Genomic DNA, 72,089 nt, shown 5'->3' with positions numbered 1-72,089 from the left:
CTAAGGATTGACGATTGAGTATTGAAGATTGAGGATTGATGACTGAGGATTGACGACTGAGAATTGAGGATTGAGGATTGATGATTGAAGATTGAGTATTGAGAATTGAATATTGCGGATTGAGGATTGAGGATTGAGGATTGAGGATTGAAGATTGAGTGTTGAGGATTGAAGATTGAGGATTGAGTATTGAGGATTGAGGATTCAGGGTTGAAGATTGAGGATTGAGGATTGAGGATTGAGGATTGAGGATTGAGGATTGAGGATTGGGTGTTTAGTATTGAAGAATGAGGATTGAGGATTGAGGATTGAGGATTGACGATTGAGGATTGAAGGTTGAGTATTGAGGATTGAAGATTGAGGATTCAAGATTGAGTATTGATGATTGAATACTGAGGATTGAGGATTGAGGATAGAGGATTGAGGATTGGGTATTGAGGATTGAGTAATGAGGATTGAGGATTGAGGTTTGAGTATTCGGGATTGCAGATTGAGTATTGGCGATTGAATATTGAGGGTTGAGGATTGAGGTTTGAGGATTGAGGATGAAGACTGAGGGTTGAGGATTGAGGTTTGAGGAACGAGGATCGAGGATTGAGGATTGAGGACTAAGGATTGACGATTGAGTATTGAAGATTGTGGATTGATGACTGAGGATTGACGACTGAGAATTGAGGATTGAGGATTGATGATTGAAGATTGAGTATTGAGGATTGAATATTGAGGATTGAGGATTGAGGATTGGGTATTGAGGATTGAAGAATGAGGATTGAGGAATTAGGATTGAGGATTGAGGATTGAGGATTGAAGATTGAGGATTGGGTATTGAGGATTGAAGAATGAGGATTGAGGATTGAGGATTGAGGATTGAGGATTGAAGATTGAGTATTGAGGATTGAAGATGGAGGATTGAGTATTGAGGATTGAGGATTCAGGGTTGAAGATTGAGGATTGAGGAATGAGGATTGAGGATTGAGGATTGAGGATTGAAAATTGAATATTTATGATTGAATATTGAGGACTGAGGATTGAGGGTTGTGGATTGAGGACGAGGACTGAGGGTTGAATATTGATGTTTGAGGTCTGAGGATTAAGGATTGAGGATTGAGAATTGAGGATTGAGGATTAAGGATTGAAGATTAACGATTGGGTATTTAGGAGTGAGGATTGAGGATTGAGGTTTGAGGATTGGGGATTGAAGATTGAGTATTGATGATTGAATATTGAGGATTGAGGATTGAGGTTTGAGGATTGAGGATGAAGACTGAGGGTTGAGGATTGATGTTTGAGGAACGAGGATTGAGGATTGAGGATTGAGGACTAAGGATTGACGATTGAGTATTGAAGATTGAGGATTGATGACTGAGGATTGACGACTGAGAATTGAGGATTGAGGATTGATGATTGAAGATTGAGTATTGAGGATTGAATATTGCGGATTGAGGATTGAGGATTGAGGATTGAGGATTGAAGATTGAGTGTTCAGGATTGAAGATTGAGGATTGAGGATTGAGGATTGAGGATTGAGGATTGAGGATTGAGGATTGGGTGTTTAGTATTGAAGAATGAGGATTGAGGATTGAGGATTGAGGATTGACGATTGAGGATTGAAGGTTGAGTATTGAGGATTGAAGATTGAGGATTCAAGATTGAGTATTTATGATTGAATACTGAGGATTGAGGATTGAGGATTGAGGATTGAGGATTGGGTATTGAGGATTGAGTAATGAGGATTGAGGATTGAGGTTTGAGTATTCGGGATTGCAGATTGAGTATTGGCGATTGAATATTGAGGGTTGAGGATTGAGGTTTGCGGATTGAGGATGAAGACTGAGGGTTGAGGATTGAGGTTTGAGGAACGAGGATCGAGGATTGAGGATTGAGGACTAAGGATTGACGATTGAGTATTGAAGATTGTGGATTGATGACTGAGGATTGACGACTGAGAATTGAGGATTGAGGATTGATGATTGAAGATTGAGTATTGAGGATTGAATATTGAGGATTGAGGATTGAGGATTGAGGATTGAGGATTGAGGATTGAGGATTGAAGATTGAGTACTGAGTATTGAAGGTTGAGGATTGTGGATTGAGGATTAAGGATTGTGGATTGAGTATTGTAGATTGAGTATTGATGCCTGACGATTGAGGATTGAGGATTGTGGATTGAATATTGTAGATTGAGTATTGATGCCTGAGGATTGAGGATTGAGGATTGAGGATTGAGGATTGAGGATTGCAGGTTGAGTATTGAGGATTGAAGATTGAGGATTCAAGATTGAGTATTGATGATTGAATATTGAGGATTGAGGATTGAGGATTGAGGATAGAGGAATGGGTATTGAGGATTGAGTAATGAGGATTGAGGGTTGAGGTTTGAGTATTGGGGATTGCAGATTGAGTATTGGCGATTGAAGATTGAGGATTGAGGATTGAGGATTGAGGAATGAGGATCGAAGATTGAGTATTCAGGATTGAAGATTGAGGATAGAGGTTTGAGTACTGAGGATGGAGGATGAGGGCTGAGGGTTGAAGATTGAGGATTGAGAAATGGGGATTGAGGATTGAGGATTGAAATTGAGGATTGGGTATTGAGGATTGAAGAATGAGGATTGAGGAATTAGGATTGAGGATTGAGGATTGAGGATTGAAGATATTGGATTGGGTATTGAGGATTGAAGAATGAGGATTGAGGATTGAGGATTGGGGATTGAGGATTGAAGATTAGTGTTGAGTATTGAAGATTGAGGATTGAGGATTGAGGATTGAGGATTGAGGATTGAAGATTGGGTATTGAGGATTGAAGATTGAGGATTGAGTATTGATGATTGAATATTGAGGATTGAGGATTGAGGTTTGAGGATTGAGGATGAAGACTGATGGTTGAGGATTGAGGTTTGAGGAACGAGGATTGAGGGTTGAGGATTGAGGACTAAGGATTGACGATTGAGTATTGAAGATTGAGGATTGATGACTGAGGATTGACGACTGAGAATTGAGGATTGAGGATTGATGATTGAAGATTGAGTATTGAGGATTGAACATTGCGGATTGAGGATTGAGGATTGAGGATTGAGGATTGAGGATTGAGGATTGAAGATTGAGTATTGAGTATTGAAGGTTGAGGATTGTGGATTGAGGATTAAGGATTGAGGATTGAATATTGTAGATTGAGTATTGATGCCTGAGGATTGAGGATTGAGGATGGAAGACTGAGTATTGAGGATTGAAGATTGAGGATTGAAATTGAGGATTGGGTATTGAGGATTGAAGGATGAGGATTGAGGAATTAGGATTGAGGATTGAGGATTGAGGATTGAAGATTGAGGATTGGGTATTGAGGATTGAAGAATGAGGATTGAGGATTGAGGATTGAGGATTGAGGATTGAAGATTGAGTGTTGAGGATTGAAAATTGAGGATCGAGGATTGACGATTGAGGATTGAAGATTGAAGATTGAGTATTGAGGATTGAAGATGGAGGATTGAGTATTGAGGATTGAGGATTCAGGGTTGAAGATTGAGGATTGAGGAATGAGGATTGAGGATTGAGGATTGAGGATTGAAGATTGAATATTTATGATTGAATATTGAGGACTGAGGATTGAGGGTTGTGGATTGAGGACGAGGACTGAGGGTTGAATATTGATGTTTGAGGTCTGAGGATTAAGGATTGAGGATTGAGAATTGAGGATTGAGGATTAAGGATTGAAGATTAAGGATTGGGTATTCAGGAGTGAGGATTGAGGATTGAGGTTTGAGGATTGGGGATTGAAGATTGAGTATTGATGATTGAATATTGAGGATTGAGGATTGAGGTTTGAGGATTGAGGATGAAGACTGAGGGTTGAGGATTGAGGTTTGAGGAACGAGGATTGAGGATTGAGGATTGAGGACTAAGGATTGACGATTGAGTATTGAAGATTGAGGATTGATGACTGAGGATTGACGACTGAGAATTGAGGATTGAGGATTGATGATTGAAGATTGAGTATTGAGGATTGAGTATTGCGGATTGAGGATTGAGGATTGAGGATTGAGGATTGAAGATTGAGTGTTGAGGATTGAAGATTGAGGATTGAGTATTGAGGATTGAGGATTCAGGGTTGAAGATTGAGGATTGAGGATTGAGGATTGAGGATTGAGGATTGAGGATTGAGGATTGGGTGTTTAGTATTGAAGAATGAGGATTGAGGATTGAGGATTGAGGATTGACGATTGAGGATTGAAGGTTGAGTATTGAGGATTGAAGATTGAGGATTCAAGATTGAGTATTGATGATTGAATACTGAGGATTGAGGATTGAGGATTGAGGATTGAGGATTGGGTATTGAGGATTGAGTAATGAGGATTGAGGATTGAGGTTTGAGTATTGGGGATTGCAGATTGAGTATTGGCGATTGAATATTGAGGGTTGAGGATTGAGGTTTGAGGATTGAGGATGAAGACTGAGGGTTGAGGATTGAGGATTGATGATTGAAGGTTGGGTATTGAGGATTGAATATTGAGGATTGAGGATTGAGGATTGAGGATTGAGGATTGAGGATTGAGGATTGAAGATTGAGTATTGAGTATTGAAGGTTGAGTATTGTGGATTGAGGATTAAGGATTGTGGATTGAGTATTGTAGATTGAGTATTGATGCCTGAGGATTGAGGATTGAGGATTGTGGATTGAATATTGTAGATTGAGTATTGATGCCTGAGGATTGAGGATTGAGGATTGAGGATTGAGGATTGAGGATTGCAGGTTGAGTATTGAGGATTGAAGATTGAGGATTCAAGATTGAGTATTGATGATTGAATATTGAGGATTGAGGATTGAGGATTGAGGATAGAGGATTGGGTATTGAGGATTGAGTAATGAGGATTGAGGGTTGAGGTTTGAGTATTGGGGATTGCAGATTGAGTATTGGCGATTGAAGATTGAGGATTGAGGATTGAGGATTGAGGAATGAGGATCGAAGATTGAGTATTCAGGATTGAAGATTGAGGATAGAGGATTGAGTACTGAGGATGGAGGATGAGGGCTGAGGGTTGAAGATTGAGGATTGAGAAATGGGGATTGAGGATTGAGGATTGAAATTGAGGATTGGGTATTGAGGATTGAAGAATGAGGATTGAGGAATTAGGATTGAGGATTGAGGATTGAGGATTGAAGATATTGGATTGGGTATTGAGGATTGAAGAATGAGGATTGAGGATTGAGGATTGGGGATTGAGGATTGAAGATTAGTGTTGAGTATTGAAGATTGAGGATTGAGGATTGAGGATTGAGGATTGAGGATTGAAGATTGGGTATTGAGGATTGAAGATTGAGGATTGAGTATTGATGATTGAATATTGAGGATTGAGGATTGAGGTTTGAGGATTGAGGATGAAGCCTGATGGTTGAGGATTGAGGTTTGAGGAACGAGGATTGAGGATTGAGGATTGAGGACTAAGGATTGACGATTGAGTATTGAAGATTGAGGATTGATGACTGTGGATTGACGACTGAGAATTGAGGATTGAGGATTGATGATTGAAGATTGAGTATTGAGGATTGAACATTGCGGATTGAGGATTGAGGATTGAGGATTGAGGATTGAGGATTGAGGATTGAAGATTGAGTATTGAGTATTGAAGGTTGAGGATTGTGGATTGAGGATTAAGGATTGAGGATTGAATATTGTAGATTGAGTATTGATGCCTGAGGATTGAGGATTGAGGATGGAAGACTGAGTATTGAGGATTGAAGATTGAGGGTTGAAGATTGAGTATTGATGATTGAATATTGAGGATTGAGGATTGAGGATTGAGGATTGAGGATTGAGGATTGAGGATTGAAGATTGAGTATTGCTGATTGAATATTGAGGATTGGGGATTGAGGTTTGAGGATTGAGGACGAGGACTGACGGTAGAGGATTTATGTTTGAGGATTGAGGATTGAGGACTGAGGATTGAGGATGCGTGCTAAGCGTCGGGGATTGAGATTCGACGACTGAGGACTGAGGATTGAGGATTGAGAATTGAGGATTGATGTTTGAGGATTGAAGATTGGGGATTGGGTATTGAGGATTGAGGAATGAGGATTGAGGATTGAGGATTGAGGATTGAGGATTGAGAAATGAGGATTGAGGATTGAGGATTGAAATTGAGGATTGGGTATTGAGGATTGAAGAATGACGATTGAGGAATTAGGATTGAGGATTGAGGATTGAGGATTGAAGATTGAGGATTGGGTATTGAGGATTGAAGAATGAGGATTGAGGATTGAGGATTGAGGATTGAGGATTGAAGATTGAGTGTTGAGGATTGAAAATTGAGGATCGAGGATTGACGATTGAGGATTGAGGATTGAAGATTGAGTATTGAGGATTGAAGATGGAGGATTGAGTATTGAGGATTGAGGATTCAGGGTTGAAGATTGAGGATTGAGGAATGAGGATTGAGGATTGAGGATTGAGGATTGAGGATTGAAGATTGAATATTTATGATTGAATATTGAGGACTGAGGATTGAGGGTTGTGGATTGAGGACGAGGACAGAGGGTTGAATATTGATGTTTGAGGTCTGAGGATTAAGGATTGAGGATTGAGAATTGAGGATTGAGGATTAAGGATTGAAGATTAAGGATTGGGTATTTAGGAGTGAGGATTGAGGATTGAGGTTTGAGGATTGGGGATTGAAGATTGAGTATTGATGATTGAATATTGAGGATTGAGGATTGAGGTTTGAGGATTGAGGATGAAGACTGAGGGTTGAGGATTGAGGTTTGAGGAACGAGGATTGAGGATTGAGGATTGAGGGCTAAGGATTGACGATTGAGTATTGAAGATTGAGGATTGATGACTGAGGATTGACGACTGAGAATTGAGGATTGAGGATTGATGATTGAAGATTGAGTATTGAGGATTGAATATTGCGGATTGAGGATTGAGGATTGAGGATTGAGGATTGAAGATTGAGTATTGAGGATTGAAGATTGAGGATTGAGTATTGAGGATTGAGGATTCGGGTTTGAAGATTGAGGATTGAGGATTGAGGATTGAGGATTGAGGATTGAGGATTGGGTGTTTAGTATTGAAGAATGAGGATTGAGGATTGAGGTTTGAGGATTGAGGATTGAAGATTGAGGGTTGAGGATTGAGGTTTGAGGAACGAGGATCGAGGATTGAGGATTGAGGACTAAGGATTGACGATTGAGAATTGAGGATTGAGGATTGAGGATTGAGGATTGAAGATTGAGGATTGAAGATTGAGTATTGAGTATTGAAGGTTGAGGATTGTGGATTGAGGATTAAGGATTGTGGATTGAATATTGTAGATTGAGTATTGATGCCTGAGGATTGAGGATTGAGTATTGTGGATTGAGTATTGATGATTGAATATTGAGGATTGAGGATTGAGGATTGAGGATTGAGGATTGAGGATGAAGACTGAGGGTTGAGGATTGAGGTTTGAGGAACGAGGATCGAGGATTGAGGATTGAGGACTAAGGATTGACGATTGAGAATTGAAGATTGTGGATTGATGACTGAGGATTGACGACTGAGAATTGAGGATTGAGGATTGATGATTGAAGATTGAGTATTGAGGATTGAATATTGAGGATTGAGGATTGAGGATTGAGGATTGAGGATTGAAGATTGAGGATTGAAGATTGAGTATTGAGTATTGAAGGTTGAGGATTGTGGATTGAGGATTAAGGATTGTGGATTGAATATTGTAGATTGAGTATTGATGCCTGAGGATTGAGGATTGAGTATTGTGGATTGAGTATTGATGATTGAATATTGAGGATTGAGGATTGAGGATTGAGGATTGAGGATTGAGGATTGAGGATTGAATATTGAGTATTGCTGATTGAATATTGAGGATTGGGGATTGAGGTTTGAGGATTGTGGACGAGGACTGACGGTAGAGGATTTAGGTTTGAGGATTGAGGATTGAGGACTGAGGATTGAGGATGCGTGCTAAGCGTCGGGGATTGAGATTCGACGACTGAGGACTGAGGATTGAGGATTGAGAATTGAGGATTGATATTTGAGGATTGAAGATTGAGGATTGGGTATTGAGGATTGAGGAATGAGGATTGAGGATTGAGGATTGAGGATTGAGAAATGAGGATTGAGGATTGAGGATTGAAATTGAGGATTGGGTATTGAGGATTGAAGAATGAGGATTGAGGAATTAGGATTGAGGATTGAGGATTGAGGATTGAAGATTGAGGATTGGGTATTGAGGATTGAAGAATGAGGATTGATGATTGAGGATTGAGGATTGAGGATTGAAGATTGAGTGTTGAGGATTGAAAATTGAGGATTGAGGATTGACGATTGAGGATTGAGGATTGAAGATTGAGTATTGAGGATTGAAGATGGAGGATTGAGTATTGAGGATTGAGGATTCAGGGTTGAAGATTGAGGATTGAGGATTGAGGATTGAGGAATGAGGATTGAGGATTGAAGATTGAATATTTATGATTGAATATTGAGGACTGAGGATTGAGGGTTGTGGATTGAGGACGAGGACTGAGGGTTGAATATTGATGTTTGAGGTCTGAGGATTAAGGATTGAGGATTGAGAATTGAGGATTGAGGATTAAGGATTGAAGATTAAGGATTGGGTATTTAGGATTGAAGAGTGAGGATTGAGGATTGAGGTTTGAGGATTGGGGATTGAAGATTGAGTATTGATGATTGAATATTGAGGATTGAGGATTGAGGTTTGAGGATTGAGGATGAAGACTGAGGGTTGAGGATTGAGGTTTGAGGAACGAGGATTGAGGATTGAGGATTGAGGACTAAGGATTGACGATTGAGTATTGAAGATTGAGGATTGATGACTGAGGATTGACGACTGAGAATTGAGGATTGAGGATTGATGATTGAAGATTGAGTATTGAGGATTGAATATTGCGGATTGACGATTGAGGATTGAGGATTGAGGATTGATAATTGAGTATTGAGGATTGAAGATTGAGGATTGAGTATTGAGGATTGAGGATTCAGGGTTGAAGATTGAGGATTGAGGATTGAGGAGTGAGGATTGAGGATTGAGGATTGGGTGTTTAGTATTGAAGAATGAGGATTGAGGATTGAGGTTTGAGGATTGAGGATTGAAGATTGAGTATTTATGATTGAATATTGAGGGTTGAGGATTGAGGTTTGAGGATTGAGGATGAAGACCGAGGGTTGAGGATTGAGGTTTGAGGAACGAGGATCGAGGATTGAGGATTGAGGACTAAGGATTGACGATTGAGTATTGAAGATTGTGGATTGATGACTGAGGATTGACGACTGAGAATTGAGGATTGAGGATTGATGATTGAGGATTGAGTATTGAGGATTGAATATTGAGGATTGAGGATTGAGGATTGAGGAATGAGGATCGAAGATTGAGTATTGATGATTGAATATTGAGGGTTGAGGATTGAGGTTTGAGGATTGAGGATGAAGACCGAGGGTTGAGGATTGAGGTTTGAGGAACGAGGATCGAGGATTGAGGATTGAGGATTGAGGATTGAGGATTGAGGATTGAGGATTGAGGATTGAGGATTGAAGATTGAGTATTGAGTATTGAAGGTTGAGGATTGTGGATTGAGGATTAAGGATTGTGGGTTGAATATTGTAGATTGAGTATTGATGCCTGAGGATTGAGGATTGAGGATTGTGGATTGAATATTGTGGATTGAGTATTGATGCCTGAGGATTGAGGATTGAGGATTGAGGATTGAGGATTGAGGATTGAAGGTTGAGTATTGAGGATTGAAGATTGAGGATTCAAGATTGAGTATTGATGATTGAATATTGAGGATTGAGGATTGAGGATTGAGGATTGAGGATTGGGTATTGAGGATTGAGTAATGAGGATTGAGGATTGAGGTTTGAGTATTGGGGATTGCAGATTGAGTATTGGCGATTGAAGATTGAGGATTGAGGATTGAGGATTGAGGAATGAGGATCGAAGATTGAGTATTGAGGATTGAAGGTTGAGGATAGAGGATTGAGTACTGAGGATGGAGGCTGAGGGCTGAGGGTTGAAGATTGAGGATTGAGAAATGAGGATTGAGGATTGAGGATTGAAATTGAGGATTGGGTATTGAGGATTGAAGAATGAGGATTGAGGAATTAGGATTGAGGATTAAGGATTGAGGATTGAAGATTGAGGATTGGGTATTGAGGATTGAAGAATGAGGATTGAGGATTGAGGATTGGGGATTGAGGATTGAAGATTAGTGTTGAGGATTGAAGATTGAGGATTGAGGATTGAGGATTGAGGATTGAGGATTGAAGATTGGGTATTGAGGATTGAAGATTGAGGATTGAGTATTGATGATTGAATATTGAGGATTGAGGATTGAGGTTTGAACATTGAGGACGAGGACTGACGGTAGAGGATTTAGGTTTGAGGATTGAGGATTGAGGAACAAGGATTGAGGATGAGTGCTAAGGGTCGGGGATTGAGGTTCGACGACTGAGGATTGAGGATTGAAGATTGAGTGTTGAGGATTGAAAATTGAGGATTGAGGATTGAAGATTGAGGATTGAGTATTGAGGATTCAGGGTTGAAGACTGAGGATTGAGGATTGAGGATTGAGGATTGAGGATTGAGGATTGAGGATTGAGGATTGAAGATTGAATATTTATGATTGAATATTGAGGACTGAGGATTGAGGGTTGTGGATTGAGGACGAGGACTGAGGGTTGAATATTGATGTTTGAGGTCTGAGGATTAAGGATTGAGGATTGAGAATTGAGGATTGAGGATTGAGGATTGAAGATTAAGGATTGGGTATTTAGGATTGAAGAATGTGGATTGAGGATTGAGGTTTGAGGATTGGGGATTGAAGATTGAGTATTGATGATTGAATATTGAGGATTGAGGATTGAGGTTTGAGGATTGAGGATGAAGACTGAGGGTTGAGGATTGAGGTTTGAGGAACGATGATTGAGGATTGAGGATTGAGGACTAAGGATTGACGATTGAGTATTGAAGATTGAGGATTGATGACTGAGGATTGACGACTGAGAATTGAGGATTGAGGATTGATGATTGAAGATTGAGTATTGAGGATTGAATATTGCGGATTGAGGATTGAGGATTGAGGATTGAGGATTGAGGATTGAGGATTGAGGATTGAGGATTGAGGATTGAGGATTGAGGATTGAGGATTGAAGATTGAGTATTGATGATTGAATATTGAGGATTGAGGATTCAGGATTGAGGATTGAATATTGCGTATTGAGGATTGAAGATTGAAGGTTGAGTATTGAGGATTGAGGATTCAGGGTTGAAGATTGAGGATTGAGGATTGAGGATTGAGGATTGAGGATTGAGGATTGGGTGATTAGTATTGAAGAATGAGGATTGAGGATTGAGGTTTGAGGATTGAGGATTGAAGATTGAGTATTGATGATTGAATATTGAGGGTTGAGGATTGAGGTTTGAGGATTGAGGATGAAGACTGAGGGTTGAGGATTGAGGTTTGAGGAACGAGGATCGAGGATTGAGGATTGAGGACTAAGGATTGACGATTGAGTATTGAAGATTGAGGATTGATGACTGAGGATTGACGACTGAGAATTGAGGATTGAGGATTGATGATTGAAGATTGAGTATTGGGGATTGAATATTGAGGATTGAGGATTGAGGATTGAGGATTGAGAATTGAGGATTGAGGATTGAAGATTGAGTATTGAGTATTGAAGGTTGAGGATTGTGGATTGAGGATTAAGGGTTGTGGATTGAATATTGTAGATTGAGTATTGATGCCTGAGGATTGAGGATTGAGGATTGTGGATTGAATATTGTAGATTGAGTATTGATGCCTGAGGATTGAGGAATGAGGATTGAGGATTGAGGATTGAGGATTGAAGGTTGAGTATTGAGGATTGAAGATTGAGTATTCAAGATTGAGTATTGATGATTGAATATTGAGGATTGAGGATTGAGGATTGAGGATTGAGGATTGGGTATTGAGGATTGAGTAATGAGGATTGAGGATTGAGGTTGAGTATTGGGGATTGCAGATTGAGTATTGGCGATTGAAGATTGAGGATTGAGGATTGAGGATTGAAGATTGAGGATTGGGTATTGAGGATTGAAGAATGAGGATTGAGGATTGAGGATTGGGGATTGAGGATTGAAGATTAGTGTTGAGGATTGAAGATTGAGGATTGAGGTTTGAGGATTGAGGATTGAGGATTGAAGATTGGGTATTGAGGATTGAAGATTGAGGATTGAGTATTGAGGATTGAGGATTCAGGGTTGAAAACTGAGGATTGAGGATCGAGGATTGAGGATTGAGGATTGAGGATTGAAGATTGAATATTGATGATTGAATATTGAGGACTGAGGATTGAGGGTTGTGGATTGAGGACGAGGGCTGAGGGTTGAATATTGATGTTTGAGGTCTGAGTATTAAGGATTGAGGATTGAGAATTGAGGATTGAGGATTGAGGATTGAAGATTGAGGATTGGGTATTTAGGATTGAAGAATGAGGATTGAGGATTGAGGTTTGAGGATTGAGGATTGATGATTGAGTATTGTCGATTGAATATTGAGGATTGAGGATTGAGGTTTGAGGATTGAGGACGAGGACTGACGGTTGAGGATTGAGGTTAGAGGATTGAGGATTGGGGATTGAGGACTGAGGATTGAGGATTGAGGATTGAGGATTGAGCATTGAGGATAGAAGATTGATGACTGGGGATTGAGGATTGAATATTGAGGATTAACGATTGAAGATTGGGGATTGAGGATCTAGGATCGGAGATTGATTATTAAGGATTGAAGATTGAGGATTGACGATTGAGGATTGAGAATTGAGAATTGAGGATGAGTACTGAGGGTTGAGGATTGAGGTTTGAGGAATGAGGATTGATGGTTGAGGATTGAGGATTGAGGATTGAGGATTGAGGATTGAGGATTGAGTATTGAAGATTGAGTATTGATACCTGAGGATTGAGGATTGAGGATTGAGGATTGAGGATTGAGGATTGAAGATTGAGTATTGGGGATTGAAGATTGAGGATTGAGGATTGAGGATTGAGGATGGAGAATGAGGACTGACGGTTGAGGATTGAGGTTTGAGGATTGAAGATTGAGGACTGAGGACTGAGGATTGAGGATTGAGGATTGAGCATTGAGGATTGAAGATTGAGTACTGGGGATTCGGGATTGCAGATTGAGGACTAAGGATTGAAGATTGAGTATTGAGGATTGAAGATAGAGGATTGAGAATTGAGGATTGAGGATTAAGGATTGAAGATTAAGGATTGGGTATTTAGGATTGAAGAGTGAGGATTGAGGATTGAGGTTTGAGGATTGGGGATTGAAGATTGAGTATTGATGATTGAATATTGAGGATTGAGGATTGAGGTTTGAGGATTGAGGATGTTAGACTGAGGGTTGAGGATTGAGGTTTGAGGAACGAGGGTTGAGGATTGAGAATTGAGGACTAAGGATTGACGATTGAGTATTGAAGATTGAGGATTGATGACTGAGGATTGACGACTGAGAATTGAGGATTGAGGATTGATGATTGAAGATTGAGTTGAGGATTGAATATTGCGGATTGAGGATTGAGGATTGAGGATTGAGGATTGAAGATTGAGTATTGAGGATTGAAGACTGAGGATTGAGTATTGAGGATTGAGGATTCAGGGTTGAAGATTGAGGATTGAGGATTGAGGATTGAGGATTGAGGATTGAGAATTGGGTGTTTAGTATTGAAGAATGAGGATTGAGGATTGAGGTTTGAGGATTGAGGATTGAAGATTGAGTATTGATGATTGAATATTGAGGGTTGATGATTGAGGTTTGAGGATTGAGGATGAAGACTGAGGGTTGAGGATTGAGGTTTGAGGAACGAGGATCGAGGATTGAGGATTGAGGACTAAGGATTGACGATTGAGAATTGAAGATTGTGGATTGATGACTGAGGATTGACGACTGAGAATTGAGGATTGAGGATTGATGATTGAAGATTGTGTATTGAGGATTGAATATTGAGGATTGAGGATTGAGGATTGAGGATTGAGGATTGAGGATTGAGGATTGAGGATTGAAGATTGAGTATTGAGTATTGAAGGTTGAGGATTGTGGATTGAGGATTAAGGATTGTGGATTGAGTATTGTAGATTGAGTATTGATGCCTGAGGATTGAGGATTGAGGATTGTGCATTGAATATTGTAGATTGAGTATTGATGCCTGAGGATTGAGGATTGAGGATTGAGGACTGAGGATTGAGGATTGAAGGTTGAGTATTGAGGATTGAAGATTGAGGATTCAAGATTGAGTATTGATGATTGAATATTGAGGATTGAGGATTGAGGATTGAGGATTGAGGATTGGGTATTGAGGATTGAGTAATGAGGATTGAGGATTGAGGTTTGAGTATTGGGGATTGCAGATTGAGTATTGGCGATTGAAGATTGAGGATTGAGGATTGAGGATTGAGGAATGAAGATCGAAGATTGAGTATTGAGGATTGAAGATTGAGGATAGAGGATTGAGTACTGAGGATGGAGGATGAGTGCTGAGGGTTGAAGATTGAGGATTGAGAAATGAGGATTGAGGATTGAGGATTGAAATTGAGGATTGGGTATTGAGGATTGAAGAATGAGGATTGAGGAATTAGGATTGAGGACTGAGGATTGAGGATTGAAGATTGAGGATTGGGAATTGAGGATTGAAGAATGAGGATTGAGGATTGAGGTTTGAGGATTGGGGATTGAAGATTGAGTATTGATGATTGAATATTGAGGATTGAGGATTGAGGTTTGAGGATTGAGGATGAAGACTGTGGGTTGAGGATTGAGGTTTGAGGAACGAGGATTGAGGATTGAGAATTGAGGACTAAGGATTGACGATTGAGTATTGAAGATTGAGGATTGATGACTGAGGATTGACGACTGAGGTTTGAGGATTGAGGATTGATGATTGAAGATTGAGTTGAGGATTGAATATTGCGGATTGAGGATTGAGGATTGAGGATTGAGGATTGAAGATTGAGTATTGAGGATTGAAGACTGAGGATTGAGTATTGAGGATTGAGGATTCAGGGTTGAAGATTGAGGATTGAGGATTGAGGATTGAGGATTGAGGATTGAGAATTGGGTGTTTAGTATTGAAGAATGAGGATTGAGGATTGAGGTTTGAGGATTGAGGATTGAAGATTGAGTATTGATGATTGAATATTGAGGGTTGATGATTGAGGTTTGAGGATTGAGGATGAAGACTGAGGGTTGAGGATTGAAGTTTGAGGAACGAGGATCGAGGATTGAGGATTGGGGACTAAGGATTGACGATTGAGAATTGAAGATTGTGGATTGATGACTGAGGATTGACGACTGAGAATTGAGGATTGAGGATTGATGATTGAAGATTGAGTATTGAGGATTGAATATTGAGGATTGAGGATTGAGGATTGAGGATTGAGGATTGAGGATTGAGGATTGAAGATTGAGTATTGAGTATTGAAGGTTGAGGATTGTGGATTGAGGATTAAGGATTGTGGATTGAATATTGTAGATTGAGTATTGATGCCTGAGGATTGAGGATTGAGGATTGTGGATTGAATATTGTAGATTGAGTATTGATGGCTGAGGATTGAGGATTGAGGATTGAGGATTGAGGATTGAGGATTGAAGGTTGAGTATTGAGGATTGAAGATTGAGGATTCAAGATTGAGTATTGATGATTGAATATTGAGGATTGAGGATTGAGGATTGAGGATAGAGGATTGGGTATTGAGGATTGAGTAATGAGGATTGAGGATTGAGGTTTGAGGATTGAGGATTGATGATTGAGTATTGTCGATTGAATATTGAGGATTGAGGATTGAGGTTTGAGGATTGAGGACGAGGTCTGACGGTTGAGGATTGAGGTTAGAGGATTGAGGATTGGGGATTGAGGACTGAGGATTGAGGATTGAGGATTGAGGATTGAGCATTGAGGATAGAAGATTGATGACTGGGGATTGAGGATTGAATATTGAGGATTAACGATTGAAGATTGGGGATTGAGGATATGGGATCGGAGATTGATTATTGAGGATTGAAGATTGAGGATTGACGATTGAGGATTGAGAATTGAGAATTGAGGATGAGGACTGAGGGTTGAGGATTGAGGTTTGAGGAATGAGGATTGATGGTTGAGGATTGAGGATTGAGGATTGAGGATTGAGGATTGAGGATTGAGTATTGAAGATTGAGTATTGATACCTGAGGATTGAGGATTGAGGATTGAGGATTGAGGATTGAGGATTGAAGATTGAGTATTGGGGATTGAAGATTGAGGATTGAGGATTGAGGATTGAGGATGGAGAATGAGGACTGACGGTTGAGGATTGAGGTTTGAGGATTGAAGATTGAGGACTGAGGACTGAGGATTGAGGATTGAGGATTGAGCATTGAGGATTGAAGATTGAGTACTGGGGATTCGGGATTGCAGATTGAGGATTAAGGATTGAAGATTGAGTATTGAGGATTGAAGATAGAGGATTGAGTATTGAGGATTGAGGATTCAGGGTTGAAAATTGAGGATTGAGGATTGAGGATTGAGGATTGAGGATTGAGGATTGAAGATTGAATATTGATGATTGAATATTGAGGACTGAGGATTGAGGGTTGTGGACTGAGGACGAGGACTGAGGGTTGAATATTGATGTTTGAGGTCTGAGGATTAAGGATTGAGGATTGAGAATTGAGGATTGAGGGTTGAGGATTGGAAATTGAGGATTGGGTATTTAGGATTGAAGAATGAGGATTGAGGATTGAGGTTTGAGGATTGAGGATTGAAGATTGAGTATTGATGATTGAATATTGAGGATTGATGATTGAGGTTTGAGGATTGAGGACGAGGACTGACGGTTGAGGATTGAGGTTTGAGGATTAAGGATTGGGGATTGAGGACTGAGGATTGAGGATTGAGGATTGAGCATTGAGGATTGAAGATTGATGACTGGGGATTGAGGATTGAAGATTGAGGATTAACGATTGAAGGTTGGGGATTGAGGACCTAGGATCGGAGATTGATTATTGAGGATTGAAGATTGAGGATTGAGGATTGAGGATTGAGAATTGAGAATTGAGGATGAGGACTGAGGGTTGCGGATTGAGGTTTGAGGAATGAGGATTGATGGTTGAGGACTGAGGATTGAGGATTGAGGATTGAAGATTGAGGATAGAGGATTGAGTACTGAGGATGGAGGATGAGGGCTGAGGGTTGAGGATTGAGGATTGAGAAATGAGGATTGAGGATTGAGGATTGAAATTGAGGATTGGGTATTGAGGATTGAAGAATGAGGATTGAGGAATTAGGATTGAGGATTGAGGATTGAGGATTGAAGATTGAGGATTGGGTGTTGAGGATTGAAGAATGAGGATTGAGGATTGAGGATTGAGGATTGAGGATTGAAGATTGAGTGTTGAGGATTGAAAATTGAGGATTGAGGATTGACGATCGAGGATTGAGGATTGAAGATTGAGTATTGAGGATTGAAGATGGAGGATTGAGTATTGAGGATTGAGGATTCAGGGTTGAAGATTGAGGATTGAGGATTGGGGATTGAGGATTGAGGATTGAGGATTGAAGATTGAATATTTATGATTGAATATTGAGGACTGAGGATTGAGGGTTGTGGATTGAGGACGAGGACTGAGGGTTGAATATTGATGTTTGAGGTCTGAGGATTAAGGATTGAGGATTGAGAATTGAGAATTGAGGATTAAGGATTGAAGATTAAGGATTGGGTATTTAGGATTGAAGAATGAGGATTGAGGATTGAGGTTTGAGGATTGGGGATTGAAGATTGAGTATTGATGATTGAATATTGAGGATTGAGGATTGAGGTTTGAGGATTGAGTATGAAGACTGAGGGTTGAGGATTGAGGTTTGAGGAACGAGGATTGAGGATTGAGGATTGAGGACTAAGGATTGACGATTGAGTATTGAAGATTGAGGATTGATGACTGAGGATTGACGACTGAGAATTGAGGATTGAGGATTGATGATTGAAGATTGAGTATTGAGGATTGAATATTGCGGATTGAGGATTGAGGATTGAGGATTGAGGATTGAGGATTGAGGATTGAAGATTGAGTATTGAGTATGGAAGGTTGAGGATTGTGGATTGAGGATTAAGGATTGAGGATTGAATATTGTAGATTGAGTATTGATGCCTGAGGATTGAGGATTGAGGATTGAGGATTGAGGATTGAGGATGGAAGATTGAGTATTGAGGATTGAAGATTGAGGGTTGAAGATTGAGTATTGATGATTGAATATTGAGGATTGAGGATTGAGGATTGAGGATTGAGGATTGAGGATTGAGGATTGAAGATTGAGTATTGCTTATTGAATATTGAGGATTGGGGATTGAGGTTTGAGGATTGAGGACGAGGACTGACGGTAGAGGATTTAGGTTTGAGGATTGAGGATTGAGGACTGAGGATTGAGGGTGCGTGCTAAGCGTCGGGGATTGAGATTCGACGACTGAGGACTGAGGATTGAGGATTGAGAATTGAGGATTGATGTTTGAGGATTGAAGATTGAGGACTGAGGATTGAGGATTGAGGAATGAGGATTGAAGATTGAGTATTGAGGATTGAAGATTGAGGATAGAGGATTGAGTACTGAGGATGGAGGATGAGGGCTGAGGGTTGAGGTTTGAGGATTGAGAAATGAGGATTGAGGATTGAGGATTGAAATTGAGGATTGGGTATTGAGGATTGAAGAATGGGGATTGAGGAATTAGGATTGAGGATTGAGGATTGAGGACTGAAGATTGAGGATTGGGTATTGAGGATTGAAGAATGAGGATTGAGGATTGAGGATTGAGGAATGAGGATTGAAGATTGAGTGTTGAGGATTGAAAATTGAGGATTGAGGATTGACGATTGAGGATTGAGGAGTGAAGATTGAGTATTGAGGATTGAAGATTGAGGATTGAGTATTGAGGATTCAGGGTTGAAGACTGAGGATTGAGGATTGAGGATTGAGGATTGAGGATTGAGGATTGAGGATTGAGGATTGAAGATTGAATATTTATGATTGAATATTGAGGACTGAGGATTGAGGGTTGTGGATTGAGGATTGAGGATTGAAGATTGAGTATTGATGATTGAATATTGAGGATTGAGGATTGAGGATTGAGGATTGAAGATTGAGTATTGAGGATTGAAGATTGAGGATTGAGTATTGAGGATTGAGGATTCAGGGTTGAAGATTGAGGATTGAGGATTGAGGATTGAGGATTGAGGATTGAGGATTGGGTGTTTAGTATTGAAGAATGAGGATTGAGGATTGAGGTTTCAGGATTGAGGATTGAAGATTGAGTATTGATGATTGAATATTGAGGGTTGAGGATTGAGGTTTGAGGATTGAGGATGAAGACTGAGGGTTGAGGATTGAGGTTTGAGGAACGAGGATCGAGGATTGAGGATTGAGGACTAAGGATTGACGATTGAGTATTGAAGATTGAGGATTGATGACTGAGGATTGACGACTGAGAATTGAGGATTGAGGATTGATGATTGAAGATTGAGTATTGGGGATTGAATATTGAGGATTGAGGATTGAGGATTGAGGATTGAGGATTGAGGATTGAGGATTGAAGATTGAGTATTGAGGATTGAAGATTGAGTATTCAAGATTGAGTATTGATGATTGAATATTGAGGATTGAGGATTGAGGATTGAGGATTGAGGATTGAGGATTGGGTATTGAGGATTGAGTAATGAGGATTGAGGATTGAGGTTTGAGTATTGGGGATTGCAGATTGAGTATTGGCGATTGAAGATTGAGGATTGAGGATTGAGGATTGAGGAATGAGGATCGAAGATTGAGTATTGAGGATTGAAGATTGAGGATAGAGGAATGAGTACTGAGGATGGAGGATGAGGGCTGAGGGCTGAAGATTGAGGATTGAGAAATGAGGATTGAGGATTGAGGATTGAGGATTGAGGATTGAAGATTGGGTATTGAGGATTGAAGATTGAGGATTGAGTATTGAGGATTGAGGATTCAGGGTTGAAAATTGAGGATTGAGGATCGAGGATTGAGGATTGAGGATTGAGGATTGAAGATTGAATATTGATGATTGAATATTGAGGACTGAGGATTGAGGGTTGTGGATTGAGGACGAGGGCTGAGGGTTGAATATTGATGTTTGAGGTCTGAGTATTAAGGATTGAGGATTGAGAATTGAGGATTGAGGATTGAGGATTGAAGATTGAGGATTGGGTATTTAGTATTGAAGAATGAGGATTGAGGATTGAGGTTTGAGGATTGAGGATTGATGATTGAGTATTGTCGATTGAATATTGAGGATTGAGGATTGAGGTTTGAGGATTGAGGACGAGGACTGACGGTTGAGGATTGAGGTTAGAGGATTGAGGATTGGGGATTGAGGACTGAGGATTGAGGATTGAGGATTGAGGATTGAGCATTGAGGATTGAAGATTGATGACTGGGGATTGAGGATTGAATATTGAGGATTAACGATTGAAGATTGGGGATTGAGGATCTAGGATCGGAGATTGATTATTGAGGATTGAAGATTGAGGATTGACGATTGAGGATTGAGAATTGAGAATTGAGGATGAGGACTGAGGGTTGAGGATTGAGGTTTGAGGAATGAGGATTGATGGTTGAGGATTGAGGATTGAGGATTGAGGATTGAGGATTGAGGATTGAGTATTGAAGATTGAGTATTGATACCTGAGGATTGAGGATTGAGGATTGAGGATTGAGGATTGAGGATTGAAGATTGAGTGTTGGGGATTGAAGATTGAGGATTGAGGATTGAGGATTGAGGATGGAGAATGAGGACTGACGGTTGAGGATTGAGGTTTGAGGATTGAAGATTGAGGACTGAGGACTGAGGTTGAGGATTGAGGATTGAGCATTGAGGATTGAAGATTGAGTACTGGGGATTCGGGATTGCAGATTGAGGATTAAGGATTGAAGATTGAGTATTGAGGATTGAAGATAGAGGATTGAGTATTGAGGATTGAGGATTCAGGGTCGAAAATTGAGGATTGAGGATTGAGGATTGAGGATTGAGGATTGAGGATTGAAGATTGAATATTGATGATTGAATATTGAGGACTGAGGATTGAGGGTTGTGGACTGAGGACGAGGACTGAGGGTTGAATATTGATGTTTGAGGTCTGAGGATTGAGGATTGAGGATTGAGGATTGAGGATTGAGGATTGAGGATTGAAGATTGAGTATTGAGTATTGAAGGTTGAGGATTGTGGATTGAGGATTAAGAACTGAGGATTGAATATTGTAGATTGAGTATTGATGCCTGAGGATTGAGGATTGAGGATTGAGGATTGAGGATTGAGGATTGAGGATTGAGGATTGAAGATTGAGTATTGAGGATTGAAGATTGAGGGTTGAAGATTGAGTATTGATGATTGAATATTGAGGAATGAGGATTGAGGATTGAGGATTGAGGATTGAGGATTAAGGATTGAAGATTGAGTATGGATGATTGAATATTGAGGATTGAGGATTGAGGTTTGAGGAACGAGGATTGAGGATTGAGGATTGAGGACTAGGGATTGTCGATTGAGTATTGAAGATTGAGGATTGATGACTGAGGATTGACGACTGAGAATTGGGGATTGAGGATTGATGATTGAAGATTGAGTATTGAGGATTGAATATTGAGGATTGAGGATCGAGGATGGAAGATTGAGAATTTAGGATTGAAGATTGGGGATTGAGGATTGAGTATTGAGGATGGAGGATGGGGGCTGAGGGTTGAATATTAAGGAATGAGGATTGAGTATTGAGGATTGAAGATTGTGGGTTGAAGATTGAGTATTGATGATTGAAGATTGAGTATTGAGGATTGAATATTGAGGATTGAGGATTGAGGATTGAAGATTGAGTATTGAGGATTGAATATTGAGGATTGAGGATTGAGGATTGAGGATTGAGGATTGAGGATTGAGGATTGAAGATTGAGTATTGAGGATTGAAGATTGAGGGTTAAAGATTGAGAATTGATGATTGAATATTGAGGATTGAGGATTGAGGTTTGAGGATTGAGGACGAGGACTGACGGTAGAGGATTTAGGTTTGAGGATTGAGGATTGAGGGATGAGGATTGAGGATGAGTGCTAAGGCTCGGGGATTGATGTTCGACGACTGAGGACTGAGGATTGAGGATTGAGAATTGAGGATAGATGTTTGAGGATTGAAGATTGAGGATTGAGGATTGAGGATTGAGGAATGAGGATTGAAGATTGAGTATTGAGGATTGAAGATTGAGGATAGAGGATTGAGTACTGAGGATGGAGGATGAGGGCTGAGGGTTGAGGATTGAGGATTGAGGATTGAAATTGAGGATTGGGTATTGAGGATTGAAGAATGAGGATTGAGGAATTAGGATTGAGGATTGAGGATTGAGGATTGAAGATTGAGGATTGGGTATTCAGGATTGAAGAATGAGGATTGAGGATTGAGGATTGAGGATTGAGGATTGAAGATTGAGTGTTGAGGATTGAAAATTGAGGATTGAGGATTGACGATTGAGGATCGAGGATTGAAGATTGAGTATTGAGGATTGAAGATGGAGGATTGAGTATTGAGGATTGAGGATTCAGGGTTGAAGATTGAGGATTGAGGATTGAGGATTGAGGATTGAGGATTGAGGATTGAAGATTGAATATTTATGATTGAATATTGAGGACTGAGGATTGAGGGTTGTGGATTGAGGACTAGGACTGAGGGTTGAATATTGATGTTTGAGGTCTGAGGATTAAGGATTGAGGATTGAGAATTGAGAATTGAGGATTAAGGATTGAAGATTAAGGATTGGGTATTTAGGATTGAAGAATGAGGATTGAGGATTGAGGTTTGAGGATTGGGGATTGAAGATTGAGTATTGATGATTGAATATTGAGGATTGAGGACTGAGGTTTGCGGATTGAGGATGAAGACTGAGGGTTGAGGATTGAGGTTCGAGGAACGAGGATTGAGGATTGAGGATTGAGGACTAAGGATTGACGATTGAGTATTGAAGATTGAGGATTGATGACTGAGGATTGACGACTGAGAATTGAGGACTGAGGATTGATGATTGAAGATTGAGTATTGAGGATTGAATATTGCGGATTGAGGATTGAGGATTGAGGATTGAGGATTGAGGATTGAGGATTGAAGATTGAGTATTGAGTATTGAAGGTTGAGGATTGTGGATTGAGGATTAAGGATTGAGGATTGAATATTGTAGATTGAGTATTGATGCCTGAGGATTGAGGATTGAGGATTGAGGATTGAGGATTGAGGATGGAAGATTGAGTATTGAGGATTGAAGATTGAGGGTTGAAGATTGAGTATTGATGATTGAATATTGAGGATTGAGGATTGAGTATTGAGGATTGAGGATTGAGGATTGAGGATTGAAGATTGAGTATTGCTGATTGAATATTGAGGATTGGGGATTGAGGTTTGAGTATTGAGGACGAGGACTGACGGTAGAGGATTTAGGTTTGAGGATTGAGGATTGAGGACTGAGGATTGAGGATGCGTGCTAAGCGTCGGGGATTGAGATTCGACGACTGAGGACTGAGGATTGAGGATTGAGAATTGAGGATTGATGTTTGAGGATTGAAGATTGAGGATTGGGTATTGAGGATTGATGAATGAGGATTGAGGATTGAGGATTGAGGATCTAGGATTGGAGACTGATTATTGAGTATTGAAGGTTGAGGATTGTGGATTGAGGGATGAGGATTGAGGATGAGTGCTAAGGGTCGGGGATTGATGCTCGACGACTGAGGACTGAGGATTGAGGATTGAGAATTGAGGGTAGATGTTTGAGGATTGAAGATTGAGGATTGAGGATTGAGGATTGAGTAATGAGGATTGAAGATTGAGTATTGAGGATTGAGTGTTGAGGATTGAGGATTCAGGGTCGAAAATTGTGGATTGAGGATTGAGGATTGAGGATTGAGGATTGAGGATTGAAGATTGAATATTGATGATTGAATATTGAGGATTGAAGAATGAGGATTGAGGAATTAGGATTGAGGATTGAGGATTGAGGATTGAAGATTGAGGATTGGGTATTGAGGATTGAAGAATGAGGATTGAGGATTGAGGATTGAGGATTGAGGATTGAAGATTGAGTGTTGAGGATTGAAAATTGAGGATTGAGGATTGACGATTGAGGATTGAGGATTGAAGATTGAGTATTGAGGATTGAAGATGGAGGATTGAGTATTGAGGATTGAGGATTCAGGGTTGAAGATTGAGGATTGAGGATTGAGGATTGAGGATTGAGGATTGAGGATTGAGGATTGAGGATTGAGGATTGAAGATTGAGTATTGCTGATTGAATATTGAGGATTGGGGATTGAGGTTTGAGGATTGAGGACGAGGACTGACGGTAGAGGATTTAGGTTTGAGGATTGAGGATTGAGGACTGAGGATTGAGGATGCGTGCTAAGCGTCGGGGATTGAGATTCGACGACTGAGGACTGAGGATTGAGGATTGAGAATTGAGGATTGATGTTTGAGGATTGAAGATTGAGGACCGAGGATTGAGGGTTGTGGATTGAGGACGAGGGCTGAGGGTTGAATATTGATGTTTGAGGTCTGAGTATTAAGGATTGAGGATTGAGAATTGAGGATTGATGATGGAGGATTGAAGATTGAGGATTGGGTATTTAGGATTGAAGAATGAGGATTGAGGATTGAGGTTTGAGGATTGAGGATTGATGATTGAGTATTGTCGATTGAATATTGAGGATTGAGGATTGAGGTTTGAGGATTGAGGACGAGGACTGACGGTTGAGGATTGAGGATAGAGGATTGAGGATTGGGGATTGAGGACTGAGGATTGAGGATTGAGGATTGAGGATTGAGGATTGAGCATTGAGGATTGAAGATTGATGACTGGGGATTGAGGATTGAATATTGAGGATTAACGATTGAAGATTGGGGATTGAGGATCTAGGATCGGAGATTGATTATTGAGGATTGAAGATTGAGGATTGACGATTGAGGATTGAGAATTGAGAATTGAGGATGAGGACTGAGGGTTGAGGATTGAGGTTTGAGGAATGAGGATTGATGGTTGAGGATTGAGGATTGAGGATTGAGGATTGAGGATTGAGGATTGAGTATTGAAGATTGAGTATTGATACCTGAGGATTGAGGATTGAGGATTGAGGATTGAGGATTGAGGATTGAAGATTGAGTGTTGGGGATTGAAGATTGAGGATTGAGGATTGAGGATTGAGGATGGAGAATGAGGACTGACGGTTGAGGATTGAGGTTTGAGGATTGAAGATTGAGGACTGAGGACTGAGGTTGAGGATTGAGGATTGAGCATTGAGGATTGAAGATTGAGTACTGGGGATTCGGGATTGCAGATTGAGGATTAAGGATTGAAGATTGAGTATTGAGGATTGAAGATAGAGGATTGAGTATTGAGGATTGAGGATTCAGGGTCGAAAATTGAGGATTGAGGATTGAGGATTGAGGATTGAGGATTGAGGATTGAGGATTGAAGATTGAATATTGATGATTGAATATTGAGGACTGAGGATTGAGGGCTGTGGACTGAGGACGAGGACTGAGGGTTGAATATTGATGTTTGAGGTCTGAGGATTAAGGATTGAGGATTGAGAATTGAGGATTGAGGATTGAGGATTGGAAATTGAGGATTGGGTATTTAGGATTGAAGAATGAGGATTGAGGATTGAGGTTTGAGGATTGAGGATTGAAGATTGAGTATTGATGATTGAATATTGAGGATTGATGATTGAGGTTTGAGGATTGAGGACGAGGACTGACGGTTGAGGATTGAGGTTTGAGGATTAAGGATTGGGGATTGAGGACTGAGGATTGAGGATTGAGGATTGAGCATTGAGGATTGAAGATTGATGACTGGGGATTGAGGATTGAAGATTGAGGATTAACGATTGAAGGTTGGGGATTGAGGACCTAGGATCGGAGATTGATTATTGAGGATTGAAGATTGAGGATTGAGGATTGAGGATTGAGAATTGAGAATTGAGGATGAGGACTGAGGGTTGCGGATTGAGGTTTGAGGAATGAGGATTGATGGTTGAGGATTGAGGATTGAGGATTGAGGATTGAGGATTGAGTATTGAAGATTGAGTATTGATGCCTGAGGCTTCAGGATTGAGGATTGAGTATTGAGGATTGAGGATTGAAGATTGAGTATTGGGGATTGAAGATTGAGGATTGAGGATTGAGGATTGAGGTTGGAGAATGAGGACTGACGGTTGAGGATTGAGGTTTGAGGATTGAAGATTGAGGTCTGAGGACTGAGGATTGAGGATTGAGGATTGAGCATTGAGGATTGAAGATTGAGTACTGGGCATTGGGGATTGAAGATTGAGGATTAAGGATTGAAGATTGGGGATTGAGGATCTAGAATTGGAGATTGATTATTGAGGACTGAAGATTGAGGATTGAGAATTGAGGATTGAGAATTGAGAATTGAGTATGAGGACTGAGGGTTGAGGATTGAGGTTTGAGGAATGAGGATTGAGGGTTGAGGATTGAGGTTTGAGGATTGCGGATTGAGGATTGAGCATTGAAGATTGAGTATTGATGCCTGAGGATTGAGGATTGAGGATTGAGGATTGAGGATTGAGGATTAAGGATTGAAGATTGAGTATTGAGTATTGAAGGTTGAGGATTGTGGATTGAGGATTAAGAACTGAGGATTGAATATTGTAGATTGAGTATTGATGCCTGAGGATTGAGGATTGAGGATTGAGGATTGAGGATTGAGGATTGAGGATTGAAGATTGAGTATTGAGGATTGAAGATTGAGGGTTGAAGATTGAGTATTGATGATTGAATATTGAGGAATGAGGATTGAGGATTGAGGATTGAGGATTGAGGATTGAGGATTGAAGATTGAGTATGGATGATTGAATATTGAGGATTGAGGATTGAGGTTTGAGGAACGAGGATTGAGGATTGAGGATTGAGGACTAGGGATTGACGATTGAGTATTGAAGATTGAGGATTGATGACTGAGGATTGACGACTGAGAATTGGGGATTGAGGATTGATGATTGAAGATTGAGTATTGAGGATTGAATATTGAGGATTGAGGATCGAGGATGGAAGATTGAGAATTGAGGATTGAAGATTGGGGATTGAGGATTGAGGATTGAGGATTGAGGATTGAAGATTGAGTATTGAGGATTGAAGATTGAGGGTTAAAGATTGAGTATTGATGATTGAATATTGAGGATTGAGGATTGAGGATTGAGGATTGAGGATTGAGGATTGAGGATTGAGGATTGAAGATTGAGTGTTGAGGATTGAAAATTGAGGATTGAGGATTGACGATTGAGGATTGAGGATTGAAGATTGAGTATTGAGGATTGAAGATGGAGGATTGAGTATTGAGGATTGAGGATTCAGGGTTGAAGATTGAGGATTGAGGATTGAGGATTGAGGATTGAGGATTGAGGATTGAGGATTGAAGATTGAATATTTATGATTGAATATTGAGGACTGAGGATTGAGGGTTGTGGATTGAGGACTAGGACTGAGGGTTGAATATTGATGTTTGAGGTCTGAGGATTAAGGATTGAGGATTGAGAATTGAGAATTGAGGATTAAGGATTGAAGATTAAGGATTGGGTATTTAGGATTGAAGAATGAGGATTGAGGATTGAGGTTTGAGGATTGGGGATTGAAGATTGAGTATTGATGATTGAATATTGAGGATTGAGGACTGAGGTTTGAGGATTGAGGATGAAGACTGAGGGTTGAGGATTGAGGTTTGAGGAACGAGGATTGAGGATTGAGGATTGAGGACTAAGGATTGACGATTGAGTATTGAAGATTGAGGATTGATGACTGAGGATTGACGACTGAGAATTGAGGACTGAGGATTGATGATTGAAGATTGAGTATTGAGGATTGAATATTGCGGATTGAGGATTGAGGATTGAGGATTGAGGATTGAGGATTGAGGATTGAAGATTGAGTATTGAGTATTGAAGGTTGAGGATTGTGGATTGAGGATTAAGGATTGAGGATTGAATATTGTAGATTGAGTATTGATGCCTGAGGATTGAGGATTGAGGATTGAGGATTGAGGATTGAGGATGGAAGATTGAGTATTGAGGATTGAAGATTGAGGGTTGAAGATTGAGTATTGATGATTGAATATTGAGGATTGAGGATTGAGTATTGAGGATTGAGGATTGAGGATTGAGGATTGAAGATTGAGTATTGCTGATTGAATATTGAGGATTGGGGATTGAGGTTTGAGTATTGAGGACGAGGACTGACGGTAGAGGATTTAGGTTTGAGGATTGAGGATTGAGGACTGAGGATTGAGGATGCGTGCTAAGCGTCGGGGATTGAGATTCGACGACTGAGGACTGAGGATTGAGGATTGAGAATTGAGGATTGATGTTTGAGGATTGAAGATTGAGGATTGGGTATTGAGGATTGATGAATGAGGATTGAGGATTGAGGATTGAGGATCTAGGATTGGAGATTGATTATTGAGTATTGAAGGTTGAGGATTGTGGATTGAGGGATGAGGATTGAGGATGAGTGCTAAGGGTCGGGGATTGATGCTCGACGACTGAGGACTGAGGATTGAGGATTGAGAATTGAGGATAGATGTTTGAGGATTGAAGATTGAGGATTGAGGATTGAGGATTGAGTAATGAGGATTGAAGATTGAGTATTGAGGATTGAGTATTGAGGATTGAGGATTCAGGGTCGAAAATTGAGGATTGAGGATTGAGGATTGAGGATTGAGGATTGAGGATTGAAGATTGAATATTGATGATTGAATATTGAGGACTGAGGATTGAGGGTTGTGGACTGAGGACGAGGACTGAGGGTTGAATATTGATGTTTGAGGTCTGAGGATTAAGGATTGAGGATTGAGAATTGAGGATTGATGATTGAGGATTGGAAATTGAGGATTGGGTATTTAGGATTGAAGAATGAGGATTGAGGATTGAGGATTGAGGTTGGAGAATGAGGACTGACGGTTGAGGATTGAGGTTTGAGGATTGAAGATTGAGGTCTGAGGACTGAGGATTGAGGATTGAGGATTGAGCATTGAGGATTGAAGATTGAGTACTGGGCATTGGGGATTGAAGATTGAGGATTAAGGATTGAAGATTGGGGATTGAGGATCTAGAATTGGAGATTGATTATTGAGGACTGAAGATTGAGGATTGAGAATTGAGGATTGAGAATTGAGAATTGAGTATGAGGACTGAGGGTTGAGGATTGAGGTTTGAGGAATGAGGATTGAGGGTTGAGGATTGAGGATTGAGGATTGCGGATTGAAGATTGAGTATTGATGATTAAATATTGAGGATTGAGGATTGAGGATTGAGGATTGAGGATTGAGGATTGAAGATTGAGTATTGAGGATTGAAGATTGAGGGTTGAAGATTGAGTATTGATGATTGAATATTGAGGAATGAGGATTGAGGATTGAGGATTGAGGATTGAGGATTGAGGATTGAAGATTGAGTATGGATGATTGAATATTGAGGATTGAGGATTGAGGTTTGAGGAACGAGGATTGAGGATTGAGGATTGAGGATTGAGGGCTAGGGATTGACGATTGAGTATTGAAGATTGAGGATTGATGACTGAGGATTGACGACTGAGAATTGGGGATTGAGGATTGATGATTGAAGATTGAGTATTGAGGATTGAATATTGAGGATTGAGGATCGAGGATGGAAGATTGAGAATCGAGGATTGAAGATTGGGGATTGAGGATTGAGTATTGAGGATGGAGGATGGGGGCCGAGGGTTGAATATTGAGGATTGAGGATTGAGTATTGAGGATTGAAGATTGAGGGTTGAAGATTGAGTATTGATGATTGAAGATTGAGTATTGAGGATTGAATATTGAGGATTGAGGATTGAGGATTGAAGATTGAGTATTGAGGATTGAATATTGAGGATTGAGGATTGAGGATTGAGGATTGAGGATTGAGGATTGAGGATTGAAGATTGAGTATTGAGGATTGAAGATTGAGGGTTAAAGATTGAGTATTGATGATTGAATATTGAGGATTGAGGATTGAGGATTGAGGATTGAGGATTGAGGATTGAGGATTGAGGTTTGAAGATTGAGAATTGATGATTGAATATTCAGGATTGAGGATTGAGGTTTGAGGATTGAGGACGAGGACTGACGGTAGAGGATTTAGGTTTGAGGATTGAGGATTGAGGGATGAGGATTGAGGATGAGTGCTAAGGCTCGGGGATTAATGTTCGACGACTGAGGACTGAGGATTGAGGATTGAGAATTGAGGATAGATGTTTGAGGATTGAAGATTGAGGATTGAGGATTGAGGATTGAGGAATGAGGATTGAAGATTGAGTATTGAGGAATGAAGATTGAGGATAGAGGATTGAGTACTGAGGATGGAGGATGAGGGCTGAGGGTCGAGGATTGAGGATTGAGGATTGAAATTGAGGATTGGGTATTGAGGATTGAAGAATGAGGATTGAGGAATTAGGATTGAGGATTGAGGATTGAGGATTGAAGATTGAGGATTGGGTATTGAGGATTGAAGAATGAGGATTGAGGATTGAGGATTGAGGATTGAGGATTGAAGATTGAGTGTTGAGGATTGAAAATTGAGGATTGAGGATTGACGATTGATGATTGAGGATTGAAGATTGAGTATTGAGGATTGAAGATGGAGGATTGAGTATTGAGGATTGAGGATTCAGGGTTGAAGATTGAGGATTGAGGATTGAGGATTGAGGATTGAGGATTGGGGATTGAAGATTGAATATTTATGATTGAATATTGAGGACTGAGGATTGAGGGTTGTGGATTGAGGACTAGGACTGAGGGTTGAATATTGATGTTTGAGGTCTGAGGATTAAGGATTGAGGATTGAGAATTGAGAATTGAGGACTAAGGATTGAAGATTAAGGATTGGGTATTTAGGATTGAAGAATGAGGATTGAGGATTGAGGTTTGAGGATTGGGGATTGAAGATTGAGTATTGATGATTGAATATTGAGGATTGAGGATTGAGGTTTGAGGATTGAGGATGAAGACTGAGGGTTGAGGATTGAGGTTTGAGGAACGAGGATTGAGGATTGAGGATTGAGGACTAAGGATTGACGATTGAGTATTGAAGATTGAGGATTGATGACTGAGGATTGACGACTGAGAATTGAGGACTGAGGATTGATGATTGAAGATTGAGTATTGAGGATTGAATATTGCGGATTGAGGATTGAGGATTGAGGATCGAGGATTGAGGATTGAGGATTGAAGATTGAGTATTGAGTATTGAAGGTTGAGGATTGTGGATTGAGGATTAAGGATTGAGGATTGAATATTGTAGATTGAGTATTGATGCCTGAGGATTGAGGATTGAGGATTGAGGATTGAGGATTGAGGATGGAAGATTGAGTATTGAGGATTGAAGATTGAGGGTTGAAGATTGAGTATTGATGATTGAATATTGAGGATTGAGGATTGAGTATTGAGGATTGAGGATTGAGGATTGAGGATTGAAGATTGAGTATTGCTGATTGAATATTGAGGATTGGGGATTGAGGTTTGAGTATTGAGGACGAGGACTGACGGTAGAGGATTTAGGTTTGAGGATTGAGGATTGAGGACTGAGGATTGAGGATGCGTGCTAAGCGTCGGGGATTGAGATTCGACGACTGAGGACTGAGGATTGAGGATTGAGAATTGAGGATTGATGTTTGAGGATTGAAGATTGAGGATTGGGTATTGAGGATTGATGAATGAGGATTGAGGATTGAGGATTGAGGATCTAGGATTGGAGATTGATTATTGAGTATTGAAGGTTGAGGATTGTGGATTGAGGGATGAGGATTGAGGATGAGTGATAAGGGTCGGGGATTGATGCTCGACGACTGAGGACTGAGGATTGAGGATTGAGAATTGAGGATAGATGTTTGAGGATTGAAGATTGAGGATTGAGGATTGAGGATTGAGGATTGAGGATTGAGGATTGAAGATTGAGTATTGCTGATTGAATATTGAGGATTGGGGATTGAGGTTTGAGGATTGAGGACGAGGACTGACGGTAGAGGATTTAGGTTTGAGGATTGAGGATTGAGGACTGAGGATTGAGGATGCGTGCTAAGCGTCGGGGATTGAGATTCGACGACTGAGGACTGAGGATTGGGGATTGAGAATTGAGGATTTATGTTTGAGGATTGAAGATTGAGGACTGAGAATTGAGGATTGAGGAATGAGGATTGAAGATTGAGTATTGAGGATTGAAGATTGAGGATAGAGGATTGAGTACTGAGGATGGAGGATGAGGGCTGAGGGTTGAGGGTTGAGGATTGAGAAATGAGGATTGAGGATTGAGGATAGAAATTGAGGATTGGGTATTGAGGATTGAAGAATGAGGATTGAGGAATTAGGATTGAGGATTGAGGATTGAGGACTGAAGATTGAGGATTGGGTATTGAGGATTGAAGAATGAGGATTGAGGATTGAGGATTGAGGATTGAGGATTGAGGATTGAAGATTGAGTGTTGAGGATTGAAAATTGAGGATTGAGGATTGACGATTGAGGATTGAGGATTGAAGATTGAGTATTGAGGATTGAAGATTGAGGATTGAGTATTGAGGGTTCAGGGTTGAAGACTGAGGATTGAGGATTGAGGATTGAGGATTGAGGATTGAGGATTGAGGATTGAAGATTGAATATTTATGATTGAATATTGAGGACTGAGGATTGAGGGTTGTGGATTGAGGACGAGGACTGAGGGTTGAATATTGATGTTTGAGGTCTGAGGATTAAGGATTGAGGATTGAGAATTGAGGATTGAGGATTGAGGATTGAAGATAAAGGATTGGGTATTTAGGATTGAAGAATGTGGATTGAGGATTGAGGATTGAGGATTGGGGATTGAAGATTGAGTATTGATGATTGAATATTGAGGATTGAGGATTGAGGTTTGAGGATTGAGGATGAAGACTGAGGGTTGAGGATTGAGGTTTGAGGAACGATGATTGAGGATTGAGGATTGTGGACTAAGGATTGACGATTGAGTATTGAAGATTGAGGATTGATGACTGAGGATTGACGACTGAGAATTGAGGATTGAGGATTGATGATTGAAGATTGAGTATTGAGGATTGAATATTGCGGATTGAGGATTGAGGATTGAGGATTGAGGATTGAGGATTGAGGATTGAGGATTGAGGATTGAGGATTGAGGATTGAGGATTGAAGATTGAGTATTGATGATTGAATATTGAGGATTGAGGATTGAGGATTGAGGATTGAAGATTGAGTATTGAGGATTGAAGATTGAGGATTGAGTATTGAGGATTGAGGATTCAGGGTTGAAGATTGAGGATTGAGGATTGAGGATTGAGGATTGAGGATTGAGGATTGGGTGTTTAGTATTGAAGAATGAGGATTGAGGATTGAGGTTTGAGGATTGAGGATTGAGGATTGAGGATTGAGGATTGAAGGTTGAGTATTGAGGATTGAAGATTGAGTATTCAAGATTGAGTATTGATGATTGAATATTGAGGATTGAGGATTGAGGATTGAGGATTGAGGATTGGGTATTGAGGATTGAGTAATGAGGATTGAGGATTGAGGTTTGAGTATTGGGGATTGCAGATTGAGTATTGGCGATTGAAGATTGAGGATTGAGGATTGAGGATTGAGGAATGAGGATCGAAGATTGAGTATTGAGGATTGAAGATTGATGATAGAGGATTGAGTACTGAGGATGGAGGATGAGGGCTGAGGGTTGAAGATTGAGGATTGAGAAATGAGGGTTAAGGATTGAGGATTGAAATTGAGGATTGGGTATTGAGGATTGAAGAATGAGGATTGAGGAATTAGGATTGAGGATTGAGGATTGAGGATTGAAGATTGAGGATTGGGTATTGAGGATTGAAGAATGAGGATTGAGGATTGAGGATTGGGGATTGAGGATTGAAGATTAGTGTTGAGGATTGAAGATTGAGGATTGAGGATTGAGGATTGAGGATTGAGGATTGAGGATTGAAGATTGGGTATTGAGGATTGAAGATTGAGGATTGAGTATTGAGTATTGAGGATTCAGGGTTGAAAATTGAGGATTGAGGATCGAGGATTGAGGATTGAGGATTGAGGATTGAAGATTGAATATTGATGATTGAATATTGAGGACTGAGGATTGAGGGTTGTGGATTGAGGACGAGGGCTGAGGGTTGAATATTGATGTTTGAGGTCTGAGTATTAAGGATTGAGGATTGAGAATTGAGGATTGAGGATTGAGGATTGAAGATTGAGGATTGGGTATTTAGGATTGAAGAATGAGGATTGAGGATTGAGGTTTGAGGATTGAGGATTGATGATTGAGTATTGTCGATTGAATATTGAGGATTGAGGATTGAGGTTTGAGGATTGAGGACGAGGACTGACGGTTGAGGATTGAGGTTAGAGGATTGAGGATTGGGGATTGAGGACTGAGGATTGAGGATTGCGGATTGAGGATTGAGCATTGAGGATTGAAGATTGATGACTGGGGATTGAGGATTGAATATTGGGGATTAACGATTGAAGATTGGGGATTGAGTATCTAGGATCGGAGATTGATTATTGAGGATTGAAGATTGAGGATTGACGATTGAGGATTGAGAATTGAGAATTGAGGATGAGGACTGAGGGTTGAGGATTGAGGTTTGAGGAATGAGGATTGATGGTTGAGGATTGAGGATTGAGGATTGAGGATTGAGGATTGAGGATTGAGTATTGAAGATTGAGTATTGATACCTGAGGATTGAGGATTGAGGATTGAGGATTGAGGATTGAGGATTGAAGATTGAGTGTTGGGGATTGAAGATTGAGGATTGAGGATTGAGGATTGAGGATGGAGAATGAGGACTGACGGTTGAGGATTGAGGTTTGAGGATTGAAGATTGAGGACTGAGGACTGAGGTTGAGGATTGGGGATTGAGCATTGAGGATTGAAGATTGAGTACTGGGGATTCGGGATTGCAGGTTGAGGATTAAGGATTGAAGATTGAGTATTGAGGATTGAAGATAGAGGATTGAGTATTGAGGATTGAGGATTCAGGGTCGAAAATTGAGGATTGAGGATTGAGGATTGAGGATTGAGGATTGAAGATTGAATATTGATGATTGAATATTGAGGACTGAGGATTGAGGGTTGTGGACTGAGGACGAGGACTGAGGGTTGAATATTGATGTTTGAGGTCTGAGGATTAAGGATTGAGGATTGAGAATTGAGGATTGAGGATTGAGGATTGGAAATTGAGGATTGGGTATTTAGGATTGAAGAATGAGGATTGAGGATTGAGGTTTGAGGATTGAGGATTGAAGATTGAGTATTGATGATTGAATATTGAGGATTGATGATTGAGGTTTGAGGATTGAGGACGAGGACTGACGGTTGAGGATTGAGGTTTGAGGATTAAGGATTGGGGATTGAGGACTGAGGATTGAGGATTGAGTATTGAGCATTGAGGATTGAAGATTGATGACTGGGGATTGAGGATTGAAGATTGAGGATTAACGATTGAAGGTTGGGGATTGAGGACCTAGGATCGGAGATTGATTATTGAGGATTGAAGATTGAGGATTGAGGATTGAGGATTGAGAATTGAGAATTGAGGATGAGGACTGAGGGTTGCGGATTGAGGTTTGAGGAATGAGGATTGATGGTTGAGGATTGAGGATTGAGGATTGAGGATTGAGGATTGAGTATTGAAGATTGAGTATTGATGCCTGAGGCTTGAGGATTGAGGATTGAGTATTGAGGATTGAGGATTGAAGTTTGAGTATTGGGGATTGAAGATTGAGGATTGAGGATTGAGGATTGAGGTTGGAGAATGAGGACTGACGGTTGAGGATTGAGGTTTGAGGATTGAAGATTGAGGACTGAGGACTGAGGTTGAGGATTGGGGATTGAGCATTGAGGATTGAAGATTGAGTACTGGGGATTCGGGATTGCAGGTTGAGGATTAAGGATTGAAGATTGAGTATTGAGGATTGAAGATAGAGGATTGAGTATTGAGGATTGAGGATTCAGGGTCGAAAATTGAGGATTGAGGATTGAGGATTGAGGATTGAGGATTGAAGATTGAATATTGATGATTGAATATTGAGGACTGAGGATTGAGGGTTGTGGACTGAGGACGAGGACTGAGGGTTGAATATTGATGTTTGAGGTCTGAGGATTAAGGATTGAGGATTGAGAATTGAGGATTGAGGATTGAGGATTGGAAATTGAGGATTGGGTATTTAGGATTGAAGAATGAGGATTGAGGATTGAGGTTTGAGGATTGAGGATTGAAGATTGAGTATTGATGATTGAATATTGAGGATTGATGATTGAGGTTTGAGAATTGAGGACGAGGACTGACGGTTGAGGATTGAGGTTTGAGGATTAAGGATTGGGGATTGAGGACTGAGGATTGAGGATTGAGTATTGAGCATTGAGGATTGAAGATTGATGACTGGGGATTGAGGATTGAAGATTGAGGATTAACGATTGAAGGTTGGGGATTGAGGACCTAGGATCGGAGATTGATTATTGAGGATTGAAGATTGAGGATTGAGGATTGAGGATTGAGAATTGAGAATTGAGGATGAGGACTGAGGGTTGCGGATTGAGGTTTGAGGAATGAGGATTGATGGTTGAGGATTGAGGATTGAGGATTGAGGATTGAGGATTGAGTATTGAAGATTGAGTATTGATGCCTGAGGCTTGAGGATTGAGGATCGAGTATTGAGGATTGAGGATTGAAGTTTGAGTATTGGGGATTGAAGATTGAGGATTGAGGATTGAGGATTGAGGTTGGAGAATGAGGACTGACGGTTGAGGATTGAGGTTTGAGGATTGAAGATTGAGGTCTGAGGACTGAGGATTGAGGATTGAGGATTGAGCATTGAGGATTGAAGATTGAGTACTGGGCATTGGGGATTGAAGATTGAGGATTAAGGATTGAAGATTGGGGATTGAGGATCTAGAATTGGAGATTGATTATTGAGGACTGAAGATTGAGGATTGAGTATTGAGGATTGAGAATTGAGAATTGAGTATGAGGACTGAGGGTTGAGGATTGAGGTTTGAGGAATGAGGATTGAGGGTTGAGGATTGAGGATTGAGGATTGCGGATTGAAGATTGAGTATTGATGATTGAATATTGAGGATTGAGGATTGAGGTTTGAGGATTGAGGATTGAGGACTGAGTATTGAGGGTTGAGTATTGTAGATTGAGTATTGATGCCTGAGGATTGAGGATCGAGAATTGAGGATTGAGGATTGGAGATTGATTATTGAGGATTGAAGATTGAAGATTGAGGATTGAGGATTGAGAATTGAGAATTGAGTATGAGGACTGAGGGTTGAGGGTTGAGGTTTGAGGAATGAGGATTGAGGGTTGGGGAATGAGGATTGAGGATTGAGGATTGAGGATTGAGCATTGAAGATTGAGTATTGATGCCTGAGGATTGAGGATTGAGGATTGAGGATTGAGGATTGAAGATTGAGTATTGAGGATTGAAGATTGAGGGTTGAAGATTGAGTTTTGATGATTGAATATTGAGGAATGAGGATTGAGGATTGAGGATTGAGGATTGAGGATTGAGGATTGAAGATTGAGTATGGATGATTGAATATTGAGGATTGAGGATTGAGGTTTGAGGAACGAGGATTGAGGATTGAGGATTGAGGACTAGGGATTGACGATTGAGTATTGAAGATTGAGGATTGATGACTGAGGATTGACGACTGAGAATTGGGGATTGAGGATTGATGATTGATGATTGAGTATTGAGGATTGAATATTGAGGATTGAGGATCGAGGATGGAAGATTGAGAATTGAGGATTGAAGATTGGGGATTGAGGATTGAGTATTGAGGATGGAGGATGGGGGCTGAGGGTTGAATATTGAGGATTGAGGATTGAGTATTGAGGATTGAAGATTGAGGGTTGAAGATTGAGTATTGATGATTGAAGATTGAGTATTGAGGATTGAATATTGAGGATTGAGGATTGAGGATTGAAGATTGAGTATTGAGGATTGAATATTGAGGATTGAGGATTGAGGATTGAGGATTGAGGATTGAGGATTGAAGATTGAGTATTGAGGATTGAAGATTGAGGGTTAAAGATTGAGTATTGATGATTGAATATTGAGGATTGAGGATTGAGGATTGAGGATTGAGGATTGAGGATTGAGGATTGAGGATTGAAGATTGAGAATTGATGATTGAATATTGAGGATTGAGGATTGAGGTTTGAGGATTGAGGACGAGGACTGACGGTAGAGGATTTAGGTTTGAGGATTGAGGATTGAGGGATGAGGATTGAGGATGAGTGCTAAGGCTCGGGGATTGATGTTCGACGACTGAGGACTGAGGATTGAGGATTGAGAATTGAGGATAGATGTTTGAGGATTGAAGATTGAGTATTGATGATTGAATATTGAGGAATGAGGATTGAGGATTGAGGATTGAGGATTGAGGATTGAGGATTGAAGATTGAGTATGGATGATTGAATATTGAGGATTGAGGATTGAGGTTTGAGGAACGAGGATTGAGGATTGAGGATTGAGGACTAGGGATTGACGATTGAGTATTGAAGATTGAGGATTGATGACTGAGGATTGACGACTGAGAATTGGGGATTGAGGATTGATGATTGATGATTGAGTATTGAGGATTGAATATTGAGGATTGAGGATCGAGGATGGAAGATTGAGAATTGAGGATTGAAGATTGGGGATTGAGGATTGAGTATTGAGGATGGAGGATGGGGGCTGAGGGTTGAATATTGAGGATTGAGGATTGAGTATTGAGGATTGAAGATTGAGGGTTGAAGATTGAGTATTGATGATTGAAGATTGAGTATTGAGGATTGAATATTGAGGATTCAGGATTGAGGATTGAAGATTGAGTATTGAGGATTGAATATTGAGGATTGAGGATTGAGGATTGAGGATTGAGGATTGAGGATTGAAGATTGAGTATTGAGGATTGAAGATTGAGGGTTAAAGATTGAGTATTGATGATTGAATATTGAGGATTGAGGATTGAGGATTGAGGATTGAGGATTGAGGATTGAGGATTGAGGATTGAAGATTGAGAATTGATGATTGAATATTGAGGATTGAGGATTGAGGTTTGAGGATTGAGGACGAGGACTGACGGTAGAGGATTTAGGTTTGAGGATTGAGGATTGAGGGATGAGGATTGAGGATGAGTGCTAAGGCTCGGGGATTGATGTTCGACGACTGAGGACTGAGGATTGAGGATTGAGAATTGATGATAGATGTTTGAGGATTGAAGATTGAGGATTGAGGATTGAGGATTGAGGAATGAGGATTGAAGATTGAGAATTGAGGATTGAAGATTGAGGATAGAGGATTGAGTACTGAGGATGGAGGATGAGGGCTGAGGGTTGAGGATTGAGGATTGAGGATTGAAATTGAGGATTGGGTATTGAGGATTGAAGAATGAGGATTGAGGAATTAGGATTGAGGATTGAGGATTGAGGATTGAAGATTGAGGATTGGGTATTGAGGATTGAAGAATGAGGATTGAGGTTTGAGGATTGAGGATTGAGGACTGAGGATTGAGGATGCGTGCTAAGCGTCGGGGATTGAGATTCGACGACTGAGGACTGAGGATTGAGAATTGTGGATTGATGTTTGAGGATTGAAGATTGAGGATTGTGTATTGAGGATTGATGAATGAGGATTGAGGATTGAGGATTGAGGATCTAGGATTGGAGATTGATTATTGAGTATTGAAGGTTGAGGATTGTGGATTGAGGGATGAGGATTGAGGATGAGTGCTAAGGGTCGGGGATTGATGCTCGACGACTGAGGACTGAGGATTGAGGATTGAGAATTGAGGATAGATGTTTGAGGATTGAAGATTGAGGATTGAGGATTGAGGATTGAGGATTGAGGATTGAGGATTGAAGATTGAGTATTGCTGATTGAATATTGAGGATTGGGGATTGAGGTTTGAGGATTGAGGACGAGGACTGACGGTAGAGGATTTAGGTTTGAGGATTGAGGATTGAGGACTGAGGATTGAGGATGCGTGCTAAGCGTCGGGGATTGAGATTCGACGACTGAGGACTGAGGATTGAGGATTGAGAATTGAGGATTTATGTTTGAGGATTGAAGATTGAGGACTGAGGATTGAGGATTGAGGAATGAGGATTGAAGATTGAGTATTGAGGATTGAAGATTGAGGATAGAGGATTGAGTACTGAGGATGGAGGATGAGGGCTGAGGGTTGAGGGTTGAGGATTGAGAAATGAGGATTGAGGATTGAGGATAGAAATTCAGGATTGGGTATTGAGGATTGAAGAATGAGGATTGAGGAATTAGGATTGAGGATTGAGGATTGAGGACTGAAGATTGAGGATTGGGTATTGAGGATTGAAGAATGAGGATTGAGGATTGAGGATTGAGGATTGAGGATTGAGGATTGAAGATTGAGTGTTGAGGATTGAAAATTGAGGATTGAGGATTGACGATTGAGGATTGAGGATTGAAGATTGAGTATTGAGGATTGAAGATTGAGGATTGAGTATTGAGGGTTCAGGGTTGAAGACTGAGGATTGAGGATTGAGGATTGAGGATTGAGGATTGAGGATTGAGGATTGAGGATTGAAGATTGAATATTTATGATTGAATATTGAGGACTGAGGATTGAGGGTTGTGGATTGAGGACGAGGACTGAGGGTTGAATATTGATGTTTGAGGTCTGAGGATTAACGATTGAGGATTGAGAATTGAGGATTGAGGATTGAGGATTGAAGATTAAGGATTGGGTATTTAGGATTGAAGAATGTCGATTGAGGATTGAGGATTGAGGATTGGGGATTGAAGATTGAGTATTGATGATTGAATATTGAGGATTGAGGATTGAGGTTTGAGGATTGAGGATGAAGACTGAGGGTTGAGGATTGAGGTTTGAGGAACGATGATTGAGGATTGAGGATTGTGGACTAAGGATTGACGATTGAGTATTGAAGATTGAGGATTGATGACTGAGGATTGACGACTGAGAATTGAGGATTGAGGATTGATGATTGAAGATTGAGTATTGAGGATTGAATATTGCGGATTGAGGATTGAGGATTGAGGATTGAGGATTGGGTATTGAGGATTGAGTAATGAGGATTGAGGATTGAGGTTTGAGTATTGGGGATTGCAGATTGAGTATTGGCGATTGAAGATTGAGGATTGAGGATTGAGGATTGAGGAATGAGGATCGAAGATTGAGTATTGAGGATTGAAGATTGAGGATAGAGGATTGAGTACTGAGGATGGAGGATGAGGGCTGAGGGTTGAAGATTGAGGATTGAGAAATGAGGGTTGAGGATTGAGGATTGAAATTGAGGATTGGGTATTGAGGATTGAAGAATGAGGATTGAGGAATTAGGATTGAGGATTGAGGATTGAGGATTGAAGATTGAGGATTGGGTATTGAGGATTGAAGAATGAGGATTGAGGATTGAGGATTGGGGATTGAGGATTGAAGATTAGTGTTGAGGATTGAAGATTGAGGATTGAGGATTGAGGATTGAGGATTCAGGATTGAAGATTGGGTATTGAGGATTGAAGATTGAGGATTGAGTATTGAGGATTGAGGATTCAGGGTTGAAAATTGAGGATTGAGGATCGAGGATTGAGGATTGAGGATTGAGGATTGAAGATTGAATATTGATGATTGAATATTGAGGACTGAGGATTGAGGGTTGTGGATTGAGGACGAGGGCTGAGGGTTGAATATTGATGTTTGAGGTCTGAGTATTAAGGATTGAGGATTGAGAATTGAGGATTGAGGATTGAGGATTGAAGATTGAGGATTGGGTATTTAGGATTGAAGAATGAGGATTGAGGATTGAGGATTGAGGATTGAGGATTGAGCATTGAGGATTGAAGATTGATGACTGGGGATTGAGGATTGAATATTGAGGATTAACGATTGAAGATTGGGGATTGAGTATCTAGGATCGGAGATTGATTATTGAGGATTGAAGATTGAGGATTGACGATTGAGGATTGAGAATTGAGAATAGAGGATGAGGACTGAGGGTTGAGGATTGAGGTTTGAGGAATGAGGATTGATGGTTGAGGATTGAGGATTGAGGATTGAGGATTGAGGATTGAGGATTGAGTATTGAAGATTGAGTATTGATACCTGAGGATTGAGGATTGAGGATTGAGGATTGAGGATTGAGGATTGAAGATTGAGTGTTGGGGATTGAAGATTGAGGATTGAGGATTGAGGATTGAGGATGGAGAATGAGGACTGACGGTTGAGGATTGAGGTTTGAGGATTGAAGGTTGAGGACTGAGGACTGAGGTTGAGGATTGAGGATTGAGCATTGAGGATTGAAGATTGAGTACTGGGGATTCGGGATTGCAGGTTGAGGATTAAGGATTGAAGATTGAGTATTGAGGATTGAAGATAGAGGATTGAGTATTGAGGATTGAGGATTCAGGGTAGAAAATTGAGGATTGAGGATTGAGGATTGAGGATTGAGGATTGAAGATTGAATATTGATGATTGAATATTGAGGACTGAGGATTGAGGGTTGTGGACTGAGGACGAGGACTGAGGGTTGAATATTGATGTTTGAGGTCTGAGGATTAAGGATTGAGGATTGAGAATTGAGTATTGAGGATTGAGGATTGGAAATTGAGGATTGGGTATTTAGGATTGAAGAATGAGGATTGAGGATTGAGGTTTGAGGATTGAGGATTGAAGATTGAGTATTGATGATTAAATATTGAGGATTGATGATTGAGGTTTGAGGATTGAGGACGAGGACTGACGGTTGAGGATTGAGGTTTGAGGATTAAGGATTGGGGATTGAGGACTGAGGATTGAGGATTGAGGATTGAGCATTGAGGATTGAAGATTGATGACTGGGGATTGAGGATTGAAGATTGAGGGTTAACGATTGAAGGTTGGGGATTGAGGACCTAGGATCGGAGATTGATTATTGAGGAATGAAGATTGAGGATTGAGGATTGAGGATTGAGAATTGAGAATTGAGGATGAGGACTGAGGGTTGCGGATTGAGGTTTGAGGAATGAGGATTGATGGTTGAGGATTGAGGATTGAGGATTGAGGATTGAGGATTGAGTATTGAAGATTGAGTATTGATGCCTGAGGCTTGAGGATTGAGGATTGAGTATTGAGGATTGAGGATTGAAGATTGAGTATTGGGGATTGAAGATTGAGGATTGAGGATTGAGGACTGAGGTTGGAGAATGAGGACTGACGGTTGAGGATTGAGGTTTGAGGATTGAAGATTGAGGTCTGAGGACTGAGGATTGAGGATTGAGGATTGAGAATTGAGGATTGAAGATTGAGTACTGGGCATTGGGGATTGAAGATTGAGGATTAAGGATTGAAGATTGGGGATTGAGGATCTAGAATTGGAGATTGATTATTGAGGACTGAAGATTGAGGATTGAGAATTGAGGATTGAGAATTGAGAATTGAGTATGAGGACTGAGGGTTGAGGATTGATGTTTGAGGAATGAGGATTGAGGGTTGAGGATTGAGGATTGAGGATTGCGGATTGAAGATTGAGTATTGATGATTGAATATTGAGGATTGAGGATTGAAGTTTGAGGATTGAGGATTGAGGAGTGAGTATTGAGGGTTGAGTATTGTAGATTGAGTATTGATGCCTGAGGATTGAGGATCGAGAATTGAGGATTGAGGATTGGAGATTGATTATTGAGGATTGAAGATTGAGGATTGAGGATTGAGGATTGAGAATTGAGAATTGAGTATGAGGACTGAGGGTTGAGGGTTGAGGTTTGAGGAATGAGGATTGAGGGTTGGCGAATGAGGATTGAGGATTGAGGATTGAGGATTGAGGATTGAGGATTGAGGTTTGAGGAACGAGGATTGAGGATTGAGGATTGAGGACTAGGGATTGACGATTGAGTATTGAAGATTGAGGATTGATGTCTGAGGATTGACGACTGAGAATTGGGGATTGAGGATTGATGATTGAAGATTGAGTATTGAGGATTGAATATTGAGGATTGGGGATCGAGGATGGAAGATTGAGAATTGAGGATTGAGGATTGATTATTGTAGATTGAGTATTGATGCCTGAGGATTGAGGATTGAGGATTGAGGATTGAGGATTGAGGATGGAAGATTGAGTATTGAGGATTGAAGATTGAGGGTTGAAGATTGAGTATTGATGATTGAATATTGAGGATTGAGGATTGAGTATTGAGGATTGAGGATTGAGGATTGAGGATTGAAGATTGAGTATTGCTGATTGAATATTGAGGATTGGGAATTGAGGTTTGAGTATTGAGGACGAGGACTGACGGTAGAGGATTTAGGTTTGAGGATTGAGGATTGAGGACTGAGGATTGAGGATGCGTGCTAAGCGTCGGGGATTGAGATTCGACGACTGAGGACTGAGGATTGAGGATTGAGAATTGAGGATTGATGTTTGAGGATTGAAGATTGAGGATTGGGTATTGAGGATTGAGGAATGAGGATTGAGGATTGAGGATTGAGGATCTAGGATTGGAGATTGATTATTGAGTATTGAAGGTTGAGGATTGTGGATTGAGGATTGAGGATTGAGGATTGAGGATTGAGGATTGAGGATTGAGGTTTGAGGATTGAGGATTGAGGATTGAGGATTGAGGATTGAAGATTGAGTATTGATGATTGAATATTGAGGATTGAGGATTGAGGATTGAAGATTGAGTGTTGAGGGTTGAAGATTGAGGACTGAGGATTGAGGATTGAGGATTGAGGATTGAAGATTGAGTATTGAGGATTGAAGATTGAGGATTGAGTATTGATGATTGAGGATTCAGGGTTGAAGATTGAGGATTGAGGATTGAGGATTGACGATCTAGGATTGGAGATTGATTATTGAGTATAGAAGCTTGAGGTTTGTGGATTGAGAATTGAGGATTGAGGATTGAGGATTGAGGATTGAGGATTGAGGATTGAGGATTGAGAATTGAGGATTGGAGATTGAGGATTGAGTATTGAGGATTGAGGATTCAGGGTTAAAGATTGAGGATTGAGGATTGAGGATTGAGGATTGAGGATTGAGGACTGAGGATTGGGTATTGAGGATTGAGGAATGAGGATTGAGGATTGAGGTTTGAGGATTGAGGATTGCAGATTGAGTATTGAGGATTGAAGATTGAGGATTGAGGATTGAGGATTGAGGAATGAGGATTGAAGATTGAGTATTGAGGATTGAAGATTGAGGATAGAGGATTGAGTACTGAGGATGGAGGATGAGGGCTGAGGGTTGAGTATTGAGGATTGAGAAATGAGGATTGAGGATTGAGGATTGAAATTGAGGATTGGGTATTGAGCATTGAAGAATGAGGATTGAGGAATTAGGATTGAGGATTGAGGATTGAGGATTGAAGATTGAGGATTGGGTATTGAGGATTGAAGAATGAGGATTGAGGATTGAGGATTGAGGATTGAGGATTGAAGATTGAGTGTTGAGGATTGAAAATTGAGGATTGAGGATTGACGATTGAGGATTGAGGATTGCAGATTGAGTATTGAGGATTGAAGATTGAGGATTGAGTATTGAGGATTCAGGGTTGAAGACTGAGGATTGAGGATTGAGGATTGAGGATTGAGGATTGAGGATTGAGGATTGAACATTGAATATTTATGATTGAATATTGAGGACTGAGGATTGAGGGTAGTGGATTGAGGACGAGGACTGAGGGTTGAATATTGATGTTTGAGGTCTGAGGATTAAGGATTGAGGATTGAGAATTGAGGATTGAGGATTGAGGATTGAAGATTAAGGATTGGGTATATAGGATTGAAGAATGTGGATTGAGGATTGAGGTTTGAGGATTGGGGATTGAAGATTGAGTATTGATGATTGAATATTGAGGATTGAGGATTGAGGTTTGAGGATTGAGAATGAAGACTGAGGGTTGAGGATTGAGGTTTGAGGAACGATGATTGAGGATTGAGGATTGTGGACTAAGGATTGACGATTGAGTATTGAAGATTGAGGATTGATGACTGAGGATTGACGACTGAGAATTGAGGATTGAGGATTGATGATTGAAGATTGAGTATTGAGGATTGAATATTGCGGATTGAGGATTGAGGATTGAGGATTGAGGATTGAGGATTGAGGATTGAGGATTGAGGATTGAGGATTGAGGATTGAGGATTGAAGATTGAGTATTGATGGTTGAATATTGAGGATTGAGGATTGAGGATTGAGGATTGAAGATTGAGTATTGAGGATTGAAGATTGAGGATTGAGTATTGAGGATTGAGGATTCAGGGTTGAAGATTGAGGATTGAGGATTGAGGATTGAGGATTGAGGATTGAGGATTGGGTGTTTAGTATTGAAGAATGAGGATTGAGGATTGAGGTTTGAGGATTGAGGATTGAAGATTGAGTATTGATGATTGAATATTGAGGGTTGAGGATTGAGGTTTGAGGATTGAGGATTAAGACTGAGGTTTGAGGATTGAGGTTTGAGGAACGAGGATCGAGGATTGAGGATTGAGGACTAAGGATTGACGATTGAGTATTGAAGATTGAGGATTGATGACTGAGGATTGACGACTGAGAATTGAGGATTGAGTATTGATGATTGAAGATTGAGTATTGGGGATTGAATATTGAGGATTGAGGATTGAGGATTGAGGATTGAGGATTGAGGATGGAAGATTGAGTATTGAGGATTGAAGATTGAGGGTTGAAGATTGAGTATTGATGATTGAATATTGAGGATTGAGGATTGAGGATTGAGGATTGAGGATTGAGGATTGAGGATTGAAGATTGAGTATTGCTGATTGAATATTGAGGATTGGGGATTGAGGTTTGAGGATTGAGGACGAGGACTGACGGTAGAGGATTTAGGTTTGAGGATTGAGGATTGAGGATTGAAGATTGAGTGTTGAGGATTGAAAATTGAGGATTGAGGATTGACGATTGAGGATTGAGGATTGAAGATTGAGTATTGAGGATTGAATATTGAGGATTGAGGATTGAGGATTGAGGATTGAGGATTGAGGATTGAAGATTGAGTATTGAGGATTGAAGATTGAGGGTTAAAGATTGAGTATTGATGATTCAATATTGAGGATTGAGGATTGAGGATTGAGGATTGAGGATTGAGGATTGAGGATTGAGGATTGAAGATTGAGAATTGATGATTGAATATTGAGGATTGAGGATTGAGGTTTGAGGATTGAGGCCGCGGACTGACGGTAGAGGATTTAGGTTTGAGGATTGAGGATTGAGGGATGAGGATTGAGGATGAGTGCTAAGGCTCGGGGATTGATGTTCGACGACTGAGGACTGAGGATTGAGGATTGAGAATTGAGGATAGATGTTTGAGGATTGAAGATTGAGGATTGAGGATTGAGGATTGAGGAATGAGGATTGAAGATTGAGTATTGAGGATTGAAGATTGAGGATAGAGGATTGAGTACTGAGGATGGAGGATGAGGGCTGAGGGTTGAGGATTGAGGATTGAGGATTGAAATTGAGGATTGGGTATTGAGGATTGAAGAATGAGGATTGAGGAATTAGGATTGAGGATTGAGGATTGAGGATTGAAGATTGAGGATTGGGTATTGAGGATTGAAGAATGAGGATTGAGGATTGAGGATTGAGGATTGAGGATTGAAGATTGAGTGTTGAGGATTGAAAATTGAGGATTGAGGATTGACGATTGAGGATTGAGGATTGAAGATTGAGTATTGAGGATTGAAGATGGAGGATTGAGTATTGAGGATTGAGGATTCAGGGTTGAAGATTGAGGATTGAGGATTGAGGATTGAGGATTGAGCATTGAGGATTGAAGATTGAATATTTATGATTGAATATTGAGGATTGAAGATTGAGGATTGAGGATTGAGGATTGATGATTGAGGTTTGAGGATTGAGGATTGAGGAATTAATATTGAGGATTGAGGATTGAGGATTGAGGATTGAAGATTGAGTATTGAGGATTGAAGATTGAGGATTGAGGATTGAGGATTGAGGATTGAGGATTGAAGATTGAGGATTGGGGACTGAGTGTTGAGGGTTGAGTGATGAGAATTGATGTTTGTGGATAGAAATTTGAAGATTGCAGATTGAGTATTGCGTATTGAAAACTCTGAACTGAGGATATTCTTTTCAGGATTGAGGACTGACAACTGATTGTTGAGGACTGAGTGCTGATGATTGAGAATTCAGGATTGAGGATTCAGGATTGTGGTTTGAGGACTGAGGATTGAGGATTGAGGATTGAGGATTGAGGATTGAGGATTGAGGATTGAAGATTGAGGATTGGGTATTGAGGATTGAACATTGAGGATTGAGGATTGAGGATTGAGGATTGAGTATTGAAGATTGAGGATTGATGATTGAGGATTGAGGATTGAGGATTGAGGACTGAGGATCCAGGATTGAAGATTGAGTACCGAGGATTGAAGGTTGAGGATTGAGGATTGAGTATTGAGGATTGAGGATGAGGGCTGGGGGTTGAGGATTGAGGTTTGAGGACTGAGGGCTGAGGATTGAGGATTGAGAATTGAGGATTGAGGATTGAGGATTGAAGATTGATGATTAAGTATTGAGGATTGAACATTGAGAATTGAGGATTGAGGATTGGGGATTGAAGATTGAGGATTGGGTATTGAGGATTGAGGAATGAGGATTGAGGATTGAGGATTGAGGATTGAGGAATGAAGATTGAGGATTGAGGATTGAGGATTGAGGATTGAATATTGAGTATTGAAGATTGAAGATTGAGTACTGTGGATTGAGGATTTGAGGATTGAGGATTGAAGATTGAGGATTGGGGAGTGAGTGTTGAGGGTTGAGTGATGAGAATTGATGTTTGTGGATAGAGATTGGAAGATTGCAGGTTGAGTATTGAGTATTGAAATGTGTGAATTGATGATATTCTATTGAGGATTGAGGTTTGACAACTGATTGTTGAGGTCTGAGGTCTGAAGATTGAGGATTCAGGATTGAGGATTCAGGATTGAGCTTTGAGGACTGAGGATTGAGGATTGAGGATTGAGGATTGAGGGTTGAGGACTGAGGATTGAAGATTGAGGATTGAGGATTGAGGATGAGGGCTGAGGGTTGAGGATTGAGGTTTGAGGGCTGAGGACTGAGGATCGAGGGTTGAGAATTGAGTATTGAGGATTGAGGATTAAGGATTGAGGATTGAAGATTGAGGATTGAGTATTGGGGACTGAAGATTGAGGATTGAGTATTGAGGATTGAGGATTGACGATGAGGTCTGAGGGTTGAGGATTGAGGTTTGATGACTGAGGACTGAGGATTGAGGATTGAGAATTGAGGATTGAGGATTGAGGATTGAAGATTGAGGATTGGGTATTGAGGATTGAGGAATGAGGATTGAGGATTGAGGATTGAGGATTGAGGAATGAAGATTGAGGGTTGAGGAAGGAGGATTGAGGATTGAAGATTGAGTATTGAGGATTGAAGATTGAGGATTGAGGATTGAGCATTGAGGATTGAGGATTGAAGATTGAGTTTTGTGGACTGAGTGTTGAGTGTTGAGTGATGAGAATTGATGTTTGTGGATAGAGGTTTGAAGATTGCAGGTTGAGTATTGCGTATTGAAAACTCTGAACTGAGGATATTCTATTCAGGATTGAGGACTGACAACCGATTGTTGAGGACTGAGTGCTGAAGATTGAGGATTCAGGATTGACGAATCAGGATTGTGGTTTGAGGACTGAGGATTGAGGATAGAGGATTGAGGATTGAGGATTGAGGATTGAGGATTGAAGATTGAGGATTGCGTATTGAGGATTGAAGAATGAGGATTGAGGATTGAGGATTGAGGATTGAGGATCGAAGATTGAGTATTGAGGATTCGAGATTGACGATTGAGGATTGAGGATTGAGGATTGAGGATTGAACATAGAGGACTGAGCGTTGAGGGTTGAGTAATGGGAATTGTTGTTTGTGGATAGATGTTTGAAGATTGCAGATTGAGTATTGAGTATTGAAAGGTGTGAATTGATGATATTCTATTGAGGATTGACGATTGACAACAGATTGTTGAGGTCTGAGGTCTGAAGATTGAGGATTCAGGATTGGGGATACAGGATTGAGGTTTGAGGACTGAGTATTGAGGTTTGAGGATTGAGGATTGAGGATTGAGGATTGAGGATTGAGGATTGAAGACTGAGGATTGAGGATTGAGGTTGAGGGCTGAGCGTTGAGGATTGAGGTTTGAGGTCTGAGGACTGAGGATCGAGGATTAAGAATTGAGGATTGAGGATTGAGGATTGAGGACTGAGGATTGAGGATTCAGTATTGAGGATTGAAGATTGAGAGTTGAGGATTGAGGATTGAGCACTGAGGACTTAGTGTTGAGGGTTGAGTGATGAGAATTGGTGATTGTGGATAGTGGTTTGAAGATTGCAGATTGAGTATTGAGTATTGAAAACTGTGAATGGAGGATATTCTATTGAGGATTGACAACTGATTGTTGATGACTGAGGGCTGAAGATTGAGGATTCAGGAATGAGGATGCAGAATTGAGGTTCGAGGACTGAGGATTGAGGATTGAAGATTGAGTATTGAGGATTGAAGATTGAGGATTGAGGATAGAGGATTGAGGATTGAGGATGAGGGCTGAGGGTTGAGGATTGAGGTTTGAGGAATGAGGACTGAGGATTGAGGATTGAGAATTGAGAATTGAGGATTGAGGACTGAGGATTGAAAATTGAGGATTGGGTATTGAGGATTGAAGAATGAGGATTGAGGATTGAGGATTGAGGATTGAGGATTGAGGATTGAAGGTTGAGGATTGTGGACTGAGTGTTGAGTGTTGAGTGATGAGAATTGATGTTTGTGGATAGAGTTTTGAAGACTGCAGATTGAGTATTGAGTATTGAAAACTGTGAATTGATGATATTCTATTGAGGTTTGAGGATTGTCAACTGATTGTTGAGGTCTGAGGTCTGAAGGCCCAGGATTGAGGATTGAGGATTCAGGCTTGAGGATTGAGGATTGAGGGTTGAAGATGGAGGATTGAGGATTGATGATCAGGGCTGAGAGTTGAGGATTGACGTTTGAGGACTCAGGACTGAGGATTGAGGATTGAGAATTTAGGATTCAGGATTGAGGATTGAGGGTTGAGTATTGAAGATTGCGTATTGAGGATTGAGGAATGAAGATTGAGTATTGAGGATTGAAGGCTGAGGATTGAGGATTGAGGATTGAGGACAGACGATGAGGGCTGAGGGTTGAGGATTGAGGTTTGAGGACTGAGGACTGAGGTTTGAGGGTTGAGAATTGAGGATAGAGGACTGAGGATTGAGGATTGACGTTTTAGGACTGAGGACTGAGGGTTGAGGATTGAGGATTGATGATTGAAGATTCAGTATTGAGGATTGAAGATTGAGAACTGAGGACTGAGTATTGAAGTTTGAGTATTGAGGATTGAAAGTTGAGGATTGAGGATTGAGGATTGAGTGTTGACGATGAGGGCTGAGTGTTGCGGATTGAGGTTTGTGGACTGAGGACTGAGGATTGAGGATTGAGGATTGAGGATTGAGGATTGAGGATTGATGATTGAGGATTGGGTATTGAGGATTGAACAATGAGGATTGAGGATTGAGGATTGAAGATTGAGGATTGGGTACTGAGGATTGGAGAATGAGGATTGAGTATTGAGGATTGAGGATCGAGGATTGAAGATTGAATATTGAGGATTGAGATTGACGATTGAGGATTGAGGGTTGAGGATTGAGGATGAGGGCTGAGGGTTGAGGATTGAGGTTTGAGGACTGAGGACTGAGGACTGAGGGTTGAGAGTTGAGAATTGAGGATTGAGGATTGAGGATTGAAGATTGAGGATTGGGGACTGAGTGTTGAGGGTTGAGTGATGAGAATTGATGTTTGTGGATGGAAATTTGAAGATTGCAGATTGAGTATTGCGTATTGAAAACTCTGAACTGAGGATATTCTTTTCAGGATTGAGGACTGACAACTGATTGTTGAGGACTGAGTGCTGATGATTGAGAATTCAGGATTGAGGATTCAGGATTGTGGTTTGAGGACTGAGGATTGAGGATTGAGGATTGAGGATTGAGGATTGAGGATTGAGGATTGAAGATTGAGGATTGGGTATTGAGGATTGAACATTGAGGATTGAGGATTGAGGATTGAGGATTGAGTATTGAAGATTGAGGATTGATGATTGAGGATTGAGGATTGAGGATTGAGGACTGAGGATCCAGGATTGAAGATTGAGTACCGAGGATTGAAGGTTGAGGATTGAGGATTGAGTATTGAGGATTGAGGATGAGGGCTGCGGGTTGAGGATTGAGGTTTGAGGACTGAGGGCTGAGGATTGAGGATTGAGAAGTGAGGATTGAGGATTGAGGATTGAAGATTGATGATTAAGTATTGAGGATTGAACATTGAGAATTGAGGATTGAGGATTGAGGATTGAAGATTGAGGATTGGGTATTGAGGATTGAGGAATGAGGATTGAGGATTGAGGATTGAGGATTGAGGAATGAAGATTGAGGATTGAGGATTGAGGATTGAGGATTGAATATTGAGTATTGAAGATTGAAGATTGAGTATTGTGGATTGAGGATTGAGGATTGAGGATTGAAGATTGAGGATTGGGGAGTGAGTGTTGAGGGTTGAGTGATGAGAATTGATGTTTGTGGATAGAGATTGGAAGATTGCAGGTTGAGTATTGAGTATTGAAATGTGTGAATTGATGATATTCTATTGAGGATTGAGGTTTGACAACTGATTGTTGAGGTCTGAGGTCTGAAGATTGAGGATTCAGGATTGAGGATTCAGGATTGAGCTTTGAGGACTGAGGATTGAGGATTGAGGATTGAGGATTGAGGGTTGAGGACTGAGGATTGAAGATTGAGGATTGAGGATTGAGGATGAGGGCTGAGGGTTGAGGATTGAGGTTTGAGGGCTGAGGACTGAGGATCGAGGGTTGAGAATTGAGTATTGAGGATTGAGGATTAAGGATTGAGGATTGAAGATTGAGGATTGAGTATTGGGGACTGAAGATTGAGGATTGAGTATTGAGGATTGAGGATTGACGATGAGGTCTGAGGGTTGCGGATTGAGGTTTGATGACTGAGGACTGAGGATTGAGGATTGAGAATTGAGGATTGAGGATTGAGGATTGAAGATTGAGGATTGGGTATTGAGGATTGAGGAATGAGGATTGAGGATTGAGGATTGAGGATTGAGGAATGAAGATTGAGGGTTGAGGATTGAGGATTGAGGATTGAAGATTGAGTATTGAGGATTGAAGATTGAGGATTGAGGATTGAGCATTGAGGATTGAGGATTGAAGATTGAGTTTTGGGGACTGAGTGTTGAGTGTTGAGTGATGAGAATTGATGTTTGTGGATAGAGGTTTGAAGATTGCAGGTTGAGTATTGCGTATTGAAAACTCTGAACTGAGGATATTCTATTCAGGATTGAGGACTGACAACCGATTGTTGAGGACTGAGTGTTGAAGATTGAGGATTCAGGATTGACGATTCAGGATTGTGGTTTGAGGACTGAGGATTGAGGATAGAGGATTGAGGATTGAGGATTGAGGATTGAGGATTGAAGATTGAGGATTGCGTATTGAGGATTGAAGAATGAGGATTGAGGATTGAGGATTGAGGATTGAGGATTGAGGTTGAGGGCTGAGCGTTGAGGATTGAGGTTTGAGATCTGAGGACTGAGGATCGAGGATTAAGAATTGAGGATTGAGGATTGAGGATTGAGGACTGAGGATTGAGGATTCAGTATTGAGGATTGAAGATTGAGAGTTGAGGATTGAGGATTGAACATTGAGGACTGAGTGTTGAGGGTTGAGTAATGGGAATTGTTGTTTGTGGATAGATGTTTGAAGATTGCAGATTGAGTATTGAGTATTGAAAGGTGTGAATTGATGATATTCTATTGAGGATTGACGATTGACAACAGATTGTTGAGGTCTGAGGTCTGAAGATTGAGGATTCAGGATTGGGGATACAGGATTGAGGTTTGAGGACTGAGTATTGAGGATTGAGGATTGAGGATTGAGGATTGAGGATTGAGGATTGAGGATTGAAGACTGAGGATTGAGGATTGAGGTTGAGGGCTGAGCGTTGAGGATTGAGGTTTGAGATCTGAGGACTGAGGATCGAGGATTAAGAATTGAGGATTGAGGATTGAGGATTGAGGACTGAGGATTGAGGATTCAGTATTGAGGATTGAAGATTGAGAGTTGAGGATTGAGGATTGAACATTGAGGACTGAGTGTTGAGGGTTGAGTAATGGGAATTGTTGTTTGTGGATAGATGTTTGAAGATTGCAGATTGAGTATTGAGTATTGAAAGGTGTGAATTGATGATATTCTATTGAGGATTGACGATTGACAACAGATTGTTGAGGTCTGAGGTCTGAAGATTGAGGATTCAGGATTGGGGATACAGGATTGAGGTTTGAGGACTGACTATTGAGGATTGAGGATTGAGGATTGAGGATTGAGGATTGAGGATTGAGGATTGAAGACTGAGGATTGAGGATTGAGGTTGAGGGCTGAGCGTTGAGGATTGAGGTTTGAGGTCTGAGGACTGAGGATCGCGGATTAAGAATTGAGGATTGAGGATTGAGGATTGAGGACTGAGGATTGAGGATTCAGTATTGAGGATTGAAGATTGAGAGTTGAGGATTGAGGATTGAGCATTGAGGACTGAGTGTTGAGGGTTGAGTGATGAGAATTGGTGATTGTGGATAGTGGTTTGAAGATTGCAGATTGAGTATTGAGTATTGAAAACTGTGAATGGAGGATATTCTATTGAGGATTGACAACTGATTGTTGATGACTGAGGGCTGAAGATTGAGGATTCAGGAATGAGGATGCAGAATTGAGGTTCGAGGACTGAGGATTGAGGATTGAAGATTGAGTATTGAGGATTGAAGATTGAGGATTGAGGATTGAGGATTGAGGATTGAGGATGAGGGCTGAGGGTTGAGGATTGAGGTTTGAGGAGTGAGGACTGAGGATTGAGGATTGAGAATTGAGAATTGAGGATTGAGGACTGAGGATTGAAAATTGGGGATTGGGTATTGAGGATTGAAGAATGAGGATTGAGGATTGAGGATTGAGAATTGAGGATTGAGGATTGAAGGTTGAGGATTGTGGACTGAGTGTTGAGTGTTGAGTGATGAGAATTGATGTTTGTGGATAGAGATTTGAAGATTGCAGATTGAGTATTGAGTATTGAAAACTGTGAATTGATGATATTCTATTGAGGTTTGAGGATTGTCAACTGATTGTTGAGGTCTGAGGTCTGAAGGCCCAGGATTGAGGGTTGAGGATTGAGGCTTGAGGATTGAGGATTGAGGGTTGAAGATGGAGGATTGAGGATTGATGATCAGGGCTGAGAGTTGAGGATTGACGTTTGAGGACTCAGGACTGAGGATTGAGGATTGAGAATTTAGGATTCAGAATTGAGGATTGAGGGTTGAGTATTGAAGATTGCGTATTGATGATTGAGGATTGAAGATTGAGTATTGAGGATTGAAGGTTGAGGATTGAGGATTGAGGATTGAGGATTGACGATGAGGGCTGAGGGTTGAGGATTGAGGTTTGAGGACTGAGGCCTGAGGATTGAGGATTGAGAGTTGAGGATTCAGAATTGAGGATTGAAGATTGAGGATTGGGTATTGAGGATTGAAGAATGAGGATTGAGGATTGAGGATTGAGTATTGACGATTGAAGATTGAGGATTGAGCATTGAGGATTGTGGATTGAGGATTGAGGATTGAGGATTGAAGATTGAATATTGAGGATTGAAGATTGAGGATTGAGGATTGAGGATTGAGGATCGAGGATTGAAGGTTGAGGATTGGGATTGAGGATTGACGATTGAGGATTGAGTATTGAGGATTGAGGATTGAGGACTGAGGATTGAGGTTTGAGTATTGAGGATTGGGGATTGAGGATTGAGCATTGAGGTTTGAGGACTGAGGACTGAGGATTGAGGATTGAGGATTGACGATTGAGGATTGAGGGTTGAGGATTGAAGAATGAGGATTGGGGACTGTGGATTGAAGATTCAGGATTGAGGATTGAGGATTGAGGATTGAGGATTGAGGATTGAAGGTTCAGTATTGAGGATTGAAGATTGAGGATTGAGGATTGAGTATCGAAAATTGAGGACTGAGTGTTGATGGTTGAGTGATGAGAATTGATGTTTGTGGGTTGACATTTGAAGATTGAAGAATGAGGATTGAGTACCGAAAACTGTGAATTGAGGATATTCTATTGAGGAATGAGGATTGACAATTTATTTTTCAGGACTGAGGGCTGAACATTGAGGATTCAGACTTGACGATTAGGGATTGAGGGTTGAGGATGGAGGACTCAGGATTGATGATCAGGGCTGAGAGTTGAGGATTGAGGTTTGAGGACTCAGGACTGAGGATTGAGGATTGAGGATTGAGGATTGAGGATTGAGGATTGAAGATTGAGGATTGGGTACTGAGGATTGACGAATGAGGATTCAGGATTGAGGGTTGAGTATTGAGGATTGAAGATTGAGTATTGAGGATTGAAAGTTGACGATTGAGGATTGAGGATTGAGGATTGAGGATTGAACATTGAGGACCGAGTGTTGAGGGTTGAATGATGAGAGTTGATGTTTGTGGATAGAGGTATGAAGATTGCAGATTGAGTACTGCGTATTGAAAACTGTGAATTGAGGATATTCTATTGAGAATTGAGGATTGACAACTGATTGTTGAGGACTGAGGGCCGAAGATTGAGGATTCAGGATTGAGGATTCAGAATTGAGGTTTGAGGACTGAGGATTGAGGATTGAAGATTGAGTATTGAAGATTGAAGATTGAGCATTGAGGATTGAGGATTGAGGATTGAGGATGAGGGCTAAGGGTTGAGGATTGAGGTTTGTGGACGGAGGACTGAGGATTGAGGGTTGAGAATTCAGGATTGAGGATCGAGGATTGAAGATTGAGGATTGGGTATTGAGGATTGAAGAATGAGCATTGAGGATTGAGGATTGAGGATTGAGGATTGAGGATTGAGGATTGAGGATTGAGGATTGAAGATTGAGTATTGAGGATTGAAGATTGAGGATTGAGGATTGAGGATTGAGGTTTGAGGATTGAAGATTGATGATTGGGGACTGAGTGTTGAGGGTTGAGTTGTGAGAATTGATGTTTGTGGATAGAGGTTTGAAGATTGCGGATTGAGTATTGAGTATTGAAAACTGTGAATTGAGGATATTCTGTTGAGAATTGAGGATTGGCAACTGATTGTTGAGGACTGAGGGCCGAAGATTGAGGATTCAGGATTGAGGATTCAGAATTGAGGTTTGAGGACTGAGGATTGAGGATTGAAGATTGAGTATTGAAGATTGAAGTTTGAGGATTGCGGATTGAGGATTGAGGATTGAGAATGAGGGCTGAGGGTTGAGTATTGAGGTTTGAGGACGGAGGACTGAGGATTGAAGATTGAGGATTGAGGATTGAGGATGAGGGCTGAGGGTTGAGGATTGAGGTTTGAGGGCTGAGGACTGAGGATCGAGGGTTGAGAATTGAGGATTGAGGATTGAGGATTGAGGATTGAGGATTGAAGATTGAGGATTGAGTATTGAGGATTGAAGATTGATGTTCGAGGATTGAGGATTGAGGATTGACGATGAGGTCTGAGGGTTGAGGATTGAGGTTTGATGACTGAGGACTGAGGATTGAGGAATGAGAATTGAGGGTTGAGGATTGAGGATTGAAGATTGAGGATTGGGTATTTAGGATTGAGGAATGAGGATTGAGGTTTGAGGATTGAGGATTGAAGATTGAGTATTGAGGATTGAAGACTGTCGATTGAGGATTGAGGATTGAGGATTGAGGATTGAGGATTGAGGATTGAGGATTGAGGATTGAAGATTGATGATAAAGTATTGAGGATTGAACATTGAGAATTGAGGATTGAGGATTGAGGATTGAAGATTGAGGATTGGGTATTGAGGATTGAGGAATGAGCATTGAGGATTGAGGATTGAGGATTGAGGATTGAGGATTGAGGATTGAGGATTGAAGATTGATGATAAAGTATTGAGGATTGAACATTGAGAATTGAGGATTGAGGATTGAGGATTGAAGATTGAGGATTGGGTATTGAGGATTGAGGAATGAGCATTGAGGATTGAGGATTGAGGATTGAGGATTGAGGATTGAGGATTGAGGATTGAGGATTGAAGATTGAGTATTGAGGATTGAAGATTCAGGATTGAGGATTGAGGATTGAGGTTTGAGGATTGAAGATTGAGGATTGGGGACTGAGTGTTGAGGGTTGAGTTGTGAGAATTGATGTCTGTGGATAGAGGTTTGAAGATTGCAGATTGAGTATTGAGTATTGAAAACTGTGAATTGACGATATTCTGTTGAGGATTGAGGATTGACAGCTGATTGTTGTGGTCTGAGGTCTGAAGATTGAGGATACAGGATTGAGGATACAGGATTCAGGTTTGAGGACTGAGGATTGAGGATTGAGGATTGAGGATTGAGGATTGAGGATTGAGGATTGAAAACTGAGGATTGAGGATTGAGGATGAGGGCTGAGCGTTGAGGATCGAGGTTTGAGGACTGTGGACTGAGGATCGAGGATTGAGAATTGAGGATCGAGGATTGAGGATTGAAGATTGAGGATTGGGTATTGGGGATTGAAGAATGAGGATTGCGGATTGAGGATTGAGGATTGAGGATTGAAGATTGAGTATTGAGGATTGAAGACTGAATATTGAGGATTGAGGATTGAGGATTGAGGATTGAGGATTGAGGATTGAAGATTGAGTATTGAGGATTGAAGATTGAGGTTTGAGGAGTGAGGATTGAGGATCGAGGAATGACGATTGATCATTGAGGATTCGGTATTGAGGTTTGAAGAATGGGGATTGAGGATTGAGGATTGAGTATTGAGGATTGAAGATTGAGTATAGAGGATTGAAGACAGACGATTGAGGATTGAGGATTGAGGATTGAGGATTGAGGACTGAGGATTGAGGATTGAGAATTGAGTATTCAGGATTGCGGATTGAAGATTGAGGATTGGGTATTGAGGATTGAAGAATGAGGATTCAGGATTGAGGATTGAGGATTCAAGATTGAGGATTGGGTACTGAGGATTGAAGAATGAGGATTGAGGATTGAGGACTGAGGATTGAGGATTGAAGATTGAGTATTGAGGATTGAAGATTGACGATTGAGGATTGAGGATTGAGGATTGAGGATTGAAAATTGAGGACTGAGTGTTGAGGGTTGAGTGATGAGAATTGATGTTTGTGGATAGAGGTTTGAAGATTGCAGATTGTGTATTGAGTACTGAAAACAGTGAACTGAGGGTATTCTGTTGAGAATTGAGGATTGACAACTGATTGTTGAGGACTGAGGGACGAAGATTGAGGATTCAGGATTGAGGATTCAGAATTGTGGTTTGAGGACTGATGATTGAGGATTGAAGATTGAGTATTGAAGATTGAAGATTGAGGATTGCGGATTGAGGATTGAGGATTGAGGATGAGGGCTGAGGGTTGAAGATTGAGGTTTGAGGACGGAGGACTGAGGATTGAGGATTGAGAATTGAGGATTGAGAATTGAGGATTGAAGATTGTGGATTGGGTATTGAGGATTGAAGGATGAGGACTGAGGATTGAGGATTGAGGATTGAGTGTTGAGGATTGAAGGTTGAGTATTGAGGGTTGAAGACTGACGATTGAGGATTGAGGATTGAGGATTGAGAATTGAGGATTGAGGATTGAAGGTTGAGTATTGAGGATTGAAGATTGAGGATTGAGGATTGAGGATTGAGGATTGAGGATTGAGGATTGACGATGAGGTCTGAGGGTTGTGGATTGAGCTTTGATGACTGAGGACTGAGGATTGAGGATTGAGCATTGAGGATTGAGGATTGAGGGTTGAAGATTGAGGATTGGGTATTGAGGATTGAGGATAGTGGTTTGAGGACTGAGGATTGAGGATTGAGGATTGAGGATTGAGGATTGAGGATTGAGGATTGAGGATTGAAAATTGAGGATTGGTTATTGAGGATTGAACATTGAGGGTTGAGGATTGAGGATTGAGGATTGAGGATTGAGGATTGAAGATTGAATATTGATGATTGAATATTGAGGATTGTGGATTGAGTGTAGTCGATTGAGGACGAGGGCTGAGGGCTGAGTATTGATGTTTGAGGCCTGAGGATTGAGGATTGAGGATTGAGAATTGACGATTGAGGATTGAGGACTGAAGATTTAGGATTGGGTATTGAGGATTGAAGAATGAGGATTGAGGATTGAGGATTGAGGATTGAGGATTGAAGAAAGAGTATTGAGGATTGAAGATTGAGGATTGGTCATTGAGGATTGAGGATTGAGGATTGAAGATTGCGGATGAGGGCTGAGGGTTGAGGATTGAGGTTTGATGACTGAGGTCTGAGGATTGAGGATTGAGAGTTGAGGATTGAGGATTGAGGACTTTGAATGAGGGCTCAGGGTTGAGGATTGAGGTTTGACTATAGAATCCTGAGAATTCAGGATGTTGTATTCAGTATTGAGAATTGAGGATAGATGGTTGAGTATTGGGGATTGAGGATTGAGGATTGAGGATTGAGTATTGAAGATTGAGGATTGATGATTGAGGATTGAGGATTGAGGATTGAGGATTGAGGATTGAGGATTGAGGATTGAAGAAAGAGTATTGGGGATTGAAGATTGAGGATTGGTCATTGAGGATTGAGGATTGAGGATTGAAGATTGAGGATGAGGGCTGAGGGTTGAGGATTGAGGTTTGTGGACGGAGGACTGAGGATTGAGGGTTGAGAATTCAGGATTGAGGATCGAGGATTGAAGATTGAGGATTGGGTATTGAGGATTGAAGAATGAGCATTGAGGATTGAGGAATGAGGATTGAGGATTGAGGATTGGGGATTGAGGATTGAGGATTGAAGATTGAGTATTGAGGATTGAAGATTGAGGATTGAGGATTGAGGATTGAGGTTTGAGGATTGAAAATTGAGGATTGGGGACTGAGTGTTGAGGGTTGAGTTGTGAGAATTGATGTTTGTGGATAGAGGTTTGAAGATTGCAGATTGAGTATTGAGTATTGAAAACTGTGAATTGAGGATATTCTGTTGAGAATTGAGGATTGACAACTGATTGTTGAGGACTGAGGGCCGAAGATTGAGGATTCAGGATTGAGGATTCAGAATTGAGGTTTGAGGACTGAGGATTGAGGATTGAAGGTTGAGTATTGAAGATTGAAGATTGAGGATTGCGGATTGAGGATTGAGGATTGAGAATGAGGGCTGAGGGTTGAGTATTGAGGTTTGAGGACGGAGGACTGAGGATTGAGGATTGAGAATTGAGGATTGAGGATTGAGGATTGAAGATTGTGGATTGGGTATTGAGAATTGAAGAATGAGGATTGAGGATTGAGGATTGAGTATTGAGTGTTGAGGATTGAAGATTGAGTATTGAGGGTTGAAGACTGACGATTGAGGATTGAGGATTGAGGATTGAGAATTGAGGATTGAGGATTGAAGGTTGAGTACTGAGGATTGAAGATTGAGGATTGAGGATTGAGGAGTGAGGAATCAGGATTGAAGATTGAGGATTGGGGACTGAGTGTTGAGGGTTGAGTTGTGAGAATTGACGTTTGTGAATAGAGATTTGAAGATTGCAGATTGAGTATTGAGTATTGAAAACTGTGAATTGATGATATTCTATTGAGGATTGAGGATTGACAGCTGATTGTTGAGGTCTGAGGTTGTAGATTGAGGATTCAGGATTGAGGATACAGGATTGAGGTTTGAGGGCTGGGGATTGAGGATTGAGAATTGAGAATTGAGGATTGAGGACTGAGGATTGAAAATTGAGGATTGGGTATTGAGGATCGAAGAATGAGGATTGATGATTGAGGATTGAGGATTGAGGATTGAGGATTGAAGGTTGAGGATTGTGGACTGAGTGTTGAGTGTTGAGTGATGAGAATTGATATTTGTGGATAGAGATTTGAAGATTGCAGATTGAGTATTGAGTATTGAAAACTGTGAATTGATGATATTCTATTGAGGTTTGAGGATTGTCAACTGATTGTTGAGGTCTGAGGTCTGAAGGCCCAGGATTGAGGAGTGAGGATTGAGGCTTGAGGATTGAGGATTGAGGGTTGAAGATGGAGGATTGAGGATTGATGATCAGGGCTGAGAGTTGAGGATTGACGTTTGAGGACTCAGGACTGAGGATTGAGGGTTGAGAATTTAGGATTCAGGATTGAGGATTGAGGGTTGAGTATATAAGATTGCGTATTGATGATTGAGGATTGAAGATTGAGTATTGAGGATTGAAGGTTGAGGATTGAGGATTGAGGATTGAGGATTGACGATGAGGGCTGAGGGTTGAGGATTGAGGTCTGAGGACTGAGGCCTGAGGATTGAGGATTGAGAGTTGAGGATTCAGAATTGAGGATTGAAGATTGAGGATTGGGTATTGAGGATTGAAGAATGAGGATTGAGGATTGAGGATTGAGTATTGACGATTGAAGATTGAGGATTGAGCATTGAGGATTGAGGATTGAGGATTGAGGATTGAGGATTGAAGATTGAATATTGAGGATTGAAGATTGAGGATTGAGGATTGAGGATTGAGGATCGAGGATTGAAGGTTGAGGATTGGGATTGAGGATTGACGATTGAGGATTGAGTATTGAGGATTGAGGATTGAGGATTGAGGATTGCGGTTTGAGTATTGAGGATTGGGGATTGAGGATTGATCATTGAGGTTTGAGGACTGAGGACTGAGGATTGAGGATTGAGGATTGAGGATTGAGGATTGAGGGTTGAGGATTGAAGAATGAGGATTGGGGACTGTGGATTGAAGATTCAGGATTGAGGATTGAGGATTGAGGATTGAGGATTGAAGGTTCAGTATTGAGGATTGAAGATTGAGGATTGAGGATTGAGTATCGAAAATTGAGGACTGAGTGTTGATGGTTGAGTGATGAGAATTGATGTTTGTGGGTTGACATTTGAAGATTGAAGAATGAGGATTGAGTACCGAAAACTGTGAATTGAGGATATTCTATTGAGGAATGAGGATTGACAATTTATTTTTCAGGACTGAGGGCTGAAGATTGAGAATTCAGACTTGACGATTAGGGATTGAGGGTTGAGGATGGAGGACTGAGGATTGATGATCAGGGCTGAGAGTTGAGGATTGAGGTTTGAGGACTCAGGACTGAGGATTGAGGATTGAGGATTGAGGATTGAGGATTGAGGATTGAAGATTGAGGATTGGGTACTGAGGATTGACGAATGAGGATTCAGGATTGAGGATTGAGTATTGAGGATTGAAGATTGAGTATTGAGGATTGAAAGTTGACGATTGAGGATTGAGGATTGAGGATTGAGGATTGAACATAGAGGACTGAGTGTTGAGGGTTGAATGATGAGAGTTGATGTTTGTGGATAGAGGTATGAAGATTGCAGATTGAGTACTGCGTATTGAAAACTGTGAATTGAGGATATTCTATTGAGAATTGAGGATTGACAACTGATTGTTGAGGACTGAGGGCCGAAGATTGAGGATTCAGGATTGAGGATTCAGAATTGAGGTTTGAGGACTGAGGATTGAGGATTGAAGATTGAGTATTGAAGATTGAAGATTGGGCATTGAGGATTGAGGATTGAGGATTGAGGATGAGGGCTAAGGGTTGAGGATTGAGGTTTGTGGACGGAGGACTGAGGATTGAGGGTTGAGAATTCAGGATTGAGGATCGAGGATTGAAGATTGAGGATTGGGTATTGAGGATTGAAGAATGAGCATTGAGGATTGAGGATTGAGGATTGAGGATTGAGGATTGAGGATTGAGGATTGAGGATTGAGGATTGAAGATTGAGTATTGAGGATTGAAGATTGAGGATTGAGGATTCAGGATTGAGGTTTGAGGATTGAAGATTGAGGATTGGGGACTGACTGTTGAGGGTTGAGTTGTGAGAATTGATGTTTGTGGATAGAGGTTTGAAGATTGCAGATTGAGTATTGAGTATTGAAAACTGTGAATTGAGGATATTCTGTTGAGAATTGAGGATTGACAACTGATTGTTGAGGACTGAGGGCCGAAGATTGAGGATTCAGGATTGAGGATTCAGAATTGAGGTTTGAGGACTGAGGATTGAGGATTGAAGATTGAGTATTGAAGATTGAAGATTGAGGATTGCGGATTGAGGATTGAGGATTGAGAATGAGGGCTGAGGGTTGAGTATTGAGGTTTGAGGACGGAGGACTGAGGATTGAAGGTAGAGGATTGAGGATTGAGGATGAGGGCTGAGGGTTGAGGATTGAGGTTTGAGGGCTGAGGACTGAGGATCGAGGGTTGAGAATTGAGGATTGAGGATTGAGGATTGAGGATTGGGGATTGAAGATTGAGGATTGAGTATTGAGGATTGAAGATTGATGTTTGAGGACTGAGGATTGAGGATTGACGATGAGGGCTGAGGGTTGAGGATTGAGGTTTGATGACTGAGGACTGAGGATTGAGGATTGAGGATTGAGGATTGTGGATTGAGGATTGAGGATTGAGTATTGAGGATTGAAGATTGAGGATTGAGAATTGAGGATTGAGGATTGAATATTCAGTATTGAAGATTGAGGACTGAGGATTGAAGATTGAGGATTGAGGATTGAGGATGAGGGCTGAGGGTTGAGGATTGAGGTTTGAGGACTGAGGACTGAGGATCGAGGAATGAGAATTGAGGATTGAGGATTGAGGATTGAGGATTGAGGATTGAAGATTGATGATTAAGTATTGAGGATTGAACATTGAGAATTGAGGATTGAGGATTGAGGATTGAAGATTGAGGATTGGGTATTGAGGATTGAGGAATGAGGATTGAGGATTGAGGATTGAGGATTGAGGAATGAAGATTGAGGATTGAGGATTGAGGATTGAGGATTGAATATTGAGTATTGAAGATTGAGGACTGAGGATTGAGGATTGAGGATTGAGGATTGAGGGTTGAGGACTGAGGATTGAAGATTGAGGATTGAGGATTGAGGATGAGGGCTGAGGGTTGAGGATTGAGGTTTGAGGACTGAGGACTGAGGATCGAGGATTGAGAGTTGAGTATTGAGGATTGAGGATTGAGGACTGAGGATTGAAGATTGAGGATTGAGTATTGGGGACTGAAGATTGAGGATTGAGTATTGAGGATTGAGGATTGACGATGAGGTCTGAGGGTTGAAGATTGAGGTTTGATGACTGAGGACTGAGGATTGAGGATTGAGAATTGAGGATTGAGGATTGAGGATTGAAGATTGAGGATTGGGTATTGAGGATTGAGGAATGAGGATTGAGGATTGAGGATTGAGGATTGAGGAATGAAGATTGAGGGTTGAGGATTGAGGATTGAGGATTGAAGATTGAGTATTGAGGATTGAAGATTGAGGATTGAGGATTGAGCATTGAGGATTGAGGATTGAAGATTGAGTTTTGGGGACTGAGTGTTGAGTGTTGAGTGATGAGAATTGATGTTTGTGGATAGAGGTTTGAAGATTGCAGGTTGAGTATTGCGTATTGAAAACTCTGAACTGAGGATATTCTATTCAGGATTGAGGACTGACAACCGATTGTTGAGGACTGAGTGCTGAAGATTGAGGATTCAGGATTGACGATTCAGGATTGTGGTTTGAGGACTGAGGATTGAGGTTAGAGGATTCAGGATTGAGGATTGGGGATTGAGGATTGAAGATTGAGGATTGCGTATTGAGGATTGAAGAATGAGGATTGAGGATTGAGGATTGAGGATTGAGGATCGAAGATTGAGTATTGAGGATTGAAGATTGACGATTGAGGATTGAGGATTGAGGATTGAGGATTGAACATTGAGGACTGAGTGTTGAGGGTTGAGTAATGGGAATTGTTGTTTGTGGATAGATGTTTGAAGATTGCAGATTGAGTATTGAGTATTGAAAGGTGTGAATTGATGATATTCTATTGAGGATTGAGGATTGACAACAGATTGTTGAGGTCTGAGGTCTGAAGATTGAGGATTCAGGATTGGGGATACAGGATTGAGGTTTGAGGACTGAGTATTGAGGATTGAGGATTGAGGATTGAGGATTGAGGATTGAGGATTGAGGATGGAAGACTGAGGATTGAGGACTGAGGTTGAGGGCTGAGCGTTGAGGATTGAGGTTTGAGGTCTGAGGACTGAGGATCGAGGATTAAGAATTGAGGATTGAGGATTGAGGATTGAGGACTGAGGATTGAGGATTCAGTATTGAGGATTGAAGATTGAGAGTTGAGGATTGAGGATTGAGCATTGAGGACTGAGTGTTGAGGGTTGAGTGATGAGAATTGGTGATTGTGGATAGTGGTTTGAAGATTGCAGATTGAGTATTGAGTATTGAAAACTGTGAATTGAGGATATTCTATTGAGGATTGACAACTGATTGTTGATGACTGAGGGCTGAAGATTGAGGATTCAGGAATGAGGATGCAGAATTGAGGTTCGAGGACTGAGGATTGAGGATTGAAGATTGAGTATTGAGGATTGAAGATTGAGGATTGAGGATTGAGGATTGAGGATGAGGGCTGAGGGTTGAGGATTGAGGTTTGAGGAGTGAGGACTGAGGATTGAGGATTGAGAATTGAGAATTGAGGATTGAGGACTGAGGATTGAAAATTGAGGATTGGGTATTGAGGATTGAAGAATGAGGATTAAGGATTGAGGATTGAGGATTGAGGATTGAGGATTGAAGGTTGAGGATTGTGGCCTGAGTGTTGAGTGTTGAGTGATGAGAATTGATGTTTGTGGATAGAGATTTGAAGATTGCAGATTGAGTATTGAGTATTGAAAACTGTGAATTGATGATATTCTATTGAGGTTTGGGGATTGTCAACTGATTGTTGAGGTCTGAGGTCTGAAGGCCCAGGATTGAGGATTGAGGATTGCGGCTTGAGGATTGAGGATTGAGGGTTGAAGATGGAGGATTGAGGATTGATGATCAGGGCTGAGAGTTGAGGATTGACGTTTGAGGACTCAGGACTGAGGATTGAGGATTGAGAATTTAGGATTCAGGATTGAGGATTGAGGGTTGAGTATTGAAGATTGCGTATTGATGATTGAGGATTGAAGATTGAGTATTGAGGATTGAAGGTTGAGGATTGAGGATTGAGGATTGAGGATTGACGATGTGGGCTGAGGGTTGAGGATTGAGGTTTGAGGACTGAGGCCTGAGGATTGAGGATTGAGAGTTGAGGATTCAGAATTGAGGATTGAAGATTGAGGATTGGGTATTGAGGATTGAAGAATGAGGATTGAGGATTGAGGATTGAAGATTGAGGATTGGGTACTGAGGATTGACGAATGAGGATTCAGGATTGAGGATTGAGTATTGAGGATTGAAGATTGAGTATTGAGGATTGAAAGTTGACGATTGAGGATTGAGGATTGAGGATTGAGGATTGAACATTGAGGACTGAGTGTTGAGGGTTGAGTGATGAGAGTTGATGTTTGTGGATAGAGGTATGAAGATTGCAGATTGAGTACTGCGTATTGAAAACTGTGAATTGAGTATATTCTATTGAGAATTGAGGATTGACAACTGATTGTTGAGGACTGAGGGCCGAAGATTGAGGATTCAGAATTGAGGATTCAGAATTGAGGTTTGAGGACTGAGGATTGAGGATTGAAGATTGAGTATTGAAGATTGAAGATTGAGCATTGAGGATTGAGGATTGAGGATTGAGGATGAGGTCTAAGGGTTGAGGATTGAGGTTTGTGGACGGAGGACTGAGGATTGAGGGTTGAGAATTCAGGATTGAGGATCGAGGATTGAAGATTGAGGATTGGGTATTGAGGATTGAAGAATGAGCATTGAGGATTGAGGATTGCGGATTGAGGATTGAGGATTGAGGATTGAGGATTGAGGATTGAAGATTGAGTATTGAGGATTGAAGATTGAGGATTGAGGATTGAGGATTGAGGTTTGAGGATTGAAGATTGAGGATTGGGGACTGAGTGTTGAGGGTTGAGTTGTGAGAATTGATGTTTGTGGATAGAGGTTTGAAGATTGCAGATTGAGTATTGAGTATTGAAAACTGTGAATTGACGATATTCTGTTGAGGATTGAGGATTGACAGCTGATTGTTGAGGTCTGAGGTCTGAAGATTGAGGATACAGGATTAAGGATACAGGATTGAGGTTTGAGGACTGAGGATTGAGGATTGAGGATTGAGGATTGAGGATTGAGGATTGAGGATTGAAGATTGAGTATTGAGGATTGAAGACTGAATATTGAGGATTGAGGATTGAGGATTGAGGATTGAGGATTGAGGATTGAAGATTGAGTATTGAGGATTGAAGATTGAGGATTGAGGATTGAGGATTGAGGATTGAGGGTTGAAGATTGAGGATGAGGGCTGAGGGTTGAGGGTTGAGGTTTGAGGACTGAGTACTGAAGATTGAGGATTGAGAATTGAGGATTGAGGATTGAGGATTGAAGATTGAGGATTGGGTATTGAGGATTGAGAATGAGGATTGAGGATTGAGGATTGAGGATTGAGGATTGAAGATTGAGTATTGAGGATTGTAGACTGACGATTGAGGTTTGAGGATTGAGGATTGAGGATTGAGGATTGAAGATTGAGTATTGAGGATTGAAGATTGAGGATTGAGGTTTGAGGAGTGAGGATTGAGGATTGAGGAATGAGGATTGGGGACTGTGGATTGAAGATTCAGGATTGAGGATTGAGGATTGAGGATTGAGGATTGAAGGTTCAGTATTGAGGATTGAAGATTGAGGATTGAGGATTGAGTATCGAAAATTGAGGACTGAGTGTTGATGGTTGAGTGATGAGAATTGATGTTTGTGGGTTGACATTTGAAGATTGAAGAATGAGGATTGAGTACCGAAAACTGTGAATTGAGGATATTCTATTGAGGAATGAGGATTGACAATTTATTTTTCAGGACTGAGGGCTGAAGATTGAGGATTCAGACTTGACGATTAGGGATTGAGGGTTGAGGATGGAGGACTGAGGATTGATGATCAGGGCTGAGAGTTGAGGATTGAGGTTTGCGGACTCAGGACTGAGGATTGAGGATTGAGGATTGAGGATTGAGGATTGAAGATTGAGGATTGGGTACTGAGGATTGACGAATGAGGATTCAGGATTGAGGATTGAGTATTGAGGATTGAAGATTGAGTATTGAGGATTGAAAGTTGACGATTGAGGATTGAGGATTGAGGATTGAGGATTGAACATTGAGGACTGAGTGTTGAGGGTTGAGTGATGAGAGTTGATGTTTGTGGATAGAGGTATGAAGATTGCAGATTGAGTACTGCGTATTGAAAACTGTGAATTGAGGATATTCTATTGAGAATTGAGGATTGACAACTGATTGTTGAGGACTGAGGGCCGAAGATTGAGGATTCAGGATTGAGGATACAGAATTGAGGTTTGAGGACTGAGGATTGAGGATTGAAGTTTGAGTATTGAAGATTGAAGATTGAGCATTGAGGATTGAGGATTGAGGATTGAGGATGAGGGCTAAGGGTTGAGGATTGAGGCTTGTGGACGGAGGACTGAGGATTGAGGGTTGAGAATTCAGGATTGAGGATCGAGGATTGAAGATTGAGGATTGGGTATTGAGGATTGAAGAATGAGCATTGAGGATTGAGGATTGAGGATTGAGGATTGAGCATTGAGGATTGAGGATTGAGGATTGAAGATTGAGAATTGAGGATTGAAGATTGAGGATTGAGGATTGAGGATTGAGGATTGAGGTTTGAGGATTGAAGATTGAGGATTGGGGACTGAGTGTTGAGGGTTGAGTTGTGAGGATAGATGTTTGTGGATAGAGGTTTGAAGATTGCAGATTGAGTATTGAGTATTGAAAACTGTGAATTGAGGATATTCTGTTGAGAATTGAGGATTGACAACTGATTGTTGAGGACTGAGGGCCGAAGATTGAGGATTCAGAATTGAGGATTCAGAATTGAGGTTTGAGGACTGAGGATTGAGGATTGAAGATTGAGTGTTGAAGATTGAAGATTGAGGATTGCGGATTGAGGATTGAGGATTGAGAATGAGGGCTGAGGGTTGAGTATTGTGGTTTGAGGACGGAGGACTGAGGATTGAGTATTGAGAATTGAGGATTGAGGATTGAGGATTGAAGATTGTGGATTGGGTATTGAGGATTGAAGAATGAGGATTGAGGATTGAGGACTGAGTATTGAGTGTTGAGGATTGAAGATTGAGTATTGAGGGTTGAAGACTGACGATTGAGGATTGAGGATTGAGGATTGAGAATTGAGGATTGAGGATTGAAGGTTGAGTACTGAGGATTGAAGATTGAGGATTGATGATTGAGGAGTGAGGAATCAGGATTGAAGATTGAGGATTGGGGACTGAGTGTTGAGGGTTGAGTTGTGAGAATTGACGTTTGTGAATAGAGATTTGAAGATTGCAGATTGAGTATTGAGTATTGAAAACTGTGAATTGATGATATTCTGTTGACGATTGAGGATTGACAGCTGATTGTTGAGGTCTGAGGTTGTAGATTGAGCATTCAGGATTGAGGATACAGGATTGAGGTTTGAGGGCTGAGGATTGAGGATTGAGGATTCAGAATTGAGGTTTGAGGACTGAGGATTGAGGATTGAAGATTGAGTATTGAAGATTGAAGATTGAGGATTGCGGATTGAGGATTGAGGATTGAGAATGAGGGCTGAGGGTTGAGTATTGAGGTTTGAGGACGGAGGACTGAGGATTGAGGATTGAGAATTGAGGATTGAGGATTGAGGATTGAAGATTGTGGATTGGGTATTGAGGATTGAAGAATGAGGATTGAGTATTGAGGATTGAGTATTGAGTGTTGAGGATTGAAGATTGAGTATTGAGGGTTGAAGACTGACGATTGAGGATTGAGGATTGAGGATTGAGAATTGAGGATTGAGGATTGAAGGTTGAGTACTGAGGATTGAAGATTGAGGATTGAGGATTGAGGAGTGAGGAATCAGGATTGAAGATTGAGGATTGGGGACTGAGTGTTGAGGGTTGAGTTGTGAGAATTGACGTTTGTGAATAGAGATTTGAAGATTGCAGATTGAGTATTGAGTATTGAAAACTGTGAATTGATGATATTCTATTGAGGATTGAGGATTGACAGCTGACTGTTGAGGTCTGAGGTTGTAGATTGAGGATTCAGGATTGAGGATACAGGATTGAGGTTTGAGGGCTGAGGATTGAGGATTGAGGATTGAGGATTGAGGATTGAGGACTGAGGATTGAAGATTGAGGATTGAGGATTGAGGATGAGGGCTGAGGGTTGAGGATTGAGGATTGAAGATTGAGTATTGAGGATTGAAGACTGTCGATTGAGGATTGAGGATTGAGGATTGAGGATTGAGGATTGAAGATTGAGTATTGAGGATTGAAGATTGAGGATTGAGGATTGAGGATTGAGGATTGAGGATTGAGAATAGAAGTTTGAGGATGAGGGCTGAGGGTTGAGGATTGAGGTTTGAGGACTGAGGATTGAGGATTGAAGATTGAGTATTGAGGATTGAAGATTGAGGATTGAGGTTTGAGGAGTGAGGATTGAGGATTGAGGATTGAAGATTGAGTATTGAGGATTGAAGATTGAGGATTGAGGATTGAGGATTGAGGATTGAGGGTTGAAGATTGAGGATGAGGGCTGAGGGTTGAGGGTTGAGGTTTGAGGACTGAGTACTGAAGATTGAGGATTGAGAATTGAGGATTGAGGATTGAGGATTGAAGATTGAGGATTGGGTATTGAGGATTGAGAATGAGGATTGAGGATTGAGGATTGAGGATTGAGGATTGAAGATTGAGTATTGAGGATTGTAGACTGACGATTGAGGTTTGAGGATTGAGGATTGAGGATTGAGGATTGAAGATTGAGTATTGAGGATTGAAGATTGAGGATTGAGGTTTGAGGAGTGAGGATTGAGGATTGAGGAATGAGG

Source organism: Calliopsis andreniformis, unplaced genomic scaffold, assembly GCF_051401765.1.
Source record: "Calliopsis andreniformis isolate RMS-2024a unplaced genomic scaffold, iyCalAndr_principal scaffold0086, whole genome shotgun sequence".
In the NCBI taxonomy this organism is placed as follows: domain Eukaryota; kingdom Metazoa; phylum Arthropoda; class Insecta; order Hymenoptera; family Andrenidae; genus Calliopsis; species Calliopsis andreniformis.
This window is presented reverse-complemented; position numbering follows the sequence as displayed.